The 72,089-nt window shown below is 33.3% G+C and overlaps 5 protein-coding genes across 14 annotated transcripts in view; 3 read left to right on the top strand and 2 right to left on the bottom strand.

The window, feature by feature from the left end:
- LOC140054875 (glutamine amidotransferase-like class 1 domain-containing protein 1) overlaps positions 1–4,419 on the bottom strand; it is a 5,348-nt gene extending 929 nt beyond the window's left edge. Inside the window, exons 1-7 of one of the 3 annotated variants that reach the window (XM_072099975.1) lie at positions 4,336–4,413; positions 3,101–3,177; positions 2,241–2,346; positions 1,841–1,948; positions 1,663–1,775; positions 404–497; positions 152–263 (exon numbers count right to left, since the gene is read on the bottom strand). In XM_072099975.1, the coding sequence (XP_071956076.1) occupies positions 152–263; positions 404–497; positions 1,663–1,775; positions 1,841–1,948; positions 2,241–2,346; positions 3,101–3,177; positions 4,336–4,387 (662 nt within the window). In that variant the 5' untranslated portion in view covers positions 4,388–4,413. Of the gene's footprint in view, positions 1–151; positions 264–403; positions 498–1,662; positions 1,776–1,840; positions 1,949–2,240; positions 2,347–3,100; positions 3,178–4,335 lie in introns of all 3 variants that reach the window. The other 2 variants (XM_072099976.1, XM_072099977.1) reach the window with 2 other exon arrangements.
- A 5,720-nt stretch (positions 4,420–10,139) lies between these two features.
- On the top strand, positions 10,140–18,490 carry LOC140054084 (FAD synthase-like). 2 transcript variants are annotated; one of them, XM_072098924.1, is made up of 12 exons: positions 10,140–10,281; positions 12,002–12,096; positions 12,396–12,519; positions 12,939–13,054; positions 13,252–13,392; positions 13,550–13,701; positions 14,427–14,515; positions 15,348–15,573; positions 15,972–16,073; positions 16,560–16,681; positions 17,033–17,174; positions 17,319–18,490. In XM_072098924.1, exons 1-12 carry the CDS (start codon positions 10,164–10,166, stop codon positions 17,479–17,481), a joined length of 1,590 nt encoding a protein of 529 aa, XP_071955025.1. In that variant the 5' UTR covers positions 10,140–10,163; the 3' UTR covers positions 17,482–18,490. The 2 variants fall into 2 exon arrangements, with proteins under 2 accessions (XP_071955025.1, XP_071955026.1); XM_072098925.1 differs by lacking the exon at positions 10,140–10,281 and adding an exon at positions 11,043–11,334.
- A 9,427-nt stretch (positions 18,491–27,917) lies between these two features.
- On the top strand, positions 27,918–37,602 carry LOC140054272 (uncharacterized). Of its 7 annotated transcripts, none has more exons than XM_072099201.1 (7): positions 27,918–28,059; positions 30,848–30,890; positions 31,071–31,322; positions 31,419–31,552; positions 32,068–32,431; positions 32,550–32,603; positions 35,607–37,601. In XM_072099201.1, the coding sequence occupies exons 2-5, from the start codon at positions 30,882–30,884 to the stop codon at positions 32,153–32,155; spliced, it is 483 nt and encodes a 160-aa protein (XP_071955302.1). In that variant the 5' UTR covers positions 27,918–28,059; positions 30,848–30,881; the 3' UTR covers positions 32,156–32,431; positions 32,550–32,603; positions 35,607–37,601. The 7 variants fall into 7 exon arrangements, with proteins under 7 accessions (XP_071955302.1, XP_071955299.1, XP_071955300.1 ...); XM_072099198.1 differs by having other exon boundaries at positions 35,607–37,597; XM_072099199.1 differs by lacking the exon at positions 27,918–28,059 and having other exon boundaries at positions 30,717–30,890; positions 31,419–31,544; positions 35,607–37,597.
- A 6,795-nt stretch (positions 37,603–44,397) lies between these two features.
- LOC140054447 (uncharacterized) lies at positions 44,398–65,167 on the bottom strand. Its single transcript, XM_072099431.1, has 14 exons — positions 65,024–65,167; positions 62,571–62,727; positions 58,496–62,125; positions 56,785–56,936; positions 54,812–54,983; positions 54,420–54,592; positions 53,618–54,062; positions 51,725–51,833; positions 51,416–51,551; positions 51,109–51,261; positions 50,940–51,019; positions 50,502–50,578; positions 49,731–49,873; positions 44,398–48,550 (listed from the first exon to the last, which is right to left on the bottom strand). The coding sequence occupies exons 2-14, from the start codon at positions 62,677–62,679 to the stop codon at positions 48,056–48,058; spliced, it is 5,874 nt and encodes a 1,957-aa protein (XP_071955532.1). The 5' UTR covers positions 62,680–62,727; positions 65,024–65,167; the 3' UTR covers positions 44,398–48,055.
- A 511-nt stretch (positions 65,168–65,678) lies between these two features.
- LOC140055010 (harmonin-like) lies at positions 65,679–70,453 on the top strand. Its single transcript, XM_072100158.1, has 10 exons — positions 65,679–65,717; positions 66,128–66,195; positions 67,031–67,174; positions 67,567–67,708; positions 67,832–67,940; positions 68,300–68,391; positions 68,701–68,871; positions 69,225–69,341; positions 69,775–69,900; positions 70,226–70,453. Exons 1-10 carry the CDS (start codon positions 65,679–65,681, stop codon positions 70,451–70,453), a joined length of 1,236 nt encoding a protein of 411 aa, XP_071956259.1.
- Positions 70,454–72,089: the final 1,636 nt, after the last annotated feature.

Genomic DNA, 72,089 nt, shown 5'->3' with positions numbered 1-72,089 from the left:
AAATTTAATGGAGTCGTCCGTGACCACATATCTAACTGTGGCTTCTATTTGGTAAAAATCTGTCGTTTAGTTGTGATGTTATCCTGCTAACAGACAAACAAATATCTCTGACAAAAATATAACCACCTAGGTGTAGTTAATAATAATATACCTGGCATTCACTAAGAGGATTAAGTTCTGTACAGCGGTTAAAGTTGAGGCTTCATTTTGTCCAGTTATAAGATGTCGATCAACAACAATATGTACAGAGTTGGGCAACGTAGCTAAAAAAATATAATAACAAGAACCAAACTGTTAAACAGGAGTACCTTATAATGACATAATGCTTTTATTTTGTAAACAACATTTTGTTAAGATTTGAACAAAAACAGTAGTCCAACTGACCGGATGAAACTATACTTACCACTAAACGTAGCATCATTATCTTTTATGAAATCTTCTAAAATTATTGGAATGTCACCAAAGCCAGAAGTCTGGGCAAGTTCATACACAGAGGGCTGAAAACAAATATTGGTTAATAATAAGAAATGGGTTATAGCTGGAATAACAGTATGCAAATTATGAATGTTTGGTTGAATTTTTATTTCTTGGATCAATATCCCAGGCTAAGTGAGAAGATCGACCATTAGAAATGCAGCGATCAGATTTTGGTACAACAATGATTTGTTGCATTCGATTGAGAACTTTCATAAATATTTGTTTTTTGGATTGTGCTCAACTGAAAATCATCCGAATAGAAAACGTTAAAGCTCAGGTAGAGGCATGAATTTTAAATATAATATCTGGTTAATTATACATAAATCAAATATTTGTAACAGAAATCAAGACGAAAAAACATGAATTTCCCTTAATATAGTCAAATACAAAGTTTGGCAAAATTCTGCCATAAAAACCAGAAAGACTTTTTTTCAGTAGTTAGGTAGTTTAACCTAATGTAATAACATGTCTGGTGACTCCCTAGACAGTGAAAAAAGATGGTGGATATACGGTGGATAATTTTTGCTAAAGCATGAAAATAAAAATCTGAAGTTGAATAAAAATACCAGAAATGTAAAATTCATTACCTATATTTAGTCATCTGATAACATTTTTTACCACACCGTTTATTTTCATAGCTTTTTAAAATGCCTCTCTATTTACAAAATTTGTGTACAAAAGAATAGAGATTTAACTTTGTAATTTGAACTATTCCCTCCACTGATAAAAAAGTGCTTATTTTCAACAAGCTCGTGTAAGACAAATAAAATCCTAAAAATTATGAAACATAGGGGAAACTATACATCGATAATTATTGGAATGTATGATCAATAGAAATTTTATGCCCGCACCTGGCCTTTAAACAGCGCAAGCTTTTCGTTGGAAACAATCTCAACACTCAAAATACTCTGTTAAATATGAAAAACTACACTAAACGGTAAATTCCCAATCGAATACAACTGTTTACAAAAAGCTGAACATGTAATATAACATTTTAATTGCACCACTGAATAGAACTTTTAACCATGTATTACGATGAATAAATAAAAAATACTGACAATGAAAAAAAAATACTATCACACAAAAGCCATGTGACCCACAATCGTCCAATCAAATGACAGGAATCTATTTAGGTGTTATATAGTATGATGAGAATCCACACCCAACTTGCTCCAATACACTCACCCCTGTCATTGAATAGTTTGAAAAACCCCATTTATGTTGATCTTTGACCGAACACAGGGCACCAACCCCTGATCCAATTGCACATATTGGCTCTAAAAAAAGAGAAAGGAAATCTATACAGTTTTTTTACAAAGGGGTCAAAAATATGATTCTTCTAAAAGACAACGAGGAAACTTACTTTGCTCATGAATAAAATGTTGAATAATATTGGCAAGTTCTGAATTGGAAGACAAGTCATGCAAGGCACCAGGAGAATCAGGAAAAAGTAGAGCTGAATATCGACTAGCTGTAAAAAACAAGTATAAATTCTATTATAATTCTGAGACTTAATATTAGTAAAAAGATAAATATTTTAGCACATATGGCATTTTATATATGTATACTACTTGAGCTTGTTCAGACAAAAATCAAAAAGCTGACTGAACATTTATATACAATCATTCTTTATAGACTTAGTTTTATTTCTTGTTGTTACAGATAAATGTATGGATGAATGAAGAATGAAGACAATAATTATATTTTCACATAATCTGAAATATATCTGATTCTGAAAAAAATGTAAAGTTTAAATACTCTACCTTCAATCGTCTCTAGTCGGACTGGTGTTGCAAATGGTTTTGTGCGGAATTCATTTAACCATTTTCTACTGTTATCATCTTGTTTAACAAAATCAATAGCTTTTGCCTATAAACAAATGAAAATTTGTAATATTTAAACCTACAGCTTTGTACCATTTGAGTTGCAACATTTAACCATTACATATATTTCCATAAAAGTACAATCTATGATACAACAACATATACTTTGTAGGTCTCACTTAAAGATGTATTGTCTCCCTGAAAAACGTTGTTCAATTTTTGTTGTTGAATATGCCATTTTAGTATTACATAAATAGTTAACCAAAAAATTGTAATTTTTTTTCTGTTTTGTGGCGCAAACACCACTTTTATTCACATTCATATTATCTCATGTCATTACATAAAATCATATCATTTAAACAAATTTTTTTAAATTCTAAATGTCGTTACAATTCATTAGTAACATTTTTACATTATTAATTTCCGTATTACAGTACCTCCTTTTTTCATTCTTTTTTCTTATATTTTTCTATACACTTGACAATAACCATCCTTATCATCTATCTAGTTTTAAAATATTTTACATAAAGAATATGTGAGTTTTTCATTTTCATTTGTTTGTTTTCATTTTACAACCTGAATTATACAATGTATTTATATACAATATAAAAAAAACTGTATTTAGCTGAAAAATGTAATTATATTATTTTATTTTACAGAAGTGAATAACTTTATCAAACTGCAAAATGGCCTATTTAAAGTCTGATTTTATTAATCTTTGTTTTTCATGTTTTTGGGGAACAATACATCTTACACACACAACATGAGCGGCACAAAGGTCTCTCTCCCTCTCTTATTACCACTGGTGCCGCTAACTGGACATTGAAGGCCGAGTGTGTTAGTGTAAAGGAATGTATGAAAGACTGAGAAAGAACACCTGTAAAAACAATCAAATATGATTATGATTAATTCATTGAAAAACTTTTCCTCTTTATTTAGTTTATTATTATTGTTATGCGCGATTTGAACGATTTGCGCAATTTGAAATTGCGCAAAAAAAATCCTTGCGCAATTTGAATTGAAACATGTGTTTCAAATTGCGCAAGCAACGTATTAAATTGCGCAAGTAATCTGCAAATTGCGCAAGGTTTTTCGACAGATTGTGAAATCATGCACACCCATATTTTTATAGTAATTTCTAAGAATGATTCAAAATTAAAGATAAATATCGCATTTCCTTATTTTAGTAGTGCAAATATTGTTATAAGTTAGCATACCGTCGAAGAACCGACGAAGGAAAACGAAGCGGTGGTGTTCCACCAGGCGGGCGCGGCGCGGGCGGCCGGCTATACTACTCTAGCCTAGCTAGGGGTCTGGACTACTGATACTGACTAGGTTACATGGCCTAGCTTAAACTAATATTAAAAACTTAATTTTTACATTTATTTTGATTTATTTCAAGTTACAGTGATAATATTATTTAATTGTAATAATAAATGTTATGTATTTATTATACACATGTTATCTTCGCATTTATTATGTTTTATTTTGAGTTATTTAGTTTCCAATAAATTATTATAATACCGATTGTCTGGTAGAATTTTGTTGCGCAATTTGAAAATTTACAGTTCGTTTTCAAATTGCGCAAAGGTGTCATATTGCGCAAGAACTATCTTGCGCAATTTACAAATTGTGCAGCGCAATTTCAAATTGCGCAAATCGTTCAAATCGCGCATAACATTAATATTTATAAATTATTAACAAATAGGCCCTACTAGGCCTATATAAAAAAAAAATAGGTACTATTAATTATTCATAGTACCACTATGTTACTAACTCTGTGCATTAATTAAGGTATTAACATAAACATGAATTTTAGTCTAGGCCTTGTAGGTATTGTTTTTATCAATTTAGTTCAGGAGAATGTGCCCATGTTCACGTGATTGATTCTCGACAAAATTGTGTCGGCCATCGGCCTAGACTAGATTTCATATATTTTAATTTACTACTACGTATATTAAACATATGTATTGCTCCAAATGCAACACATTTGTTAATGACAGTTACGACGTACATGCAGTTGGAAAATACTTACCATCTGAATGTGAACTAACAATAATTAAACAGCTTCCTTTTGAACCAGCCATCGTTAACTTATCTTGCTCCGACTCGACGCGACCCAATTGCATGTTGCTGCAGACTGTCCGCCATGCGGTATGTCTGCTAGAGGGAGTTTGTGTCCGCCAACCGGTACCTTGTGAAATTGCCCGACGATTCCATTTTACAGTGGGCAATTGCTGTAACTAGTACAATAGCCCGGTGATTCCATTTTACAGTGGGTAATTATTGTATCTACAGTGTGGTAGACCGTCAATTACTCGTATTGTTACTGGTATTTGATATACTGTGTGTAGTTTTTCGTTCTTTTTAATTAATAAATGACCTTTTACAATTGTCTATTGTGATTTTTTAAAACATTGACGAATTAGAAAATATTGGCAACAGAGGGCGCTATTTTTACATTTATATCAGAGCCATGAAAGAGTAAGTAATACCGACCAAAGATTTTAAAATCTCTCTAGTAGTGGTACAGTTACACTGTTCTACAATTTTAGTATCCCGTAACAAAGTAAACCCCCTATTGAATTACAGCAATAATACGTTGCATGCTCCTACGAATTTTACGCATGTTTTGGGAGATACAGAATATTTTAGCTTAGTTAAAATTTTAGGTATCCCGACAGTTTTGTCTAAGTAGGCCTACTCATAAACTCATACTCATATATAACTCATTATAAGCCTATGATTATTCATTATTATTATTAAATATTGTTATTATTATTATCTTGCACCCTATAGCGCTCTTCGAATTTTATCTATAATATAATTATAATTATTTGTTTAAATCAACATTTTTTTTAGGCCCATGTGACATTATGTTTAATTGTTTATTATTATGTTTACAAAGGAAAACGGACGTACGCCAATTGAAGAGGCCCAAAAACATTAAAGGCATCACATAGGCCTATACACGTGTATAAAGAAATAATAATTGGGGATACACAGCTATTATACCCATCCGTAACACCAACACCCTTGTAATATAATAATAATTTTTCGGGCTAGAATAGGTGAACCCCATGAAATCAATTGTCGTGTTTTTGCAAATGGATACAAAATCCAATGCTGGGAGTATAAAAATATTGTATCCTTCCAGTATCTATATACACCAAGGGATACAATATATCACGGTCGACTGTATAGAAAAGGTACCCCCGTGACAGATTGAACACCCTATAACAGTTTAATAACTATCTATTTTAGGGGGTGCAATTATTACGGTCGACTTTCTAGAATATTAGGTACCCCCGTGAAAGATTGTACCCCTATAATAATAGTTAATAACTATCTATTATAGGGGGTGCATATTACGGACCGTCTAGAATATAGGTACCCCTGTGACAGATTGCACTCTCTATATTATAACAGTTAATAACTATCTAATATGCAGTTTGTCCACAGTGGAAGTTTTTGACTTATTTAACTAAATAATTTGACTAGGTGTGATCGTGTATTTGAGCTTGGATGGGGAGGGGGTGGGGGAATTCATGTTTGGTCGATAATATGTTGAACGGAGGGGGTAGGAGAGGGTATGTGTGAATGGATATGCCTACACCGTGTGTAACTGTAACAGTGTCCGCCAGAGAGAGCTTTTAAGTGCATCTTTACATTAATTTATATGTACATTTTATATGGATCAATTACAAATTATAATCATCAGATAAGCCGTTGATTTCATCGCCCAAAAAACGTGCCAATATTTGTTATAACGTAAGAGATATCCCAACTATCCACTAAAGAGAGAGTTTATTAATTTACAATATTCTGTCAGCGAAAAAAATATGATATACATTTAATTTTTTTAATGATAGGCCTACTTCCAGACGGTGACAAATTAAGAGTCTTGACTATACATCGTACCGTTTTTTAATGTCCGTTTAAAAATAGCAGAGAAATGTAGTTTGTTTTAATAGACCTGAAGATATAGGCCTAATATGCAGTTTGTCCACCAGAGAGAGTTTTTTGACGGACCTAAGTTCTTTTTTAACTAAATAATTTGTCTGGTTGTGATCGTGTATTTGAGCTTGGATGGGGAGGGGGCGTTAGTTCATGTTTGGTCGATATGTTGAACGGAGGGTGCGGGAGGCGGGGGTATGATGTGAAGGGATAAGCCTACCTACACCGTGTGTAACTGAATTGTCCGCCAGAGAGATTTAAAGGGCATCTTTACATGAATTTGTATTTAGTACATTTATATGGATCAATTACAAATTATAGCAACAGGTACGTTCTATATAAACATCAGATAAGCCGTTGAATTCATTGTTATAACGTAAAAGATAGCCCAACTGTCCACTAGAGAGAGAGTTTATTGAATTACAATATTCTGTCTGTCATCGAAAAATATATGATATACATTTCATTTTTTTAATGTAATATTTCCAGACGGTGACAAATTATGTCTTGACTATACATCGTACCGTTTTTGAATGTCCGTTTAAAAATAGCAGAGAAATGCAGTTTGTTTTAATATAGATAAAGCCTAATATGCAGTTTGTCCACCAGAGGGAGTTTTTGGACCTAAGTTCTTTTTTAACTAAATAATTTGTCTGGGTGTGATCGTGTATTTGAGCAAAGGGGGAGGGAGTTCATGTTTGGTCGATATGTTGATCGGAGGGTGGGGGGGGGGGGGGGTATGGTGTTTAATTACATTAAATGTACTAAATACAAATTTATGTAAAGATGCCCTTAAACCCTCTCTGGCGGACAATTCGGTTACACACGGTGTAGGCCTATCCCTACATAAATTTTATATGAATCAATTAAAAATTATAGCAACAGGTACGTTATATATAAACATCAAATAAGCCGTTGATTTCATCTCCCAAAAACGTGCCAATATTTGGAGTTGGGGGAGGTATAGTGTGAAGGGATAGGCCTACATTTGGCGATATTCTGTCATCGAAAAAAATATGATATACATTTAATTAAAAATGTGATACTTCTAGACTGAGACAAGACTTGACTATACACATACACATCGTACCGTATTTGAATGTCCGTTTAAAAATAGCAGAGAAATGCAGTTTGTTTTAATATAGATATTGGCCTAATATGCAGTTTTTCCACCAGAGGGAGTTTTTGGACCTACGTTCTTTTTAAACTAAATAATTTGTCTGGGTGTGATCGTGTATTTGAGCTTGGATAGGGAGGTGGGTGGGGGGGGGGGGGGGTTCATGTTTGGTCGATATGTTGAACGGAGGGGGTGGGAGGGGGTGTATGGTGTGAAGGGATAGGCCTACACCGTGTGTAACTGAAGTGTCTACCAGAGAGAGTTTAAGGGCATCTTTACATTAATTTGCATTTAGTACATTTATATGGATCAATTACAAATTATAGCAACAGGTACCTTCTATATAAACATCAGATAAGCCGTTGATTTCATCGCCCAAAAACGTTCCAATATTTGTTACAACGGTAAAGATAGCCAAACTGTCCACTAGAGAGAGAGTTTATTGAATTACGATATTCTGTCACCAAAAAAAATTTACATTTAATTTTTTAAATGTGATACTTCCAGACTGAGATAAATTACGAGTCTTGACTATACATCGTACGCTTTTTTAATGTCCGTTTAAAAATAGCAAAGAAATACAGTTTCTTTTAATATAGCTATAGGCCTAATGTGCAGTTTGTCTACCAGAGTGAGTTTTTAGATCTACGTTCTTTTTTAACTAAATAATTTGTCTGGGTGTGATCGTGTATTTGAGCATGGATGGGGAGGGAGAGAGAGTTCATGTTTGGTCAATATGTTGAACGGAGGGGAAGGGGTATGGTGTGAAGGGATAAGCCTACACCTTGTGTAACCGAATTGTCCGCCAGAGAGAGTTTAAGGGCATCTTTACATAAATTTGTATTTAGTACATTATATGAATCAATTACAATATAGCAACAGGTACGTTCTATATAAACATCAGATAAGCCGTTGATGTAATCGCCCAACCGTTTACGTTTATTTATCAATGTTAATTTAACGTTGAAATCCAGTCGATTTTGGTTTAAATGATACGTTTTCAATGTTGAAAAAAGATTGAAAGTAGGTAGTTATAAATTATGCTTTCATGTTTTAACCCTTTTACAGTATTACGTTTCTTTAGCAATCTCATTTCAACGATAATTTAACGTTATAATCGAGCTGGCTTTTGGTTAAAATGGCAACATGATTTGAATAATGTTAACGTTAATTCAACGTTAAAATCCAGTTGGCATTTTTGGTTAAAATGACAACATTTTTTCAACATTGAATAAAGGTTGAAATTACATTGTGTTAACGCCATTATTACGTTTGTTTTTTAATCTTATTTCACCGTTAAGATGTATTGTCCCTTTGACTAATTCAACAAAAAAAAAATATTTTTAAAAATTAATATTTCGAAAAAAAGTTGGTCATTTTGAAGTATCATAATAGTTATTAACTTTCACCAAAAATTAGTCGAAAAACAGTAGACACAAGTATGAATATTTTCATAACCCAATTTATCCATTTATACTAACTTAACCTTATTTTTGCATGCAGATGTCATTTGTCCATTCGTCTACAAGCCTTTCGTTTTACTATTACAAATGTCTTAATTAAATGCACTGTGTTGAAGGGTGCAGCATGTTTGAATTTACAGTTTGTCTGTAATATTTCTGCTACAGTATTCTGTAGTATTGTGAAAGATATGCTATACTTAAATTAGGGTGTATTTAAAACAATAATCATAATGAAGGTTACATTGATTAAACATTAGGCCTAAATTATTACCCGAACCTTACTTTCTTTAAAAAAAATACAAATAATAAGTCAATCTATCAATATTCATGATAGTTAATACGCTTGCTCCTATGGAATTTATAAATTACGGTATATCTCAGGTTTAGGAAGTCTGTTTATGTTTTTACATTGTAATGTTTAATGTCTTTTGGAAACTCAGACCAAAAATCCTTTTTTTTAGATTCCACACATCATTTTTAACAAGGCTTTTTCTTGTCATCTGTTTTATAAAACTGTATGTACTGTGAAACAATAAAAATGATATGAAAAATTAATATGATTTTGAAATTATGAAGAATCAGATATACAGTAATTCGGTAAATAATGGCCAATGTAGTACACATTAGTATAACAATAATAGTATAATAATATGCTGCGCAGGAGGCCCGGCCTAGCTATGCTAGTTAATAATAATAGTATTACAAAACACCTCGGATTATGGTCTATCAAACTGTCATTTGGATATGTCGACGCAACTCTAGGAAAAGTGACGCTTTAGTAACGCAATTTACTTACAGAAACAAAGTACATATAATTTTTCCCTCTAAAAAAATGGTATCGTCAGGAATATGTTCCCCCTGGCAGACATACCGCCTTGCAGACATTACAGAAACAAAGTACAGATATTTTCCCTTTAAAAAAAATGGTATCGTCGAGAATGTGTTCTCCTGGCGGACATACCGCCTGGCAGACATACCGCATGGCAGACAGTCTGCAGCAGGATCTCTATCACGCGACCCGGCACTCAACAAAAACAATGTCTATTTACACGGAATGGTAGACAAACATGAATCTAAAAAAATAACTACATGTTATTCTGTATGTGTTTTTTTTATATGTTTAAATTACGAATAACATATATATTATTCATTCATTAAAATTTGATTAAAATAAAGTAAAATATTGTTGATAGCAATGTTTTAAAATAATTGCTATTTACAGGGTAGTTGGTGAAATATCTTAAATATTGTTGGTAACCGCCCCTTTGCTCACTCAAGCGTTTCAATCTCAGAAAAGGGAAACCACCGAATCTGTTTTGACTACTCATGTTTAGATCCGTAATATTTCGTTTGCGTGTTGTACATCAGCACTTGTCTTTATTGCCAAGATTAAGATTAACTAGAACCATGTCTTCAAGTAACCAGCCTACAGCTGGAATCATAAGTATTGTGCTTTTTATTGCTATACCTATTAAATTCTGTCCTGATTTCCTAGGCCTAGCCAAAACATTCACCGATCCTTAGTTTAGTTCAGCAGCATCTCAGCATCTCTTCTGCATGCATGCAGTGTGTGCGCAACCACCTATAAGCCTAACTAGAAGTGCAACCTAGACGGTGACCTAAATAAAATCCCTTGGACCATTACTCATTTTGAATTTATGATAGGACATGTTTGCCATATGGGTCGCGTCATCACGAAAGGAGCCTTGTGTCGCAAAAGCTATATTGCTATAATTAGCTTTGAAAGTTGGAATAGTCAATTTTGACTGAAAATAATTTTTTTTTTTTTTTACATATTCGACATATTCAACTATTATAGTTTACTTTTCCTTAATTATTAAAACTTAATTTTGTTCCAAAATACATAAATTTTGACGTTTTTATAGACAATGTTGTAAGGTTTTGTGTGGAATTCTGACGATTTCAGTCGTAAACGGCCAAAAATCTACCCTATTTTTCAATCGACCGTTCTCGCCTTTCCAACATTGGAAACCCGTCACAACTGGTATGGTTTTAAAGCTTGAAACGTCATCTTTCAGAATATCATGAATAAACATTTGTATTTGCAATCATAGTCCAATCACAATCACTTTTATAAAGGCTTCGGCCTTAGATACAGCCAAACAAAAGGGACTAATCGCGTCCTCTGATTGGTCAATCACATGTGCGCATGCGTAGACGTATTGTTTACTTCCTTGGTAAGCTGTTCGCACGAGGTTTACAGTGTGCTACATTATTGTCCTACTTTCGTGTTATAATTTACAATCTTTTAATAAACTATACTATAATTCTTTTGCATCATTCGAATTAGTAGTTTGATATAATTAATAGAAATGTCTAATTCTGATAATGAACGATCGGAAAAAGTCATAGCTGACGCTTTAAATGCTGGCCTTCTTGCTAATGCTGACGATGCGGCCCGGCCCCTGTTCAGCGACTAGCTAGGCCTACATACATTCAGGATTTTTTTACTCGGTGAGGGGCTGAAGAAAATGGGGTAAGTGAAGATGAGGATGAGGATACTAAAGACTGGATGGGGATAGACGAAGATTCTGACGGCGAGGATAGTTATTGAAAACGAATAAGAATTTGTATAGGCCTAATCATGATCTAGAGTAGAAGTGAGTTATGTTAACAGATTGTGTGCTCAAAATAATCCATTAATCAACATAATTATGCATTTTTAATTGTTGATTTTATATATGAAGATGATAATAAAATTGAAAGAAATTAAAGTGTAATCTTTATTCGTCTTCATTCTTTAAGTGTGTAAAATTTCATGTAGATCCATTTATAATAACTAATGGTATCCAAGGAGAATGTGTTGTGGATATTGAATAGAACCAATGTAATGGTCCACTGAACTTCAAAGGCTGTTTTCTAATTGTTGATAATCTATTGAATTCGGAAGTGCTTTGTTGAAATCTGGTCATATCTTAATTGTCTTGAAAGAAATATAAAGCAAGTTACATATTTTTGGAAAGCTTAAAGAATGGAGATTAATATTATAATAATAATAAAAAAAATTTAATTTCAACACAAGGCTCCTTTTGTGGTGACACGACCCATATTTTAATAATAGGCAATAAATGAGCCTCTGGTAATATTATCATTATTAAGGTATAACTATGGACATTTCAAGTGTATAATTTTTTATATTTCAGTTATTGGAGATGAGATATTGAAAGGCCATGTTCAGGACACAAATTCACATTTTCTATGTGGTCAACTTTTCCAAATGGGTATAAGAGTTGAAAAGGTAAGTAGCAATTTTCTGAGAAATACATAACCAAAGAATGTTTTAAATGTTTTATTCTGAATAATTATTATTTCAGGGAATAATTTCGCCAATGTAGCATAGCAAAAAGCTATACAAAACAACCTTATTGCTACACATTTCTAAAATTGTGTAGCAAAAGACAATACAAAACTATGTTTCTCGACTAAAAAATCAGTTTGATTAGCAATAATTGCTAAACAAAATTTTTTAATGAAATTTTTCCCTATATTTTACTGTATAGATGTGATATAATTCTTTAAACCTTTTATATATTTCAGATAGCAGTAATTGGAGATGATTTGGAGAAAGTTTCAAGTGAAATTGCAAATTTTTCATCCAAGTATACACATGTTGTGACGTCTGGTGGGATTGGACCAACGCATGATGACATCACTTACAAAGGTAGATAATCAGGGTTAAGAATTTGTGTCAGTGTGCGTATTGGAGTCCGCTGCCAGTGAAGCCACAAGAAATAAAGTGGTGCAAAAATAAAAGTGAACAATCTCTGTTCAAGTCACTGGGTCGTCACAGGCCTCTCAGAAGAAGTGGTTAGGTTTAAACCTTACCAACCGTACTGGCTGCTACGGCCCTAGATGTATCTTGTCAAATTGTTAATTATTTTTCCATTGTCATCTGGAGATGAGGATTTATTATTTTCACAGATTTTTTAATGGAGGAGCACTAAACATAGTATTATTAATAATCAAAAATTAGATTCAAAAAGTAATTTTCATTTTAGTTGTCAAAAGAGGGAGCCCTAGTGTTCCTCTCTTTATCCGCCGCAATTTTACCACATACTAAGTCTTTAGTTGTATTTCTAGGTGTTGCTTTGGCATTTAAGGAAGAACTTGCGCTGAATGATGAGTTAGTGACCCTGTGTAAACGATTTTTCGGAGCAGAACACAGCTTGCAGTCCCCACAGATGAAGATGGCATTTGTAAGGATTTATTTATAAAACAGATTTCCTTACAGCAAGTAATGCATTGTGTTCTTGTTGTATTGTATAGTGCTTACTCTTAGTTATTATTCCTTTTTACGTTTCTTATTCCTTTACAAGTGCTCACCCAAATATGCTTTCATTATTTTTGTGATATTGCGCCGAATTGCCACTCTGACTAGTATATTCTTTCCTAGATTCCAGAGTCAGCCAAATTGCATTATGGGTTTGATCCGGAATCCGGTGAAAAGAATATGTATCCGGTGATAACAGTACGGAATGTCGTAGTCTTCCCAGGAATTCCAAAGTTATTGCAGAAAGACTTTAATCTCCTCAGGGTAAAAGCAATGTTCTTCTTATTATTATTATTTATTAGCTAATTGGCTAATCCAATTGCTTTTATATCATATTTATATAATTTTGAATAGTGTAAATTTTAGGTGTATTATTTGATAATTTTTCAACTTAGAGCATTATTAATTTTTTTGTTGGTAGAAAACTTTGTTCCGAGAATCGAACATCACCTTCCATTATCGTGAAATCTTTCTTGCGTGTGATGAAATAAGTGTAGCTGAAATATTAAATGAGTTTAACAGTAAATACAAGGATTGTATACAACTAGGTTGTTATCCAGATCTACTGAACAGGTTTGTATAAATCTTAATACCTTGTGTGTATGATATTTAGCTGACCTTAGCCTTTGCTGAGGTCACCTTCTGAAACAAGCATTCCAGCTTAAAGGGTTATTCCTTGCTATGTCATATTTTGGGTTTTTTTTTGTGGTTTTGAGATTTTTTTTAAAATTCATCTGGTGTTTATTTTTATTTTTTAAACCAGAAACAACAGCAGAAACAAATCCGCCACTTACAGCTTAGTTTAACAAGCTGTTGTTTATATTTTGTGTACATAGCAATAAATAATACAAACACCACAAAAAGATGTTAAATGTTTTAACATTATTAATGCATTATTCTGGTCCTCAAGCTTAACTGAAAACTGAGGAAATTCGGATTAGGTCCTCTAAGGACCGACGGCAGCCAGCAGTGCAGTGCCTACCAGATCAGCACACTGAAAGACGATCCCCTACTCTTTTTCGAATAATGTACCAATGGCTCTACATCTCATCCGAAGGATGAGGTAATGAGATTAAGCATATTGCCTAAGGATGCAATTAGTATTGTACAGAACCCATGCCTATCACATGCTAGTTAGATAGTATCATTACACCATCACTCTCTGGTGTATATACAGCACCCGCCACTATTTCTAGACAGTCGGGCCTAACATTTCAACGCAGTATGGCCGAATGTAATTTTTCTCCATCGTTTAAGCAACATCTTATAAATTTGATTTAAACATTTATTTGTTCTAGCTATTATAAAGTTAAAATCAGCTTAGAGTGCCAAGATGGAGCCAAGTTAGCAGAGGCTCACAAGGAACTTCTGTCAATGTTACCTTCAGGTAAAACCTTTAGAATAGACTAAAATGCCTATTAAGGAAACCCCTTTTAAGTTCTACCGTAACAAGGGCATCTTCGGAACAAAGTTACCTTAATGATGCCCCCTGAATAGGATGGGCTTTAGCGTTCAAAAATAAGTTGTCCCTAGTTCATTTCATGAGAAAGTGTCAGAATGGAAGAGTTCTATATTGCGAGGAGTTCTACTGTATAGTAAAAACCAGGTTATTACACATCTACCTTCTTTATTTAAAAAAACATGAAGATGAATAAAAGGACATTTTGCAGTTAATAACTTTCGTAAAAAAAAATGTTTCACTTTAAAAAGAATAAATTCAACCAAAAACTGTTTGAATTTGACTATATTTTGCAATAAATTACAGTTTTTTCAAAGTAAAATTTTTTATTTCAATTAAAAAAAAAAATTGGAACAATATATCTTTTGTTTGTCTCCTGAATGTGTAGATTTTTACCTCTAACCTTAATTGAAATTAAGGGCACCATTCATTCATTCAATTCAATCTTTTATTTCGGAATCTCTGGTCCATAGAAAGTAAAAATTACATATAAATGAAATAAAATAAACAAGACTAATTACTACTACTCATCTCAGGATGGCATTCCACCTGGAGAGCACCTTCGACTTAACTAAGACATTGTTTATAATCGTTGAGACTAAAACATTTTCGCTTGCATTTAGTCTACCCATCAGGCCATATATTGATTTTCTAAACAATTCATAAAAAGAAGGAATTCTACATTCCGTAAACATAAAGCTGGCACTGTAATGTTCCATATTTTACAACTCTAAAAATAACAACCATTTTCTTTTTTTAGAGAAGGTGGTAGAATATGAGAAAGATCCTGTTAAAAATGCATCATCCAAAGTTTACAACCTTTTACAGTCAACGACACAGCCTGAGCTAATCACGCCACTTAGCAAAGCAGTAAAGACTTTAGAAGAGGCTCTAGATAAATACAAACTCGATGAAATCTGTGTAGGCTTCAATGGAGGAAAGGACTGTACCATTCTTGTTCACTTATTTTTCGCTGTGGTCCAAAAGTAAGTGGCCGTGATAAGATTAAATTCATGTTTATGAATAATATTAACTGTTTATTATGGTTTCAGCATCTACAGTAGATTCCAAGTATTGAGTGCCTATGGTGTCCCACCGTCCCTAAATTTTTAAAAATGGTACCTTTTCAGAGGTAATGTAATACACTTTAAAAAAAAATCTGGATTTTCCTCCACTAAGGTTAATTAATGAAAAAAATCTGTCCTTAATGTTACTTTTACCATAAAGCAAAAATAGTTATTGATCATATTGTATCAGTCTTTAAAAACAAAATTTATTTTAAAAGTTGATTGTTCAGCAAAATTCAGGCTACAATATGCATATTTAATTGGCGCAATAAAAATGATTATAAATATATATTATATTCAATCTTCCTTTACTATAGGAAGTATGGTGATAATATACCAGGGAATTTGCAGGCTTTGTATATAGAAGGTAAACCAACATTCAAACAACAAGAGATGTTTATCACAGAAACATTTTCAAGGTGGGGAATGTTATTTTTTTAAACAAAAATGTTTACACCATCCAGCATGACTTTATAAATACAGAATGTGAAACCCATGCTTTATAAACCAAGTCTTATGAGGCTTATGCTCTGTCTACATCATCAAACTTTGTGACAACAAAATGTGATGTGCCCATATATGGACATGATGATGTCATATCACTACCATATTTAAACATTATCACTAGCATAATTGGGCACATCACACTTTTTTTGTCAAACTAGTTTGATAGTGGAGACTGTATTTGTAATTCTGGAGTATAACGTGATTAGAACCAAGAACTCTGGCATTGCTAGGCAAGCACCGAACCACAGTGCCACTATTTTGTTATTATTCTATTAAATTATTTTTATGAAATATTTTTGTCAATACTATTTTTCATTTTTCATAAAACTAGGCACTGCTTCAGCTTCAATTATTTTAGTACAAAAATATAATAAAGTTTTGTTTTTTTAACTATTTAGATATAATTTAAAACCTGTTATAATTCATGGGAGGATCAAGGATGGCTTAAAAGAAATGCAGATCAGTCATCCGCATGTAAAGGCAGTCATTATGGGTACAAGGAGGTCCGATCCATTTTCAGGTACGAGGTTTACCCCCCTAAGAAATAATAAAGCATGCCTTTCCTAGACAGTATACCAGGAATCGATAATAAGTTACAGATCGATAGGGTAAAGTGCATTTTAGTAAAGAAGAATCCATGTAGTACATTGAGACCAATCCACCACATTTGTCAATCAAATTTTATTCCATAAAATAAAAAAATTAAAGCTATTAAACTGTACAAAAGCTATAAAATACTAATTCAAAATAAGCAAAGCTTTTAAACTATATATTCCTGGTTCTACCAAACTGTTGACACAATTATCATTGGATAAAGTAAATAAGACATTTGATTTGATTTTAAACAACATTTTATTTTTATTCATAACAGAACACCTTGAAGCATTTTGTATGACAGATCCTGATTGGCCACCTTTCATGCGCGTCAACCCAATTCTTGAATGGACGTACCAAGAGGTCTGGGCCTTGCTTCGAGCGTTACAAGTGCCTTACTGTTTGCTGTATGACCAAGGGTATTTAATTATTTAAAATATATTTTTAATTAATTTTAAATATTATTATATTACAATATTTTATCTAAAAACTTTCTTCTCACAAATGAAAACATGCTTGCAACTAAAATTTGAAAGCTCAAAAATGCATTTTATTTTTTGTAGGTATACATCATTGGGTAGCCGAACTAACACAGCTCCAAATCCAGCACTGCGATTTGTTGACAAGTATGGTAATGCGCGATATAAACCAGCCTATCAGTTGACAGATGGGACGCGAGAACGTACTGGAAGAACCAAAAGTATATCGGAGATAGTAGAAAAATGACTTGCCAGGAAAAAAAAAACAAGTATAATGGAATCAATTATTTACATAAAAGTGAACATTTAAAATGAATTTAGTATTAATGTTTTTTATAGACATCAAAAATATTAATCTATAGAATTAATTTTAGGTTTTTAGAACTTTATGCAATAGTGGACCATTGTGCATTGTGTTATAAAAATAATCAATCAAAAAATCAATCAAAGTCTGGTATTCAAGTGATGCATTTTCACTTAAAGATGTATTGCCTTTGAAAAAATAATTCTTAAAACATTTTTTGTTGAATATGCCATTTTATTGTCACTTAAAGCCCCATTCCCTACGTTTTTTAGATCTAATTTAAGATCACAAACTATATTGAATGTAAAAATAATACTATATGGTCCTATTGCGATAACTTTTTCGTCTTTAAACAGTTAAAAATGTGAAAAATAAATCGATTCTAATAATTATAGCGGCCCGCTATAAATCCCAAAACCGCGCGGATTGATATTTTTGTTTTTCATCTGTAATTCGCCCACTTTTCGATCGATCGTGAAGCCAAAACAAATGGAAGACTCCTAACTTTGCAGCGAAAATACCGGGTTTTCCCCAATTTGTATCAACGGAGTCTGGCAAAAATAGAAAGACAATTAATGCAGCAACTATACAACGTTAGGCTAGGTATATAGCTCGCGTACGATGTTCGTACGTTACCGATGTTTACCAGCTAGGCCTACAAAACTAAGCCTAGCTAGGCTAGGCCTAAGACCGTCCACGAGAGGTCGATCGCCGCGAGCTACTTTACTTAGATAGTGCATTGTTTCTCACTTTTTATCATAATTTACCATAAAACGTACATTTAAGACAAGGAATGACATGGTTTAATGTTTTTAAAGTGATATAGGATGTATTATTTTCCAAAAAACGTCCAAAATTGCAGGGAAGGGGTCTTTAATAGTTATCCACTTTGACCAAAAATTGGATCGAAAACAAAATTATTTACCTGAAAAAACTGTTATACATTACACGGACCAGGCTACTTTAGCGTTACGTTTGGCATCCACTGAATCAGTGGATGACCTATCCCCTCAACATGTCAATTGTGGTATAAGTTGACAGGAATAATACTCTGTGGTGTAATAAAAATGCCAGCGTGTTTATTTAAGACTGCAAGTGTTAAGAATAACTTGCTGTCCATTTTCAACTTCCTCTTACCAATGACCAATAGCAAACAGGCACTGCTTGTCAATCAGGTCCTCACTGACTGGGTATTAACCAATCAATGTACTATTAGATAGGTCACTGATTTTATAAAATAGTTTGCGGGAAATTTGATTTCTGACCTTGTACAGGAATAAATACTTTAGTGGTTGTTTATAATAATAATCTAAATATTTCTCAATGCTGCTTTATGCAAAGCAATTTAACTAGAACTACAGACACATTAAATAAATACTTTTAAACATGAACAATAGTTTTGTTAGGGAATTGGGATGGCCATGTGATATTCAATTTATTAAATTTAATGGGAAAGCATATATCTTTCACATTTTTGGGAACAAAATGGATTGATAGTCAATCATGAGTACTTCCGAACAGTGCTAATGTATCACGAAAGCATATTAGTGTTTCATGTTTTATTCCCCTGTTGTTGGGTGGTGGACATCTTGTAGACAATGTACAGCAGCAACAAACATACATAATTGATACAAATAAACACAATTTAAATTTGATAACTCTACGCGATTTTATACGAGATAAATGCGTAGACTCGGTCATCAATGACCGTCTACTTGATAATATAAACGACGAGCCCGTGAAAGAAAATGTAGCCTACAACAGAACTATTAGAAAGAATTAATCGCAAAAGGGTTAGGCCTAAGCCAGATATACCACGGAGTTCAAATATCCCCCGCCATTCCTCTTGATGGATTGAGGCGGCAGGCATCAAAGCGATTTTAAAATTGAATGGAAGCGCATCGAAAATAAATAAAAGATCTTTCTCGGAAGATTCATTGTGGAGGAAAATCTGACTTGCTGCATGCGTTTGCATGGTAGGTAGAAATCAACGTGCCGATAAAAATAAAATAATTAACAAATTCTTATCAGATAGATCTACGTAAACGTGTGAAGTAGGACTAAAGAGGTCTTATTTACAGTATATCAGTAGGCCTAATATATATTCGTATAAAATATCCTAATTTCCACAACTCAGGATTATGTCCATAATGATATCAATAATAAGAATCTGTTATAGGCCTATGCGTAATTTTTTTAAATTAAGCCACTAATTTTTCATTATCATACATTAAATTCAATTATACCATACACAATTCAGTGATTATTTTACAATTATTTTCTCATTTTCCCAATTGTCTTTTCTCTTACAGGTAATAACGTGGTACGTGCTTCATGATTGATGGTAAAATTAATTTATACCTGTAACAATAGATTATGGCAAACGGTGGCAGGGTACAAAATCGATGGCAGCTGGGTACAAAAACAGTAGCAGGGTACAAAAACAGTAGCAGGGTACAACAACAGTAGCAAGGTACAAAAACAGTAGCAGGGTACAAAAACAGTGGCAGGGTACAAAAAAGGTGACAGGGTACAAAATAGATGGCAGCTGGGTACAAAAACAGTAACAGGGTACAAAAACAGTGGCAGCGTACAAAAACGGTGGCAGGGTACAAAAACGATGGCAGATGGGTACAAAAACAGTGGCAGGGTACAAAAATAGTGGAAGGGTACAAAAACGGTGGCAGGGTACAAAAACGATGGCAGCTGGGTACAAAAAAAGTGGCAGGGTACAACATCGATGGCAGGGTACAAAAACGGTGGCAGGGTACAAAATCGGTGGCAGGGTACAAAAACGGTGGCAGGGTACAAAAACGATGGCAGAGTACAAAAACGATGGCAGCTGGGTACAAAAACAGTGGCAGGGTACAAAAACGGTGGCAGGGTACAAAAACGGTGGCAGTGTACAAAAACAGCGTCACTAATTTTATACAATAGTTCGCGGGAAATCTGATTGCTGACCTTATACAGGAATAAATACTTAGTGGTTGTGATATTCCATTAAATTAAATAAATGTATATTTTTCACAAAATGACTTAAAATATCTTTGTATGTCAGGCAGTGTTTAAAAGGCTGGAAGGCCCTGGTAGAAGGGTACAAACAGTGGCAGGGTACAAAAACGATGGCAGCTGGGTACAAAAAAAGTGGCAGGGTACAACATTGATGGCAGTTGGGTACAAAAAATGAGCAGGGTACAAAAACAGTGGAGGGTACAAAAACGGTGGCAGGGTATAAAAACGATAGCAGCTCGGTACAAAAACAGTGGCAGGGTACAAAAACGGTGGCAGGATACAAAAACGGTGGCAGGGTACAAAAACGGTGGCAGGGTACAAAAACGGTGGCAGGGTACAAAAACGATGGCAGGGTACAAAAACGATGGCAGCTGGGTACAAAAACAGTCGCAGGGTACATAAACAGTGGCAGGGTACAAAAACGGTGGCAGGGTACAAAAAAGTGGCAGGGTACAAAAACGGTGGCAGTACAAAATCGATGGCAGCTGGGTACAAAAACGGTGGCAGGGTACAAAAACGATGGCAGATGGGTACAAAAACAGTGGCAAGGTACAAAAATAGTGGCAGGGTACAAAAACGGTGACATGGTACAAAAACGGTATCAGGGTACAAAAACAGAGACAGGGTATGACAAGCAGTGGTCTATGGTACAAAAACTTGTGTTGTATACAAAGTGTCTGGGAAAAAAGACGATGACAGTGGTACAAAAACGGTGGCAGGGATACAAAAACGGTGGCAGGATAAAAAAACGGTGGGAGGGTACAAAAACAGTCGCAGGGTACAAAAACGGTGGCAGGGTATAAAAACAGTGGCAGGGTACAAAAACAGTGGCAGGGTACAAACACGATGGCAGCTGGGTACAAAAACTGGGGCATGGTACAAAAACAGTAGCAGGGTACAAAAACGGTGGCAGGGTACAAAAACAGTAGCAGGGAACAAAAACGGTGTCAGGGTACAAAACAATGATCTAGGATACAAAAACTTGTGTTGTATACAAAGTTTCTGTGAAAAAATAAGATTGCAGGGATACAAAAACGGTGGCAGGGATACAAAACAGTGGCAGGGTACACAAAATTGTGTTGTACTAAAACAGTGGCAGGGTAAAAAACATACACACTTATTTGTAGCATTTTACGAAAAAAAGTATCAGAGTATTCATCAACAGAGCTAAACAAATGAAGGAAAGGGTCAGAACATGTGACTCTGGCAGATAACAGATAACATTACTTTTCAAGAGTGATAAGAAAAAAGGAAACATATTATATTCAATTTGTTAACCTAAATATATCTTTCATTTTTAATTTAAGATAATTATTTACATGATGATAAAACTTTTGAATGTGTATTAATTTAAATTGGTTATCATCACTTGGCGTTTATTTTTGTTTATATGTTTATTTTAGGGTTCTTTCATAGGTCAATCATTTTTTTCCATTAAAACTTAAAAATTGGCTATTTGTAGTTTATTGTATTAATCTTTATGGTTTATTTTACATCATTTATATCTCAATGTATATTGCATTATTGTTCTTATCTTTGATTAAATATTAATATTATGTACTGTAGTAGGCCTATACACATTTTAAAAAATGCTCAACAAAGTCTCAAACCACATAAAATCTAAAAGTTGAAACTGAATATTTAATGGCCCATGAGAATTCTAGGTAGCCTGCGCAAAGGTCATCGAGGCCAAACTTAAGAGAATGACTCAAGCTCTTCCATGCGAATCATCTCAGGTTAGACCAACCTCCAGTGGGCAGGACTTGTAGTTAGAACTTGTGGCTCAAATGACACTCCAGGGCAATAAAATCACAATAACTTACAAAGCACTGACAGTAATTGCTTGTCAAAACCAAATTGCCTAACCGTAACGCTAACGTAGCCTGGTCCGCGTAATGAACAGGAATAACAGTCAAATTAGCTGCCAGCCAATGGGTTTTTGGTTGAATTTAACCATTTATTTTTTCAGTTTATAAGTGAAAGCATTATTTTTTCCATTTCTTTTTCTACGGAAGTGATTTCTTTATTAAAACTATACAATAACCTCTTCAAAGTCTGATTTAATTAATCTTAATATTTCATGTTTTTGGGGGACAATTATAACTTTAGCTGATGGAGACTAATAAATTGAAATGGAAAAATACCCGATTCTAATAATATTTATATTATATAACATATATATTAATAAATGATTCATGAACATAATTCTAATAGGGTAATAATATACAGTATTATACAGTACTTCTGGTGCCTAATACATCCATTTAAAATTATTTTATTTTTTAACATACATTCTAATAAAAATAATTACTTCGTGAAAGTCTTTCTTCTTTTACTGTACAGTATTAGTACTGCTGCTTTAAGATTGTCAATAAACTTTTAAGTACTGTACAGTATATAGCAATACTTTCACAGAAAACATCAACAAGCCAATAAAGTGATTAAAATAAATACAAGCACAGGAGATACGAAGGTATTGGTTTCCCAGTGAGTCACTGGTACTGGTGGTACAAGGAGGGCCACGTGAAGGCCACCTTTATCCTCCTCTTTGTAAACCATTCGGGCAAAACCGAAATTCTCTGAGCAAAACCCTATGAACTCAAAACGAAATATACAGTACTAGTACTCTCTTCGCTCGCGCACCCTCTAGCTCTAGTGGGTGTACCCGAATGGTTCTTGAAAACATGACCAACGCCTATGGAAATTGAAGCCCGGGTGACACCAATGCATATGCATAATATACGGCTAATTATTATATTCGGTCTTCCGCCGAATGAGTGTGTCAGATTTGAACCTGTACTGAAAATAAGTTTGGTAAGATGCGAAATGTATACCGATTATGTCCCCTGTCAGCTCCATGCTGTCAGTAGTGATGTATGGACTTGACAGCAATCGGTGGTTATAGGAACGTAAAGGGGAAAAGTTACTCAAATAGATTTAACTATTTGTAGACAAAATGTACATTAATTCTCCTGTAATGATGTAAAAACTTTACAACAATTGGTATTACACAACAATTGGTTCATAAGAACGTAAGCTGCAAATAATATAATTGTAAAGAACAGTATACGTATAATATACATATTATTATTATATATTATCTGAACTTTACACACTGAAACAGTCTAACGTGACCGTACCAAGAGACCAAATAGTTTATCAAAGTGGGTGACAGTGAGTGGTGCTTCACAATATATCATGACAACAGCATCTTGTTAATTTTGAAACAAAATGATCAAATAACAACTTCCGTAGCCTACTTATATATCGTATCGGTCGTAGTATAATTATAAATAGAGCAAGCAACAGAAATAATCGATAATATAAACAGTAAAGGTGTTTCTCTGGTAGGCCTACCTGAATCGCACCTAAATTCAGATAGCATAAATAATTAGCTCAATTAACCTCCTGTAGTAACATTGAATCGCTCCTGAATTTGATAAAATGATTAATAAATAGCATAAATAATTAGGTCAATTACTAAAACAAATTGTATTTTACGTACGTAGGCCTTTGAATATCTAAAACATATAAATTGTAGTTCACGATTCAGTTAAATCACTAATATCACATTGTAGTTCACGTAAAAGTAAAGGTTTTCAATAATAGTTAAATTACTAAAACAAATTGTAGTTCACGTAAAGTAAATGCCTTTTAGTTGAATATCTAAAACAAATTAATTGCAAGTAGTTCACGATCAGTTGAACCACTAAAAATATATTTGTATTTAATATTGAACTATTGAATGTCGCCACCAACGGCCATTTTGCAGGAAGTGACGGGGATCCGGAAGCCAGTTGAACAACAGACTCGCCTCGAGCTATATTTCCTATACCATCCTGGCTAGTTGAGAATTCTCAACTATTTTATGTTTTTTTCTACCTTTCTGGAAAATGATATAATCCAAATTGTATTAATACTACCAGTAATAAATATTTAGAAACACTTGCATACCTTCACTAATTTTAGTTGTTTGTAGTTTAAGACAATCTTAGTGATATTTAAATGAAAGCAATACGATAAAAACTATTGTGTCTGTATTTTACAAGACTATGACTTCCGTATAACGTGCATTGTGGGTACTTCAATTTTTATAGAAAAGCTAGGGAATCCTAATTTAGTAGGCAGCATATGGGGGCGGGGCAACCAAACTTGCTTATCAAATCAAAGCACAGTAAAGCAAAGGATAAAATTAATGTACGATCCCGTTTAAAACTGTTCTCAACTATAGTCATTTTGGTATACTTGAGCACAGTGATAAAGAATAGGATAAACTTAAAAATATACAACAAAAAACATTAATGTACGATCCAGTTTAACACTGTTCTCAACTATAGTCATTTTGGTATACTTGAGCACAGTGATAAAGAATAGGATAAACTTAAAAATATACAACAAAAAACATTAATGTACGATCCAGTTTAACACTGTTCTCAACTATAGTCATTTTGGTATACTTGAGAACAGTGATAAAGAATAGGATAAACTTAACATTATACAACAAATAACATTAATGTATGATCCCGTTTAACACTGTTCTCAACTATAGTCATTTTGGTATACTTGAGCACAGTGATAAAGAATAGGATAAACTTAACAATATACAACAAATAACATTAATGTACGATGTAGTTTAACACTGTTCTCAACTATAGTCATTTTGGTATACTTGAGCACAGTGATAAAGAATAGGATAAACTTAACAATATACAACATATAACATTAATGTACGATCCCGTTTAACACTGTTCTCAGCTATAGTCATTTTGGTATACTTGAGCACAGTGATAAAGAATAGGATAAACTTAATAATATACAACAAATAGCATTAATGTACGATCCAGTTTAACACTGTTCTCAACTATAGTCATTTTGGTATACTTGAGCACAGTGATAAAGAATAGGATAAACTTAATAATATACAACAAATAACATTAATGTACGATCCAGTTTAACACTGTTTCAACTATAGTCATTTTGGTATATTTGAGCACAGTGATAAAGAATAAGATAAACTTCGAATAAACAGCAAATAACATTAATGTAAGATGCCGTTTAATACTGTTTTAAACTATAGTCATTTGAGTATAATTAATCACAGATAAAGAATAAGATCAACTTTAATACTATTTATTAAATTAAAAAATTAAAAAACTAATTCTATATTAACACATATTATTTACATTACTTTCACTGCTGATTTCTAGTATAAACAGGCCATAGGCCTATACATGGCTGCAGTCGCGTGCTCAAATTTGAGTTGGTGTTTACCGACCGACCGATCGACATAGTGAGCTGTAGACTCGCGTTTGCACGCTACTAAAAAGTTCACAAAAACCGTAGGACGGGCACAGGGAAGTTTGTTCGAAACTCCAACCCCTCCCCTGGCTATGCGTTTAGATTTTTCATGCCTCCTTTACAAACCAAGATTATTAGAATACTATTAGGAGGATCAAACACAATTCTTGTTGCCAGATTTCATTGACATTACAGGTATGAAGTCTATCAATATACAGTACCGCTTAATACAATACTTGTTGAGGCCATATCCATCTATACATTTTAGTGTTATTCCACTTTAAAAAAGTCGATTTATATCAATACTCATCAACATACGATATAACGATAGAATTTATTGCAACTTGTCCATGTCGTATTCATCTACAAATAAAGTGTCTATTACCGTACTTTTAAAAATCTATTTATATCAATACCTATCAACGTATGTACGTGTGCATTCATCTATAAATATTAGTGTTATTTCACATTTAAAAGTCGATTTATCAATATACTCATCAATAAATGTACTTGTCCACGTCATATTCATTTACAAATCAGTGTTATTTCACTTTTCGAAGTCAATTATATCAATATAGGCCTACTCATCAACATAATGTACGTGCAATTCACGTCATATTCATATATGATCAATAGTGTACAACTAATAGTGTTATTTCACTTTTAAAAGTCGATTTATATCAATATACTCATCAATAAATGTACTTGTCCACGTCATATTCATCTACAATCAATAGTGTTATTTCACTTTTAAAAGTCGATTTATATCAATATACTCATCAACATTATGTACAGTACGTGTCCACGTCATATTCATCTACAAATATTAGTGTTATTTCACTTTTAAAAGTCGATTTATATCAATATACTCATCAATAAATGTACGTGTCCACGTCATATTCATCTACAAATATTAGTGTTATTTCACTTTTAAAAGTCGATTTATATCAATATACTCATCAACATATGTAAATCGTGTCCAAGTCATATTCATCTACAAATATTAGTGTTATTTCACTTTTCAAAGTCGATTTATATAAATATACTACTCATCAACATTATGTACGTGCAATTCACGTCATATTTATCTACAATCATTTGTGTTAATTCCACTTATAAAAGTCAATTTATATCAATTACTTATGAACATATGTACGTGTCCGCGTCATTCATCTACAAATATTATAGTGTTATTATGTTTTTCATATTATCACTGTGCTCAGTATACCAAAATGACTATAGTTGAGAACAGTGTTAAACGGGATCGTACATTAATGTTTTTTGTTGTATATTGTTAAGTTTATCCTATTCTTTATAACTGTTCTCAAGTATACCAAAATGACTATAGTTGAGAACATTGTTAAACTGGATCGTACATTAATGTTTTTTGTTGTATATTGTTAAGTTTATCCTATTCTATCACTGTGCTCAAGTATACCAAAATGACTATAGTTGAGAACAGTGTTAAACGGGATCGTACATTGTTGTTGTATATTGTTAAGTTTATCCTATTCTTTATCACTGTGCTCAAGTATACCAAAATGACTATAGTTGAGAACAGTGTTAAACGGGATCGTACATTAATGTTATTTGTTGTATATTGTTAAGTTTATCCTATTCTTTATCAATGTGCTCAAGTATACCAAAATGACTTTATTTGAGAACAGTGTTAAACTACATCGTACATTAATGTTATTTGTTGTATATTGTTAAGTGTATTCTTTATTCTTATTAATTGTACTAAATTATTAAAAGAAACAGTAGTAAGCATAACATTTCCCCACTCCTACATTAGCATGGTAGGACATTGTAATGGTCGCAGGTGGCTCAACTTTATTACTGCAATGGGATGGACATGGTCCTACTACCACCTCCATCCAATAGGATTCCAGTAAATTTCCTTTACTACCAATCATAATTCAGTAATTAAATGACCCCTTAAGTTAACAAGGAAATCAGCCTATCCCATTATACCGGTAGGCTTCGTCGTTACAGGCGTACTGCGGTAATAGTTGAGAATTCTCAACTAGCCAATTTGGTATATTTTATATACCTGCGCGAGTGTGTGAAAATAACCCTGTGATATCCACAAGTTTCGATAGGTATTACGCTGAAGTTTGTCGTTGTAAAAGACAAAAATGGAACAATAGCGTAGTACTGAAAACTAATGTTATCAAATCTACGTTTCGCGGTACATCTAAGATAGATAAGGTAGGTATCCAAGGCGGAGATTTATACCGACATTTTTCTATTTTGCTCGCCTAGGCCTAAGGCCTATGTCAGAATTAACCATAATTTATATATAGAAACTTTACAGGTTTAGTTAGGTACATATTTTACACAGATAGATTGTCACTTTACACACCGGTATGTTAATTTTTTTTTGCATACACCTTTACCCTTTTTTGGACTAACCACCATCTTTAACTGTATACTAAAACCTACTTTGAATCCAAATTAATTTTCACACTACAAAACTGAAACCGTAATGTACTAGCCTAGGCCTATAGTTACATACATACATGGCATACAAATGAAATAAAAACTGACCTACTGTAGGCCAATATTAAAAGATTAATTTTTACCCCAGAACAATTTTTATCCATTCATTGCAAAAGCATTAAACCAAACTTAACTACATAGGCCTCGATTAATTTTTACCTCACCTAATTTATAATAAAATACAAACTAACTAACTACGTACAACTTACCGTTGCGTAGAATATAAAAATAAACTTACCATTGCAAGCATATATAATAAAGACTTGCCTATGAACAATAAATATTTGGCCAAACAACTTACCTTTACGATTACATACACAATATAGGCCTATTTCCATTCGTACATTTTGTTTGGAGAAAAAGAAAACATTAGATTATATCATGGAGGACCTCCATGATTATATTATATTAAAGAATATTACATTAGAAAGCGAAAACAAATTATATAAACAATGAAATTATTGAAAAGAGGAACAAAAGAATTTATATTTTTTAATGCATTTTGGTTGAAAAACATATTGAAAAGAAAAAAAATTATATGAAAAATGATATATTCCAATATAAGTGAAAAGGAAAAAAGTCAAAGTTTGAAAAAAGAAACAAATTAGACAATATATGAAAGTACATATATAAATTAATTATGATATTTTAAAATTATCGAAAGAGAGTCACATAAAAACAATGCATTCCAGTAGGTAGGCCTATACATTGGGGAAACTGGACGCGACCTTCAAACCAGGCTCAAAGAACATCAAGGCCATGCCAGAAGGTAGGCCTATACATTGGGGAAACTGGACGTGACCTTCAAACCAGGCTCAAAGAACATCAAGGCCATGCCAGAAGAGGAGAGCAAGACAAATCATCAATAGTTATGCATTCTCACCAACAACAACACCGAGTTAATTAGAAAGATGCTGAACTAATTGCCACCGTTCATTTTTGGCATTCCAAACGAACCATGGAAGCTATTGAAATCTACAAACACAACACGGTCATCAAGATATTGGATTTGTTATCAGTGACATTTGGCTATCTTTATTCTGGTGCTGTATTTTTTTAAAATGATGTATTTGTATGTGTTCTGTGCTATTTCAAAATGTATTTTATGTATGAACCAAATAAATTCAATCAATCAACAAGAATCTTCATCGACAGTAAACCATGCTATAGTTTCTGGCCAGTTTACATTACACAACCCTGTCTGGGCACATGGTCTATGTTTTGGCCAGTCTACACCCAACTTTGAGACAATGCTATTGTTTTTAGCTTGTCTCACCTTGCTTTTCACACCTATCAGAAACAATGCTCTTCTATAGCCAAAATTCACCCCTGCCACTGTGTGAACTTGCCATTGTTTCTGGCTTTCACACCAGTCCCACCCTTTTCCACTTATATTCCAAGTTTCCTGGACTTTCTGCATTTGCACTCCTGAGGACGATCAAAGCATATTGATCGAAACGTCGAGAAACTCAACAGTTCTTTTCAAAACTAATATACGTGGTGTACCGCAAACTTTATATCAACATTTGATTTCGCCATGCAAACCTTCAACAGTACGTATTTGTTACTTATGTAATTGAGTTCCTATAATTATAATTACAACAGCAAGACAAACGGTAGGTACGTGTCATACTATTCTAACTACACATACATTTAAATGTTCTTTAATACTACACAACATGCATAACTATAAGTAGTACTGAAGGGGTCTTGTCTGGTCGTGATGATAACATTTGGGTAGTATAAGACAATAGAGTATATAATTTCACTAGAATTGTTATATATATCACTAGATTTGTTATATATTTGTTAATATACATATAATATATAGTTATGGTGTTTTTGCTTGATCTATGCCGACATAACTTAAGTTTATTATTAAGATTTTAAATTAATGGTTAAATTATAAGTATATGTAAAATTAAGTAATAAAGATTGTATTATTATTTTTTACCGACATGTACTTAACCATCTTCCGGAAATGTTAACAATCGGAATCATTGAATGGTGACGCCATGATGTTAGTTTCACTATTTTTTATTTCATGATTTTTTTTCCAATGTTTTCATTTAAATTGGTTACGTTTATAAAAAGAATTCTAAATAATACATAAAGGGGGTAAAGAGGGACGCTACTGACATATCATGCATAAATTAATTTAGTGTGTGTGAATATATAGGTGGTAAATTTATAGTGAACTCATCAGTATCAGCGCTCTAAACTCACTTCTACAATCTTGATTAAGAGAATTTAGTACAGTTTTCATCATGAACTTCTACAAACCAACAGTCGATTACACCGATTCTAAAATAGCTGATAAGGCTAAGGCTACTTACTATGCAGCGAGTTATGAGGTCTAACAAGAGACAGTAGAGTAGAAGATAAACCAAATACTAGCGCTTCTTTATATTATTACAATAACTGATGACCTAAATTATTTTTCGAACGTTATTAGGGATTAAGACTAAATTTATATATTATTATTTTTTTTTTTCAGCGTTGATGTATGGAAGAGCTGATTGACGATCAGAATGATTTATGTAAGTTACTATATCTTAAACCAAATTTAATTTTACAATGATAAAATCACTTCTACAATCTTGATTACGATAATAAATTTATGTAACTAAAATAGTTAATTACTGTATCTTAAAGCAAAGTTATTTTTAAAATGATGATAACTAGACCTATATAAAAAGTTTAAACACTTTGTGTTACAGTACGACATTTTGAATATGAGTAATAACGAAGGGAAAGAAACACTTCAATTAGAGAACAACATGGCTGTTCAAGAAATTTGTCGTATTGCAAAAAACAAAATAGGAGAGTTAGAGGAAGAAGAAAATGATAGAACCAAACAGCAACCAGGAGTCAAAAGAATTTACGAAGATATCATTGACGATGTAGAAACCGAAGAAGATATGATTGAATTTAATTATGAACAAGGAGCAGGAAAATACCGTAAAGTAATGGTAAGTTCTTTTGTAAACATATTTTTAAATAATATAAAAGTATAATTATGTAAGATATATTGTTCTTAGTCTGTCTGGTTTTTTTTTATATTTTAGCACGGTAAAAATTTCAGACGAGGAGAGAAAAGATATTACGGAAATGATGACGAAGACGATAACAATTTGAATGAATTTGACGAGGAATTAGTGCAACATGGAGCTGGAAATTTTTGTAAAGAAATGGTAGGCTTGTACGTTTTTTTCTTCTTTACTTATAGATCAATAGAGAGCATGTTATTCTAGTCAGTCGTGATTATAACAATGGTTAACAATGGGGGTAGTATAATACAATAGAGTATATCATTTCACTAGAATTGTTATATAGATTTGTTATATATTAATATACATTATAATATAAAATTATTAAATAATAAATAAAAAATATTTGGTGATGATTTAGTCGTTTGTGATGAGAACAAATGGTTTACAATGGTTGAAGTCAATAGGTGTTATGTTTCGAATATAATAATACAATGGTTAACATTGGATAAGGAAGTAAAAGATTGTTGTAAGATTTGAATTAGTCATGTACTTGGCGGTATTTTTAAAAAGGGGTAGGCCTACAATAAAAGATGCACATGGTTTAATTAAAACAACGTAACAACATAACTTATTTGATCCGGATATTATAACAATGACTAAAACAAAAAGATAAGAATTAATGAAGTTAAATAATAAGTATGTCTTGATTGAACTATACCAACAGGTACTTAACCATCTCCAGGCGGTCTAGCCCGGTGAGGGTGCTCGAGGAAGTGACGTCAATAACGGGTATTTTTCTCCGGATATTATAACAATGACAAATACAAAAAGATAAAAATGAATGAAGTGAAATAGGACGCTTCTGATGTCATGCATAAATTATTATTATTATTTGAAATTCTATGTCAGTGTTATCAATTACATCGAAGTCACTCAAACTCTAGTACTAGTTCCAAATTATTACCGTTACACGAGGTTAAAAGATGAATTCTAAAGTGCATACTGGTAATGAACAAGAATTTGAAAACAGCAGTCTTAGCGGTAACGAGGAATTTTTGTTAGAAATTCTTGATGACAACGATGAAATGGTAAGTTGAATCAATTTGTACAAGAAAAAAAAAGAAATTTACGTATATTATTTTCCAAATGTTATTAAGATTTAATTTGTTCTGTCTGTTACATGGGGTCTTGTTATTTAATTTTCAGATTCGATGTATAGAAGAGTTAATTGATGATCAGAACGAATTATGTAATGAAATGGTAAGTTAATATTTCTATAAATTTGTTTTTAAAATGGTAATAATATATGATATTTAGTCTAATATAAACATGTTGTATTACAGTACGGTATTTTGATTGAAAGTAGTAATAACGAAAGGGAAGAAACACTTCAATTAGAGAATGACATGGCAGTTGCAGAAATTTGCCACATTGCAAGAAACAAAAGAGGTAATTTAGACGAAGAAGAAAATGATTTATGAGTATGATTGCACTTCGACCAATGTTCCGACAGGAAATACAACAATGACAATTGGCTGAAACAAATTTAGTAAATGCCGAATGTAATGGGGATATGACGTGTTTACTGGCGATTCAACCCCCACATCCAATGAACGTTGATTTAAATAATGTATCTAATATGTATACTGAAGAGAATAATTTCTGAAGAGGAGAGGATTGTATACGGTGACACGTCATCGGTAGGTGACTACCACCTATTTCTAGCAAGAATAGCCGATGTAGAAGATGAGGTAGAAGATGAGGTGTTTATGGAAGAGTACCTGAACCCTGTGATGGAGGCGGAAATTAAGAAAGAAACTACCGAACTTGAGTACAAAGAAATAATGAGAACAATTGAGAAGGTTTTCATAGAAGAATTTATATTCATTCTGAATGACATGGTTGAACGTTATAACTTTCACGGCTCAAGATATGAGCAAATCCTAACATTTTTTCGACCAATTCTGGCATTGAAACTTGTGGACATTAGCGCTACCCATTTTGAATGGGCGCTTAACTACTTTCATTTACGTTGTATCAATGTTGATGCGTTTGATAAAGCCATAAAGTTGATTACAAATGATTCAGAACTGTTTAATAAGATTCTTAACCAAATGTAATTTGTACAAATTTAAATATTATCGTAACACTTTTAATTAATGTTATATATTTTTATAATTCTTATTTCTTTTCGGTAAATTTATTATTATTATTATTATGGTTGTTAAATATATTGAAATAGAATGTGTGTTAAAAATAAAGGTTGTATTTTTTTTTTTTTTAAAGCAACAACGAAAATGAAATTTGATCTTTGCGTGTTATTTAAGTATTTGATTTATTTTGTTAAGTTTTCATTTGGGTGAATGAGGGTAATGAGTATGGATGAGTACTTTTTTTTTATCAATCAATCAAAGTAACATTTATTTCTCTTGTCTTTCATAGAAAATAAAAATTAACAGTAAAAAATTATTAAAATAAGAGGGGCAACATTCCTAAAAAGCAAAGCTTGTATAAGGCAGCCCATAGAAAATGAAAAAAAAAACAGGACAACACGGGAACCGGAAACAGGACAAAAACAGTAATGAAGACTTTTAGATTCAGGGTACCGAAAAGACTAAATATCAAAACTACAATGAGTGAAAGGATAATTAAACATAACTAGATAAGAGGTGCCGTTTCAATTTAAAAGAAAAACTCTTCTTAGACAAAGCACTTTTTATATTAACTGGTACGTTATCCCAAAGTTTAGGACCAGTGAACTTAATGCTATGTTTAAAAGAAGTAGTTTAAAAAAAAGGAATACGTATTTGATTTGCGCTCCGAGTACTGTGGTTATGAAAATTAAGATTGAAACTAAATAAATCATCAAAGTGTGATGGCAGGATCGAGTTTAGCCATGAATAGAGGAAAACACTTTGTTGAAGATGGTTAATATCCTGAATTTTAAGAAGACCAAATGAAGAAAATAAAGGATTGGAATGGGATAAAGGAGGAGCATTTGCTATGTATCTTACGGTTTTCTTTTGGATCAATAACAGTTTGTTAAAGTAGGACGGGTATGTATTACTTAAGAAAAGTATATTACGATCCTAAGTATCCTGATAGTTTTGGTGGTGTGGACCGACTTTATCAAAATGTAAAAGACGATTTAAATATTACCAAGAGACAAGTTCAAGACTGACTGAGCAAGCAAGATACATATACATTACACAAATCCAACAAAATAACCCGTAAACCAAAATCTCGCTTTTAATATTTATTTTATATTATAAATTTGTAAAAGTAGTTACCCTATTTTAATTCATGGTAAATTTATTTTTTCAATTAATTTAATTTGTTTTCTTTTCCGTTGAATTTTTAATATTATTGTGTTTGTAAAGTGTATTGCAATAGATTTGTTTAATGAAATAAATGAAATATGTTTTGACTTAATTTATGTTAGTGTAAATTTGTAAAACTAGTTTCCCTATTTTTGTTCATGGTAAACGCGTTATTGTATTTCTAAATTTATTCTTTGAAGATTACGTCAATGACGTATTTAATATCTGCACCGAAAATCTAGGGATGGTGGAGACAACTCTACCATTCAAAAACAACATTTTTGATGTATCGTTTTTTTCAAGCGGTATTGTCATGAACGTATTGAAAAGAAAATTTCAATTACTGTTGTATTGTATTTAGTTTTACCCGTTCATGTTGGCATGATCAATATTTGCTCAAACTCCATTTTATCGTTATGTTTGTAGTATTTTAGAGATTCCCGATCATCGTAATAATGATATTAGTCTAGGACCTGGGTCAGATTTGTATGCATTTAATTTAGGAGAGAATATCTCAACTGTCAATTCGGTTACGAATTCTAGTTATATCATTATTATTATTATATTATTATTATTATTATTGTATTATTATTATCTTTTATGTTAACCATTGTATTATTATATTCGAAACATAACACCTATTGACTTCAACCATTGTAAACCATTTGTTCTCATCACAAACGACTAAATCATCACCAAATATTTTTTATTTATTATTTAATAATTTTATATTATAATGTATATTAATATATAACAAATCTATATAACAATTCTAGTGAAATGATATACTCTATTGTATTATACTACCCTCATTGTTAACCATTGTTATAATCACGACTGACTAGACTAACATGCTCTCTACTTAGATCTTTATTTTTGTTTCAATGCTAAAATATAATATAAATGGAGTAAATTGTTATTATTTTTTTTTCTTGTATTTTAGCCTGGTCGTGATAAGAAACCTCGCATTGAGTCAGAGAATTCGGAGGAAGAGGATGAACGTAACATACATGATGATGTTGAAGATCTATGTAGTATAAGGAGACTTAGAGATAAGTTCAACAAACGTTTTAATTTATTTTCAAGTGATCATTTAGTTACTTTAAAGGGGTTAGAACGGTTTCGTTTTATTGATATTTTACCATTATTTATTAGAATTTTTCAACAAGTACTAAATAAGTTATGCCAAAATGTTGAGCCGCACGATAGAGTTCGAATAGTAATTATAGCAAACGATTTCCTAACCTTTTTTATTAAGAGAACATCTAACGCCAGAAAATTTATTTTAGGCGAGATTACTAAAGTCCTTCAATCGCATATGGATTTATTAGTGGGGGATGGTTTAACCTTTAACATTCAACGCATAGCCATGCCGTTTGAAGGCGGTAGTACATTTTAAAACAAAAAGGTATTGATAAAACCAAAAAAGGTGCGTAATGTTTAATTAGAATTCGAAATGAAAACGACGAACAAATTTGCTGCGTGAGAGCTAATGTCACAGGTGTTTCAAGGTTGGTGGTAGATAAAAATTTAAAAAAAATAATAATAATAGAAAGCGTTAATATTAGACGGGGTTTTAATTTTTAAAAATAAGCGGCTGAAAGTCTTTTATCGAGGGATGGGGTAGATAAGGGTCCTTGTGGGATAACCCAGCTTAAGCGTTTTCAGGAAACGTTATCAAATTATCAAATTATCGTTATCAAATTATCGTTATCTCCATGAATAATTTACATTCGATTATATTCAGTGGCAAACATAGAGAAAACAAATATATTTGTATCACCAAGATAACCACTATGACTTAATAACTAAACTAACTGCATTTTTTTAAGTAAGATACTTTTGCAACTTGTGTTTCAAAGGTTATAACAACAAATTTAATTACAAATGCAAATTCACTTGTGAGCTATGTCGCTCCCGTGATTGCACTCCTCTATTAGAATCAGTAACTATCATTTCATGTAATGAATGTAATTGTTCTTTTAAGAATCAAAAATGTTTTAACAAATCAAATCTTCAACAAATGGTACGGTTTGTGATATCAAAAAATATGTAAGGAGTGCAATCGTTTCATTACGAATGATCATAAATGCAATTAATATACGTGTAAAGTATGTAATCTAAAAGTCCAATCAGGTCATCTTTGCTACATGAAAAAAGTATTTGATAAGAAAACTAACAAAATTAACGAGTAACGTTACTCAATGATGCTGTCGATAAAGACGGGGTTGATCCATTTTCAAACGGGCTTATTAAAATAGCATCAGCATGTAGTTACGTTTTTGCCCGAAATTGTTTAAAACCTGAGACAATAGCCATATTCCCTCCATCAAATTTTGAAACTATTGATAACCATTCTTTTATGAGTATGGAATGGTTATCCTACGAATCTAAACGTAGAGGAATCAATAAAATTGACTGGTCTTCTTTTGATCCTAATATTATATTTTGAATTGATGGGGTGTATGTTTCACGGTCAGATACCAAAAATCCTTTTACCGGAGTTGCTATGGCTGACTCGTATCTGACAACATTTAAAAAAATCAGAATTTCTGAAACAAAATTTTCCCCAATTCGAATATGTTGAAATATGGGAGCATGAGTGGAAGGATTGCAGCCTTTACCACGGCTACAGCTAGCTAATTAGTTTATTCTTTTGTTTTTTATTATATATATATATATATTTTTTAACATTTAAATTATAAAATTTTTGTAAATTTTATGTAATCGGTTTATGTAATAACTTTTTTAATTATTTATTTTATATTAAATTTGTACAATAATAATAATAATGTAAATAAATAATAATTTCTTTGATTAATTTACTGTAGCCTACATAATGTAAAATAATTACACATTAGTGTTAATATGAATAAAGAATTTAGAGTTACGTTTTAAAGTTAAAACATTGATTGATTTTATTGTTTTTAATTCGTGTTTACCGACCAACCGACCGACCGACCAACCTTTCAACAAGACGGAATTGACCAAATTTAAGATGACGATGACAGTGTTCCGTCAAACTATTCTTCTGAAAGATTTACTAAGATATTTACCATCGAACTGTAACAGAGAAAGAGATTCATGGTAGGACCATCAATGGCCATGTTTTAGTAGAATGGGATATTGTGTACTGTAGATTTTCCTGTTTCTAAGTACATAGCGCCAGCAGTTAATGGGTCTCATCAGGCAATCTATTGGTCTCTTCGACATCTTCATCTGTGATGACATGCTTTTTAATGTTCTTTTTTTTGCGGAAGGTTTTGTAATGTTCTTTCCATAATTCTTCGTGTTAATCTCCACGCCGTTCGGACCAAACAACACTTCAAAGTTCTTGTTCGTAAGTTTGATCGTTATATGTTGGGTTAAAATACATTTTTCTTTTCTGTAAAAAGCACATTTATTAATATTAATTCCTTTTTATTAAGATGGTATTTGCAAGACATTAGATTTTGTATTGTCTACAAAAAAAGGAGAAATAAATGAGTTTAGTTTTACGAAACGGTGTTCAAAAACAGAAAAATAAATTTATTTCATTTTAAATTCGTAGAGTTGAACTTCAACTTGTATTGTATTGTCTAAAAATATAAATAAATGTATTTTTATAAATGATAATAGTCAGTACTTTTCTTATATTAGTAAACTGCAAAGAGTCTCAAAAGGTCAGGATTAATTTTTAAAATGATTCTATCAAATATTATAGCAGATTACCGATTAGATTGGATAAATATCAAAAGTAGAGTCACATGAACCATGTTTGTAACATCTTCAATAATACATACGAAGTATCGAAAATGTAACACACATTCTAAGAGAACGCAAAGGAGTACATGTTGATATTAAAAAAGCTTGACAGGAATAGGCCTACTAATCATCCTTTATTTCAAATTAAAAAAAAAGAATGTAACAAGCATCTCAAGTCACATCTAAAGGGCATACAATTCAGATAAAATTACAGGTTAAAGACAACAAACCTCGTCAGACAACAGATGGACAGTTCAATGAACTCAAAGAAGAGGCACACATGGAAAGATGGAAAGAGAAAGTATATCCTGAATAAGAGCTGTGTACCAGAGAGAACCGGATCGGTTCGGTTCAGCATTGGGAAGTAGGCTGATGGCTGAAATAACGAATGAATACATTAGAAGTAAAGATAATGTTGTACCGGTTGAACATATTGTATAGACAAGCAATTGTCGTCCATATAAATTACCTATTTATTTTTCCAAAATGTAATTTTTTTTGACGGCGACACAGTTTAAATAAATATTGTTGTTATTGTTATTGTAGTGTTCACCAAAATTATTTAAACTTAATGTCTAAAAGTACATTAACCTACTGAAGTTCGCATACCTAAATTAGAAGGGATTCTTGTGATACTAATTAATAATGTATGACAATATTTGAACAACTAGGTTTTTTTTTATTATTTTGAAAAGTAGACATGAACTATATTCGCCAAGCGGCTTACGATTGTTGAGTGCTTCGCCAAGCGGCTTACGATTGTTGAGTGCTTCGCCAAGCGGCTTACGATTGTTGAGTGCTTCGCCAAGCGGCTTACGATTGTTGAGTGCTTCGCCAAGCGGCTTACGATTGTTGAGTGCTTCGCCAAGCGGCTTACGATTGTTGAGTGCTTCGCCAAGCGGCTTACGATTGTTGAGTGCTTCGCCAAGCGGCTTACGATTGTTGAGTGCTTCGCCAAGCGGCTTACGATTGTTGAGTGCTTCGCCAAGCGGCTTACGATTGTTGAGTGCTTCGCCAAGCGGCTTACGATTGTTGAGTGCTTCGCCAAGCGGCTTACGATTGTTGAGTGCTTCGCCAAGCGGCTTACGATTGTTGAGTGCTTCGCCAAGCGGCTTACGATTGTTGAGTGCTTCGCCAAGCGGCTTACGATTGTTGAGTGCTTCGCCAAGCGGCTTACGATTGTTGAGTGCTTCGCCAAGCGGCTTACGATTGTTGAGTGCTTCGCCAAGCGGCTTACGATTGTTGAGTGCTTCGCCAAGCGGCTTACGATTGTTGAGTGCTTCGCCAAGCGGCTTACGATTGTTGAGTGCTTCGCCAAGCGGCTTACGATTGTTGAGTGCTTCGCCAAGCGGCTTACGATTGTTGAGTGCTTCGCCAAGCGGCTTACGATTGTTGAGTGCTTCGCCAAGCGGCTTACGATTGTTGAGTGCTTCGCCAAGCGGCTTACGATTGTTGAGTGCTTCGCCAAGCGGCTTACGATTGTTGAGTGCTTCGCCAAGCGGCTTACGATTGTTGAGTGCTTCGCCAAGCGGCTTACGATTGTTGAGTGCTTCGCCAAGCGGCTTACGATTGTTGAGTGCTTCGCCAAGCGGCTTACGATTGTTGAGTGCTTCGCCAAGCGGCTTACGATTGTTGAGTGCTTCGCCAAGCGGCTTACGATTGTTGAGTGCTTCGCCAAGCGGCTTACGATTGTTGAGTGCTTCGCCAAGCGGCTTACGATTGTTGAGTGCTTCGCCAAGCGGCTTACGATTGTTGAGTGCTTCGCCAAGCGGCTTACGATTGTTGAGTGCTTCGCCAAGCGGCTTACGATTGTTGAGTGCTTCGCCAAGCGGCTTACGATTGTTGAGTGCTTCGCCAAGCGGCTTACGATTGTTGAGTGCTTCGCCAAGCGGCTTACGATTGTTGAGTGCTTCGCCAAGCGGCTTACGATTGTTGAGTGCTTCGCCAAGCGGCTTACGATTGTTGAGTGCTTCGCCAAGCGGCTTACGATTGTTGAGTGCTTCGCCAAGCGGCTTACGATTGTTGAGTGCTTCGCCAAGCGGCTTACGATTGTTGAGTGCTTCGCCAAGCGGCTTACGATTGTTGAGTGCTTCGCCAAGCGGCTTACGATTGTTGAGTGCTTCGCCAAGCGGCTTACGATTGTTGAGTGCTTCGCCAAAACGGATCGTTACGCGTTTACGAAACGAATCGGGCGTTCTCAAACACAACCGTGTTTTGGATTTCAATCGAGTATTCCACACGATTTATTTATTTTTATTTTTCCGTTTATTTCCATTAGATTACTAAGTATTCTATAACCAGGAAGACACGTGTGTTGGAGAGGCTCGCCAAACGGATCACCAAAATAACCCACAATTTAACAACCACACGAGTACAGTACAATATTTATACTCTTCCAAACATTATTATCTATTATATTTAATATTTTGCCAATCCCAAAAATTAAGCAATACATTTAGTTATATATAATACTTTTGTTTTCATAAAAGACATTTAAAGATATGTCTATGCCTCTAGATCTGATATTTACAGTAGGCCTATATTACAGCATTACAATGCAAAACTTGCCACATTCGATGCTATATGTAAAATATGGGCTACGTGAATGAGATTAAGTTACACGTTAAACAAGAAGAATTTATTTTGAAAACTAAAGGGGAGCATCATACTTACTTAAACAAATGGAGTCCTTTCTTGGAAAAACATGAACTTATTGACTGGTAACTTTGCATTAAAAAAAAATAGACTTAGTACTGTTTTTTATAATATGTTTTTTAATCCTGAATTATTTATACACTTTTATGATCTGTTTATTTAGTAAGTTATAACTATTTATTTGAATAAGAAAGTTTTATGTTTAATTAAATTATTTAGCTGAAATATGTTATAAAAGAAAAAATTGACAACAAATTATTTATAGACTTTGTTTTTAAGAAAAAAGAAAAAGTAGATTTATATTTATTACATCATGAAATTATTTATAGTTTGTTCTTAAGAGAAATGTATATTATATATTATTATTATTTAAAAAGTGTTATTATTTATATTGTGTATTACTATTAATAAGAAAGTGTTATTATTTTAAGCTATTTTTTAAATTCAAATATGAAAGTGTTCAATAAAAAAAAAAAAAAAAAAAAAAAAAAAAATATGGGTTACTTATGTGAGTACCTATAACAGTAAGACAAACGGCACGTGTCACGCTACACCTACACATGTATCCAAATGTTCTGCAATAATGCACAACATGCATAAACCTGTATCAGAATAACTTTAAAATAGTGTAGTCTTGTCTGTTCCAAATTGGAGAAGAAAATAATGTAGCGTAGAGAAAAGGAAACGTAGAAAATAAAGAACATCTTCGGTTGTCAGAGATCGAGGTGTTATTTTTTTGCAATAACTCTTTAGTCGCGTAGTTCACTATGTTGGTCGGTCTGTCTGTCGGTCCGGTATCACTATGCGTTTTGGCACGCGACTTATGGCTGTTAGCCTTGTTTTAAATGCGTTTTATACATGCTTTTTCGAGCTTTCCTATATTAATTTAAATTCTTATTATTTATATTGTAAATATTGTATGTCCAAAAACTTTAAAATTATGAAATTTTTTTTCATATTTTTCTTTTCAGTTTTTGGACATGATTTTATTTAGAGAAAAGCTACTTTTTTTTAATCATTAATCGTTTTCCTAAATACCATGATTGAAAAATGGAAAATGTTTCGACGAACTGTTGAGTACGATGAAAACGTCGGCCTAGAGCAAATGATAAAAATGTCTAAAAAGTGGAGTAAAGAACTCGTAGATTTCCAAAATGGAATAAAAAAAGACTATTGTGCAAAGAAAATTCTCGCTGAGTTGATCGAAGGATGAAAAATGTAAAATCGAAGAAAAATCTTTGTGAGTTGATCGAAGGATGAAAAAGTAAAATCCAAGAAAATTCTTGCCAAGTTGATCGAAGGATGAAAAATATAAAATCGAAGAAAATTCTTGGTAAGTTGATCAAAGGATGAAAAATGCACACCAAAAATGTGTGTTCTTCTCTGCAGCAATAAAACCGAAGAAAAAGAAAACGGTTCCGACATTCTTTTTCTTGTCTGTTACTTTGTTTTGAACCAAAACAGTGGTTTGTATTGATGTATAATACAAACAATTGTTTTGCTTCGGTAGTGTTAGTTCTTACTATGTTTGATGAACTGATGCTCCAAAGCTGCGATGATATCATATAACAATCCAAGAAATATAAATCCAAGAGAGAAATATTAATCCAGAAAGAATTATAATATCCTAGGAAGTCTTGAATATATTATCCAGAAAGGCTTGTGGAAACAACGAAGCGTAGACTTCAGTGGTGCAATTGTAGCAGTAGTAGTAGGCCATATGCAAGGCATTTTTAAATCTTTAGTGATTCATCCACGACTAGTCCGATTAGGCCTAAAGAACAGGTGAATGATTTCCCTTGTAAATTACTATTTTAATTTCTTCCAAAGACCTATAAAATAAAAGTTAATCGTTAAAAAAAAGTTATCGTTAGAAAATACGTCACTAATAGCTGGTTCACAAAGTCACAACCATTAAACAATTATTTCTGGTGGGTAAATTTACTATATAGGCATGTAGGCTACTCGTTTACCTTTTTGATAAAACCAACCAGGCTCTACCGGGCATAACTTAGTGCGATACCGTAATTCCAAGCAATAAACTAAAATACGCTCGTTTAGTATTATATGTATCTAGAATTGTAATGTATTCAAAGAAGAAAATCCACGAGAACAGGCTTGATTAAAAGGTATGACTAATTATTCAAAAGAGTAAGTACCTGTCGGCAATGCAACAACATGATGACCATCTTTGCAATTACAAATTAGAACCGTTGCTCTGGTTTATTCGGCTTATTCTATCCTAAGTATAACGTAACATACTAAATGCAATATAATGTTCTCAACTTACCCAATACTACATACACTACTGGCATTGGTAAATGGTAAAATAGCGAGTAAACAAACTATCCGCCCTACTACTACCTTGAAAGCCGAATACTGTCTTCCGTCTCTAACCGTCTTTTTCTTGCATTTTTTTGAAATATTTTGCATTTTACGTTACGTAACAATGCACCAATAAAAATCTGTGTTGGTGATCCTACGTCATATAACAATTCATGAATAGACCAACACGCACCAATAGAAGTCAGTTTTGGTGATTTTACTTTAAAAATGGTAGAGGCCGTGCACCAGCTGAAGAAGTCTGGATCTTCGGGCTGGTGGATACAACCACAACATCAGCAAAAGGACATTATGGAAATTGTACCCGACACTTCTACCAACCATTGAGGCAAAGACTCGACCTGGAACCATAATTCATTCAATGCCATACCTGTTACAATCACTGTACCAATAGAAATCACTGTACCAATAGAAATATAATCACTGTACCAATAGAAATCACTGTACCAATAGAAATCACTGTACCAATAGAAATCACTGTACCAATAGAAAACACTGTACCAATATAAATCACTGTACCAATAGAAATGACTGTACCTATAGAAATCACTGTACCAATAGAAATCACTGTACCAATAAGAAATCACTGTACCAATAGAAATCACTGTACCAATAGAAATCACTGTACCAATAGAAATCACTGTTATGCATTTTACGTTTTGTAACAATGTACTAGTAAACATCACTATTGGCGAATCTTACGTAACAATGCTCCAATAGATATCATTGTTATTCATGAAATCTTGAAGTTAGTTTGCTACCTACTGTATATATTTGGACCGATTTGTATGCGAGTTGCCGAACCTCTGTACGGACAATCTGAGGTGTGTTACGTCATGTATTTAGAATAGTCAATATACATTACACGTGAGAACAAAAAAAAATGAAACAAAAACAAATCGAAAGTCGTTCAAGCAATAATATGTCGTATTATTTTTGCTTATTTGTTTTGATTTTGAATTTGAATCAGTACGTAGGGTCTATACATGAGATAAGACAGAAAAAGAAAACAAAACACAACAAAGTACAACATGCTTTAAATACATTAAGGACTTCAATTAAGAACACTGGTAGGTCTATTTTACACTGGTGTCGCAACACAATGTGTGAATGAATTTTCTTGAATAATTTGAGCAGAGTTGTAACAATAAAGCCCCTATTCAGGGGACATTTCCCATGATATGAACTAGAAAATAAATATAAACACACAGCCAACACCTATTCAGGGGACACTTTCCCATGATATGAACTAGAAAATAAATATAAACACACAGCCAACACCTATTCAGGGAACACTTTTCCATGATATGAACTAGAAAATAAATATAAACACACAGCCAACACCTATTCAGAGGACACTTTCCCATGATATAAACTAGAAAATAAATCTAAACACACAGCCAACACCTATTCAGGGGACACTTTCCCATGATATGAACTAGAAAATAAATCTAAACACACAGCCAACACCTATTCAGGGGACACTTTCCCATGATATGAACTAGAAAATAAATATAAACACACAGCCAACACCTATTCAGGGGACACTTTCCCATGATATTAACTAGAAAATAAATATAAACACACAGCCAACACCTATTCAGGGGACACTTTCCCATGATATGAACTAGAAAATAAATATAAACACACAGCCAACACCTATTCAGGGGACACTTTACCATGATATTAGCTAGAAAATAAATATAAACACACAGCCAACACCTATTCAGGGGACACTTTCCCATGATATGAACTAGAAAATAAATATAAACACACAGCCAACACCTATTCAGGGGACACTTTCCCATGATATGAACTAGAAAATAAATCTAAACACACAGCCAACACCTATTCAGGGGACACTTTACCATGATATTAGCTAGAAAATAAATATAAACACACAGCCAACACCTATTCAGGGGACATCAAGATTCTTATTATTATTATTATTATGACACGTTTTTGGGTCTCATTAGTGTAGTTGTAATTGCATATAAAACATTAGCGAAACCATTAAACAGTAAAGACAAGTACATTTCTATTGCAAAAAGTCTTTCTTTATTTCTTCACATAATTCATACATATACACTCAAATAGCCTACATTAAAATAAATGAAACTTAAAGCAATACCTAATGTAAGTTGACAGTACACTCTGCTTACGAAAAAAGTGTAATGGTGGGGAAACTGGAAAGTGATAAACATGAACTGGAAAGTGATACACATGAACTGGAAAGTGATAAACATGACCTGGAAAGTGATAAACATGTAATACACATATAAGAACATCTTCAGATTCGAGGTGGTGTATTATGTTTTGGTCTTTTAAACAAATAGATTGGAAGCAGTAAAGTACTAACAAGGCAAGATAGTTTTACACTGGTCAGGATATGATTATATAATCTTAAAGATGTATTTTCCCCAAAAAACACGAAAAAGAAAGATTAATAAAAAAAGCCATTTCGCAGTTTTAATAAAGTTAATAATGTCCGTAGAAAAAAAGACACACTAAACGGTTAAATTCAACAAAAAACCCCATTGACTTCCACTTTGACTTTTTTGCATCATTGATACTGATTACTCCGTATCCAGTACAACTTCTCTTTGGGACACCCCTATTCAGGAGACATCCATGTGAAACAGATAAGGAAAAATATATGTTTTTAACACTACAGCCAACTCCTATTTAGGGGACAAACCTATTAAGGGGACACCCATGTGAAACGAACAAGGAGAAATATATGTTTTTAACACTACAGCCAACTCCTATTTAGGGGACAACCCTATTAAGGGACATTTTACCGTGAAAAGAACTAGGGAAAACATATTTTTTAACGCTCTGCCAATTTCTATTCAGGGACAATCTATAAGGAGACACTTTTTGGGCCTTGAAGGTGTCCCCTTAACAGAGGTTCCACTGTGGCTCATATTACAATATTTCATATTCTTATCATCATTTCATGCATTGTCATACAATGTCTATTCCAATTTCTATTTGAAAGACACCAAGTATGCTTATCATGTAGTTCGCTTTAGTTATGAACAAGAATGATTGTTTTGTCCCCTCCCCTCCTTTTTATTTCATGGCTCTGAAATAATTAGCCAAATTAAATTACATTAAACTGAATAAATAACATATTTTAATTATTTCATTCAATTTGTAAACTCTCTAATATAATTCCAGTTTAAGAATATAATCTATAAAATATACACCAATATACATATTTTCTAAAATTCAAGTTTTGTTAATCTATTTTATCATTTTCAAAATACATTCAATATCAAGTATATTGTGAATACTGGCAACACTGCACACACTTAATAAATACTATATACATATTCTCTAATGTACAAATACCTATGTAGTTTTATTATTAAATACTTTACAGTTTTTTCAAGGTGGGTAAACATTGGAAATATATATTAAAATATTTACTCCTATTATATATACTTTACATCTAAAAATACTAAATACTTTTGGTTTAAAAAGGAAGATTGTAGTATTGCCATTTATACTTGAAAAGTTAAAATCTATTTTTCCAAATAAAATTGGTAAAAATATTAAATAAAATATTATCTGCTTTTTAACAAATCGACGTGGTGCAAAATATTCAAAATACAAAATTAAATCAACATTAAAAAACAAATACAAACATATAAATTAATAGGAAAGGTATAAAGTGCAACAAAATTAATCAACATAAAAAAATAGCACCACACAAATAGTTAAATCCTAAACATATTAGAAGCAATAATCACAAGCAATGGGTGATTGCATACAGTATACTGTATCAAGAAAGTATAATGGGAGGGGGAAACAAACCCTCAATTGTGGAAAAAAAATACAATGCAAAAGATATCAGCACTTATTGTATAATGTTAAGGCCCTTCAAAAATCAATATTATTTATTTAGTGAGAATACACAATTGTATATATCAGGGAATAATTTCGCCAGTGTAGCATAGCAAAAAGCTATACAAAACAACCTTTTTGCTACACATTTGTACAATTGTGTAGCAAAAAATCAGGGAGTTGTGCAAAAAATACAATACAAAACTATGTTTCTCGAATCAAAAATCAGTTTGATTGGCAATATTGCTAAACAGAATTTCGAAATGAAATTTTTCCCTGTATATACGCAGATATTACTTAATATATTCTATATTTGAATTATATTACTGCATAATGTTGATATAAAGTATATAGATCGAAACGTCGAGAAATCCAACAGTTCTTTTCAGAACTATGTGGTGTACCACATGGTATATCAACATTTGATTTCGCCATGCAAACCTTCAAACAATATATTACTGTATAAATTATCTTATTTATTTAGAAACAATTATACTTAATTAATTTATTTATAATATATTTTTATAGGGGAAAGGAGTGTGGAAGATTTGGAAGAAGTTTCATTTATAAATTAAAAGCACCAATTATTTCTATCTAAATATATTTTAAAAAGTTCTGATAGTTTAAAACTGGAAGAAATTACAAGATATTAAATATATTTAATTACTATATTAATAATACTTATTGTTCTTACTTTATTGGTCCAAATGGTTACCTTTTACCGTTTACCTTACCGTTTTTCAGAAAACCAGATACTTTAGAAATTAATGATTTTATACCTTTCACTATATTTAAAATCTAAAGCATATCTTCTTCCTCATATGTGTGAGGGCGCAGTTTAGCGAGTCGTTCCAGCTCTTCTTTGATGACTTTCATCAGTGGTTGTGGCGTATCTGCTCCTTTGATTATTGCGGTAACGTTCAACTCATCAAAACTGTCATCTACTGGTTTACCGATTCGTTTTTCTTTTTCCAGAGAGGCCAGCATGTCTATTGCAGGCCGTTTCTCTTTAGTTGGCAAACCATATGCCGCTGAACCTTGGAGTGACACTGGCCTATATTCTAGTCTGTCTCTGTATGGCCTAGGATTGTATGACTGTTGAAACGAAGTCTCTGCCTCGTCGTATGTCGGTGACTTCGTCTTTTTAAACTGTTTTAATGGAACCGGCGGTCCATTTCTTGTTGTGAGTTCAGATTCTGGGAGCATTGAAAGTTGTGGTAGCGTCAGTAGAGCGCCTGTTGGAGATCTGATTGTTACGGGAGGGGAGGGGTCCAGCCCTCCTGGTATGGTTGCCTACAGAAATAAGAAGAAAGTTATAAACGTAAAGTATCAAAAAATCTGTTCAAATATTTGTCAGGACCAGAGCCATAAAGCTTCTAATAGTTACCATGGGTTAGTATTCTTTTGTTTTTAAGGTTGGTTACTATTACTGTAGGGATTTATTAGTGGAGTTACTACAGTTTTATAAAGCCTAATCTAGCACATGAAAAGGCATAAGTCTAATTTGTACTACTATTCATGTACATTCTATGCCATGTAGATACTTGCTTCATGATTCATGATACTACTGTATTATAAGTCTTTTCGTTTATGGGTCTTGCGTGACAAGAAATTTTCTTCTTGCAAGATCCTCTATTAATGGTATTGTTGTATTGTTTCATTATTATATATATATATATACCAGGCAGAATAACAACTCCCTGCTATGACGTTATCCAAATTCCTTCAATTGCACTGATGAAGGGCTAGCTCTGCTAACTTTTCTGGCTGTTTACTTTATCGTTTTGATTTAGCTTTTCGCTTTTTATTTTTGTATCTCCATTGAGATCCAGCCACTGATACCCACAGCATTGTCATTTTTTTCAGTAATTTGCCTTTGGATTTATATATATATATATATATAGAATTAATGTTCTTTGCCTCTTGTGTTTATATATATAAAAGTATCTCTTCGGAGATCCCGCCTCGTGAATAAAAATACTGAAAGATGAGGGCGTATCAATATGATCTCTGTTGCGCGTGCGTACAACTGAGGACTAGTGCTGTTCCGCCGTACCACGCCGAGAATGTTAAAGAGTCGTTATCCAATCGAGTTCGAACAATACCATGAAAGCCCCAGTGGTCTAATGGTTAGGACATCTGCATATCAAGCAGGCGGTCCGAGTTCGAGTCTCGGTTGGGGCGACTTTTTCTCATTCTCACAGATTTCCTCATCTTTATCGTTTCAAATTAATTAATTAAATTTCAGTATATCACCGGGCGGTTTAGAATTAATGTTCTTTACCTCTTGTGTTTATATATATATATATATAGATTATATATACCATTTTTTTTATTGTATTGTTTATTGATAGAAATTAATAAATGTTGAATTATTATTATTAAATTACACACATGCAGGGCACATGCAGAGATCAATGGTTACATAATGGAGATTAACAATTAAAAAAAGAAGCAAATGAACTGTACTAACAGGTTCCATAGTAGGTGTGAGTCGTGACACTTCATCCTCTGCATCATAGATACTCCAAACCAGACCACCAGTGTCATCACCTAGCTTTGTTATGGGCACTATCACAACCTTCCCTGGATCTGTCTTAGTTTGTGTGAATTCATCTAACGAAAATGATAAAATAAATTGAGTATAAATTTATTAAAAGGTTAACTTTCCAGTCGTTGTTTTTGAGGTTGTAGTAAATTGGAGAGTGGAGTTGTAGCTTGGTGGTTAACCTGATTGCCTTCCAATTCCAATGTCCCATGTTCAATCCTGACCTAGTGCCAGGGTTGTAACTCGCGACTCTTTGAAATCCACTCCCTAAGCCTAAAATGAGACTTAGTTTATAAGCATGATAAATTATAAAATAGTTTACCCATCCTGTATTGGCGAGTTACAAGCTGTTGGATGTGTATGAATCACAAGACCGATAAAGGATAATTGTATTTAATTACTGTGGAGTAGCTTTGTGTCAGGGAGTTTTGTAATTGGTAAATGTTTGCCCTACAACTTACAGAGTAGGGCAAAAATCTGACCAATTAAGACCAATATAGCTACTAAAATATAATCATTCAAAAATGCTTATAAAATGACATCGAACTTAATTTTTTTTTTTTATTGTCGGGATAAGTTCAATATTATTGTTATTCATTTATATGAATTCACCTTTTTGATTTGATTTATCAAAGAAAATTAACTAAAAAGTAGCTGTTTTGGAATTTGGAATCTCTAAAGAAACTTGAAGCCTACCTTTTGGCGGAAACCCAACAGGAGCACTTTTTTGATGTTTTACAAATGGGTGGCGACTTTTAAACACTGAATCATCCCTGAAATTTATAATAATCATAAGAAATCATAATCATCAGAAGTCATAATCATAAGAAGTTCTAATCATAAGAAGTTCTAATCATAAGAAATCATAATCATAAGAAATCATAATCATAAGAAATCATTAATCATAAGAAATCATAATCATAAGAAATCATAATCTTTACATAATGCTTTCTTCATAGAAAATAAATTTAATTTTTCATTTACACAGGCTGGCTTGCCTGTTACAAGTGGTACCTGTATTCAACCGATTAGAGTCTAGGATTAAGTCATCTATATGCAATTCCAACTCATTCACCACCGGCTTGACAGTCAAATAGTCACCAAAGATACTAAATTTAATATTGCATAACTTACGTTTCACTTCCAGTGTACGTTTCATGTGTCTCAGTTGATGACAATCGTTGGCGTCTTCGTTCTCTTGATTTTGAAGGTTTCTGATTATTTTGTAAAAAAAAAAATTAGTTAGAAATAAAATAGTCATATAAAAATGTTAAAGAAGTTTGGCAAAATTCTTCAATAGTACCTTAAGGTCTTTCATGCTTGAATGATGAGCAGTAGACTGTAGAGGGCGTACTGCATTCCTTCCAGCCGGTGGAAGGTTTACTAGAGAAAAGGCTTCATCTAGAAGTGCGTGCATACGCTTCCTGGTCTGGCCGAGTGATTGCGTGTTTTCATTCTAAATAAACAAAAAAAAATGATCTAGGTTTTTAGTAAAATGAACAATAGTATTAAAAGTCTAGACAGATTTCTTAAGCCTAGCTTTCGGAGATCAATGCTGGTGTAACAAAATGGAAGAATTTATTCATTTGAAGCCAAAAAGTAAATACTACCTCTGACGCTAGTGGCCTAGCATAATGTACATCTGGTAGCGAGTTGTAAATTCCATCTTCTTCAATTTCAGTTTCATCAATTGATGATGATGCATGAGACGATTTCTGTTTTTTCTTTTTGTCTTTAATTTTTTTCCTTAAAGTATAGAAAGAAAAAATATCTTAATTCGTTGTGTCAAGTTCTGTCAGGTGAGATGCTTCAGACTTTGTTGTGGTCGGACTAGAGAGAGGGCGGGCTAAATGACTGAAAGGTGGTTTGACGTGGAGGAGCACTTAGTCCTATGTTCAAACTGTTATTATATTACTTACTTTCGCTTATGAGGTGCCACAAATGTAGTTAAAGCCTGTGTTTTAACAACTTCTGGTTCTAGGATAGCACTTATCTCAGCCTGTGCTTGTCTCCATTCAGCCTCTCCATCTAAAGTAAACATAATGTTTTCAGAATTAATTATTACACATTCACGACCCAGCAAAGAGTCCCTGGAATTGGAAAATTTGGCCAACCAAAGCCTTGTTCGCACTGGACTTGAAAAATGGTAAATTTCATATGGTAACTTTACCTAATGCCATCGGAAAATTTGACGATTGTTCGCACTTTTTAGGTTATATGCATGCATTCATGCATATAACCTCTTGATTCTGTCAGAATCTTTATTTATTTCTTTATTTATTTATTTATTCTTTCCTTAGCACTATTTGTCCATCAATTATCTTGATATCAGTTTCATCTAACTAAGTCAATTTTTCAGAGTATATTCCTTATGGCCAGGAATCGATGTGGTTATGTTTTCACGATGCGCAATCAAAAATTACGCCGTCTACGCGCGATTTAACGAAATCACGTTTGTAATCATATCTTCACAAGCATGAATCACAATTAAACAAAATTTGGTACTCATAAATTTCAGGTCATATTTCATCATATGGCAATACAATTACGTGCGTAGCGCATATAACGCATGCGTACGCGCGCTTAAAATGTTCAAAATTGTCAGAATTTATTTTCTATGAAATTAGAGTACGTTTCAGGCAATTTTAAGCGTTTAAAAAATTGCCATGAGTGCGCAGATTATTGCACTGTTTTTGTCCGATTACTGTTGTATAACCTTTCTTTAATAATATCATCATATTTTATTCACTTTTCAACGCCAAACAGCGTTATACGAGCACGTCAAAAGTGACAGGCTACGCACGTGTAAGTTAACAAAATGGTGAAAATATGCTAAATTTTAAAATTAATATATATCGTTAGAATGCTCGGGAACACCTATTTTTTATTTAATTTTCTTGAAGTGTATGTATCATATGTATGATTTATTATGAAATTAGAAGAACAAAAGTTGATTAAGTCATCATTAATGGCATATTAAATTTAACAAAATTAATTTCGACAATCAAACAAATTATAACATTTTCTTAGGCCAAAATAACAAACTTAACATTAACTTTCTTCCTTAAGAAGTTCATATATTAAAGTTAAAAGTATATAGTTTGACAGTGCATCATTTTTTTAAATTTTTAAAGATGTCATCATAGTAAAACATTATAATTCATTGCGGTATGTAATAATCTATCTGCACCAAAGTGGTTACTGCATAGTAAATACACGGAGGAATATTTCCATAACTTTTAGTCAGTTGTGTATGGCTCGGTGGTCTTTGCTAGTGTCTATAGCAGTCAAGTACCGAGTTCGAGTCTCACCTTGGGAAACCAAACGAAATAAGATTTTTTTTATTATCCGTATTGGTTGTTCAATTATATTTCTTAGTGTATAGATTATACACATGATTTATAATGAAATCTAAATAAAAACACAAATGTGGTTTATGACATTATATACGCAGAAAGATCTTTGATCGGATTATGATACCGGCTATTGTATTTGCGTTAGCAAGATCCTGTCATATATTATAAATAACTAATGATTCTGAGAAAATCAATCAATCAATATATCTTAAATCAATCAATTATCTTTATTTAAATCAATGCATATAACCTATAATTCGTCATAGTGATGAATTAAATCTAGTTTACATTTCGTTTTAACAAAATTTGACCATGATGTTATAAATTATGAAGGTCATGTGATAACCCAAGTAATGTACGGATTACAATTTTTAATAGCCAACGTGGTTAGTTTTAACGGATTCTAAATAAACTTTGACCTTATGAATTTGTTAAAAGTTACCTAAAAACACTTACTTTTCTGCTTCTTTGCTTCTTCAATTGTTCTTTGCGACTTCTTTGGTTTGCTTTGCATTTGATGTTCCGACACGTGCGAAAACATCGCTCTCTTTGGATCTTTCATTTGTTCATTCTTGCTCAATTTTGGATGTAGCTGTACCTGAGAGGAGACGGAAGAACTCATTCTCAGTTCCTCTTCGGTCGAAGACACCAAACTATCCAACTCTGAAACGACATCATCCTGTCGAGAGATTATTGTCGTTGCTCGCGGTAGCATCCTCGGTGGGACTGTAAGGTGTCTCTTGTTTTCTTTGACACGACCACTATCATCTTCATCTGTGTGGTAGTCTGAGGTTTTTACCGATTTGTCGTCCTCCAAGACGTGACTATGTGAATTATCAAGACCTGTTGGCGGCATTGCTCCCTGTCTTCTCTTGCTCGCAGCATACGAATGATATGGATACTAAAAAATAAAAAACAATGTTTTATATTTCATTTTTCATCAACAAATATACAGAAATTACATTAAATTTTAGCGAGTGAGTGGCAGAGTGGTTAAGACAGTTGAATCGTAATTATGTAGCCATAACATCGGCAAGGGTTCAAGGCTCACTTGCCGATTTTGCATTTTTTTAAATCTCACTAAAGTTCCACCCTTCCTCAGAATAAAAGATAGTACAGGATAGTACATGTTGAAATTATCAGCCATCTTAAAGGCCCCACCCCCAAACTCGAAAAAATGCCAGCCCAACTGATTCATCCAACTCATACACGAAACAGCATGACACAATTATAATAATCAGAAATACAGTCAAAGTACCTTTTGCTTGAACTGTAGAAATTTCAGTGTCTCTGGGTCAAAGTTTCCATCCCGAGGTCTAGGCCTACAACACCAGCAAAAGCAACAACATACCAGGAATATGAACGCTAGAACACCACATATAACAGCTACAATCCATATAATACTCCTATTGCTGGAAGACTCATCATACACTAAAACAAAAAAAACATGTGAGAAATTCTTTAAAACTGTCGATTTAATCAATTTTAATTGCAATTTCTAGTAATTGTTATAAATGTAGTCAAACAGTAGCTTGGTAATTGAAAAGTGTCTGATGAATCCAAGGGTCCTGGTTCAAATCTTTGCTACAGGTAGGGTTATTTTTCGAAGTTTTGAAAGGTTTTCTTGAGTAAACGTTTGTTATATCTTACCAACCACATGTGTTTCGACGGGGTAACCAAGGGTGATTGATAGCGCTTCACTGGATAGGAACTGCATGGTGGCAGCAGACTGTGACGCTGGAATGCGTTCACCTCCTTCTACGATGTAATACACAACGGATAATAACTCAGGATTAGCATCATCCCTACTGATATCAATTTGCTGAAAAATAAATGAATTAACATTTTGAAAAGACTAGAAATTACACCTTCTTTGGGAAGCACTATTGAGGAGAAAATTTCCTCTGAAATGAACAAGAGGGAAATCCTGTATGCCATTCCCTGTTCAGAAAACACCCTATGAAGGGGACACTCGGTTGGGTCTTGAAGATAAGAGTTTCTGTAAATCGAATTTAAAGATACTGTATATTGTCCACATGAAACAATTTTTTTTCATATTTTTGAATTGAATAAGCTATTTTGATGTTCCATAAAAGTTATTCACTTTTACCAAAAATTGGATTGAAAAAAAATTATGTACCTGAAGAAACTGTAATTTAAAGTAAATAATAATCAAATTGACTGCCAGCCGATATGGGTTTTGTTGAATTTAACTCGTTTTTTTTTTTCTGCGGAAGTGATTAACTTTAATAAAACTACAAAATGGCCTATTCAAAATATGATTTTATTATTCTGCATTTTTATGATTACTTCCTCTTCAATAATAAATTAAGAACAAAACATTTTCATATTAGACAAATATTAATTTTTATATAGTTTTCTTTTAGGGGAAAAAACTTCTGAGCAGAATCTTAAATGTTCAGTTTAAAAGAAAATAAATATTTGATAGTCTATTCTCGTATTGAATAAGCAGCAGCTCTCAGGAATTGTTAGTTATTAACTTAATATTCCTATCATGAAATATTCAACACGCATGATAGAATGCATAGAATATGATAAATAATTGCAATTTGATACAAAGAGAGAAATTCTTCCCAGCAATAATGAAGAAATATAACTGAATTTGAAACAGTAAAGGATAGGAAAGTAAATTCTGAAATCATTTAACAAAACAGGGAAAGAACATTTACAAAGAAGCAATCAAGTTATCTCACTAATTAATTTGTTTTAACAAGTATTTCAAAATTATCAATGTAATTTAATCCGCCTGATGGAATGCAGAGAATTTAAATTAGATGACTCAATTATGTCAAGCAATAACAATATGTCAAATGTTTATTTATGCTCATTCCTTTGGTGCCGCTTATGTAAAAATCAATAAACGTCACCTGTCATTTATGGATATGATATTGATTTAGCATATTATCACACAAGTCTCAGATATTATACTAGTTCGGTTTCGGCGAAGGAATTCACACAAATTGTAAAAATCTAAACGTATGGAAAGGTTGAAACAAAAATGAATTTGTTTGATTAATTTCCTACTAAAGTCATACTTGCAACCTTTAGATTTTGAATCAGGTCATAAATGTTAACCTATTTGGGAATCATTATCAAAATGATCAAGGGCTTTAGGAGTCCAGAAACAATCTATTTGCTTTATCCAAAAACATTTCTAGAAATGTTACAATCCTATGGTGGTCTGGTTAAGCTATTTCAGCTTTAATCAAGGAATTATTTAAATCTCTGTCTACACTATCAAACTTTATGTGACAAAAATGTGCCCATATACTGTTGGACATGATGATGTAATATCACTACCATATTTGTGTATATCACTACCATATTTGGGCACATTTTTTTGTCAAACTAGTTTGAAAGTGTAGACAGAGCTTTAGCCTTCAACTTTGTTAATCTAGATGTTTTCCTAATTGTTAATTGGACAGTATAGTGATAATTATTTTGATCATTATTTTTGTAAATAGGCCGACTTCTCTTGTATGGCCTCTTAGAAGAACACATATTGTTTGTGAATGAGCTTTTGCTACAAAATTAAGATTTTATGATTAAAAACGAGATTGGTACATTGCTTCTGAAAAAACAAATTCAAATATAGTAAAAACCTGTGTAGTGACGTCTTCAACTGTAACTGCTCTGCGTCTCCGTGATCCTAATTCTTCGCTTCGAGCCTGAATATATGCTGAGGCAAGTCTGCGCTCAATCTCCGATATAAAGTCCAGTGATTTTATGTCAACAGAAACTGGGACTTCAAATTCTATCCAAAACAATAAAACAGGATTTTACATTAATTAATGTATATAATTATTATATTTATATTATTATATTATGTATATATACTGTATGTGACCGATTGGGGCCTGGATGCGATTTTTTTTTCGTACATAAGTTGGGGACTTTTTATGTGAAAAAAAGCCAAAATACTTTCTAAATATATAACAAAATCCTACACTCAATAATCTCTCTCTTTCACACTATTAAAGTAAATAAGTTGCTCATGGGAATCGAACCCCATACATCAACATGCTACTGTAAGTCCATAGTCTAATTTATTCGGCTAAACATTTGCATTAGCGAATTGTATTCATGTCAATTCTTACGTCACACCTTATGGATGACTAATGAATTTTGTGGTGTTTCATTTAGGGGTTCCCCAACTTATGTACGAAAAGAAATATCATATCCTGGATACACAATATTGGTGGAATTACACTCGGATTGAATTAACTATGTATTCATCAAAATCTTTTCTCTCCCAATTTATCTTAAATTGAGTAATAAGGTATGTTTGAGCATTGGAGCATACTCAGTCATATGCCGTAGTACTTTAATAGTACACAGTACTATGGAGCCTATAACATTGTACTACAACCGGTAATTAAAAGTAAAATCAAATTTTACAATATTTAAGAAATAGTAGGACTTTATTGTATCAAATAACGCTATACAAAGTGAATTAATGCTAGGGGCAGTTGGTACCATAAACGAGATATTATGATGTCTAATGGAGACATTGTAATGCTATGCTTTGAGTTATTGTATGCAACATTTAAACATCAAGTTACTTTAACAAGAAAACTAATTATCAAACATTTCAACCAAGTGTAAATGGACAAGGAGGAATCCATTTATTACTTATGATAAATAGTAAAGTAAAAGTATCAATAGCAAGTATAAATAGACAGAATAAAACCATTTTCGGAATGTTCAGGAATACTAATGTTTGTTGTTTGACTACATTTCCACAAGTAGAACATACACAGCAATAACTCACACTACTTAAGTAGGATTCGGCTATTAAGGACGAAAAACACTTTTAGGCTGTTGACCTAAAGCAACTAGAAATGCAAGCTGAGAGTCTGTATGGAAACAGATACATAAACCGTAATGTGAAACTTGAGTTCAGCAAGGAACGCAGAGCTTTTAAATTTCAAACGAGTTGAGTAATTTATCACAATGTCGTTAGACATGGCAAGCCATTAAGTCTTGAAAAAACATAATTTAAGAAAACATATCTGTATGAAATGTATATATATTTTCTTTTAGTTCTTAGTTCATAAAGTTAATATATTACTAGACACTAATTTTTAAAACATTAATATAACAATATTGATAATATTACTACTTTAGATAACATGAATTTGGAGAAAAATTGAAAAAAAATGACTCCATGTTGTTAATGCGTTAAAATCTAAAGTAACAGTACATTATATACATACATCTGATGTGCTTGCTATTGCTTTGTATTGTTTTTACAAGATAAACTGAAAACCAAAATCAAGGTATCATCATGAATATATTGAAAAAGGTACATACCAAGTTGAAGCCATGCTGGTTTAGTACCAAAGGATGTGTCCAATGTGACATAGCTCTTCTTTGTTGTACCAACTGGTGTCACTAGTGATCTGCTACTTGTAGGAGCTGAGCTGGATGAACTTGGAAATACTACAGAAGATGAACTGGATGACTGCTCTGGTAATCTTGATGAAGATGGTGAGGCAGACAGTAGAAACGTTGTCAGCATATTTGGAGTTGCTGAACTACTTGGCAACTCCACAGAACCCATTAATGAAGATGAATCAGAAAATAAAAATGTAGCATCTAATCCAGAGGTGCTGGACATGACATCAATGTCTGTAATTACTAATAGAGTAGATATTACCGATGTCTCTAATGTTTCTGACGAGAAGATGGCACCTGTTGGGTTAGAAGTAGTGAATGATACAGTCTCTATAATGAGCTCCGATTCTAGTAATGACATATCAGAGGATTTGGTTAAAGAATTTGAAGCTCCAGGAGGTGATGGTGTAATTACTTCAGAAAAATCAGAGATTGAGAAAGTTGATGGTTCCAAGGTCATCAATTCTTTGACAGTTGAAGTCATGGAAGATTGATCGGATGATGGCACCTTCATTTCAGATGTAAAAGCAGAATATTCTGATGATTTCATAACTGTTGATGGATAAATAGTTGTACACACTATGAATGTCTCCTCCAGATATTTAGATAGTTCAGATGTAGTGGGTTCCACAAGAAAGACTTCACTTACAGAAAAACTTTCAATAATTGGTGTTGATAGTAAAGGATCACTGAAGCCAATTTGTGTAGCCGTAGCATTGACATTGTTTGAGCTTAAACTTTCTGAAAGACTGCTACTAAATATTATTGGTGGTGTCTCAGAAACTGTTGACAGTAAAAGAAGTTCACTGAAGCCAATTTGAGTAGCCGTAACATTGACATTGTTTGAGCCTAAACTTTCTGAAAGACTGCTACTAAATATTACTGGTGTCTCAGAGAATGTTGATAGTAATGGTAGATTGCTGAAGTCAATTTGAGTAGCTGTAGCTTTAACATCATTAGTGCTTGACCTTTCTGAAACAATGCTACTAAATATTATTGGTGGTGTCTCAGAGATTGTTGGTAGCAATGTTGAGCTGGAAAACTCAGAAAATGTTGGTGATAACATAACACTGTCAGTTAAAAGAAAGGTGTTATCACTTTGTGGTGGTGTACTAGATAATGTTTGTAGCATTGTTATGTCTGAAAGGGTTATTAGACTGGTGGCATAAATAGTACTTATGAAGGTGCTGATGTCAAGTGCATTGCTGAAATTGCTTTCTGTTGTCTGTAACAAAGCACCAGACAATGATGGAGAGAATGACTGAGTGGTAAGGTTTATTGATGGGCTGGTATAGATGCCGCTAAGCATGTCTGAACGTTCTAAAAGACTGCTAAAATCCAACACTAATGATGGAGTCTCAGAGGAACTTGGTAACAGGGTTCCAGTGAAACTTGACAAATACATTGTTTCAGTGAAAGTTCCAGAAGATGTAGCATAAATAATGTCTAGTATCTCACGAAGACTACTATCCACTATTGATGGTTCTGCAAACAATGTTGGTTGTAAGGTTGTGGTTACAATCAGTTCCATATCAGTTGCTGTAGGATTATCAAGAGATGTTTCAATATTAGAAAACATAAAAGACTCTGTAACACCAGATGTTAATATACTACTTTGCAGATCTAATGAAGTTAATGGCTCCAATTTACTTGACATCAAAAGAGATTGTTCAGTTTCAATCTGAGAAGACTGATCGACAAGAGCTGCTCGCTTTTCTACATGATGAACACCCAAGGTATTGATATCAACTTCTGCACTAGACACCATATGCATGTCTTCTGCCTCAAGTCCAGAAGAATATTCTAATGTAATAGTACTGTAAACCAAACTCTCTTCAAATAATGTAGATACAAAGGTAGTCTGGTAACTTTCCTGTGTATCACTTCTTGTCAAGTACTTTGTGTCAGAAGAGTGGTCTGTAATTGATTTCCAAATCATGTAAGGAGTAGTTTCCATATTCTCTTGCAAGACTGATGAAACTTCCAAATGAGATGGTTTTAAGCTGTCTTCCATTGTTGGCCAGTTATTGTATTGTGTGGAATTTATATCTGTGGAGTACCAGTAGCGACTCTGTGTAGAACTCTCTTCTGATAATGTAATATCTGGTGTGTTTAAAGTACCGCCAAACTGAAATGTTGCCATTGAACTTGGCAATGTCACTATTGTGGTGAAACAAATTATGATGGGTTCCACAGAAGGAACTTCAGTTGAATCGAATAAAGTTGTTACTTGTATTAAAGAATGCTCTTCAGAATATTGGCCAATATCCATTGATGTCAATGATGGTGTTTGGAATTGTGATGGTGAAGATTGAGTCGCTGAAACTCTACTTCCATCAAAACTGTAACTTTCGTACACTGAAATGAAAGATGGTGTCTGTGATTCTGATGAAAAAGCTGATTGTCCTAACATGGTATCCCAGAATGTTTCAGAAGACAGTAACATATTTGATTCTTCTAAAACTGTTGTTCCAGACAAGGTGACTGGACTTGGGACAATGCTCATGGCTTCCTTAGAAGAATAGTCTACTGGTGTGATAGAGGAACCTGCCAAATAGGTGACTGATGATGAAAGTGGTTGTGTTTGAAGCAGAGATGTTACATCATCAAGGTCTTTTGATATCACAATGTCAGAGTTTTCCATATCCACATAGGATGACACTGTCTGCACAATTGTACTGAATAACATACCTTCTGTGGTCATTCCACTTCTTGTTGAAGGTTGTCTTATGTCACCAATTGATAGTAAATCTTCAAAGCTACTTACAAATTCTACATAACTTGATTCCAAGATGCTATAAGTACTCTTATACTCTGATACATAATTGTCAGTTCTACCAATTTCAGATGACATCATTTCAGATGAAATCATTTCAGATAGTTGGAATGGCAATAATGATGACGGTTGCATAAACTCCAGGACACTTTGTGACATACTGATTGTAGAAAATTGACTATCAAAACCAGCTGAAGTCAAAATATCAACATCAATATTGTCAGAAGTTGAAATAAAATCTTTTAAAAGGGTCTTAGAAACATCTGAAGCCATCCTTATGGATTCTGATGTTAGCAATGTCAGCTCTTCACTGTCTGTCTTGATATGACTGAGTGATTGATCATTAAAAGCAAACAAAGAAGTTGACTGAAAAGCTGTGCTTTCTATAGGTAATCCATTATAAGATGTCAACAGGTCATCAGTTGTTAGCAGTAGACTACCAACTAATGTGGATGTCAGTACTACAAGTAGGTCTTCCTCTTGTGACATAATCTCACTTGGTGTGATCATTGGCATAGTTTTCTCCGTTCCATCTTCTCTACTACTACTCATGATCTGCAACATCACATCATCCTCACCTGATGTCAGGGTGGTCACCACTGATGACAGAGCAGGAGTAGCAGTGGGAACATCATCATTTGTAAGTCTACTGGTGAATGGTGCCGATTGTGTTGGGAGGTTGTTGGTATCAGAAGATTGCAACACCGTTTGCAGTTGGTCTATCCTGCTTGTGACAGATGGAGAGGGCTCCAGAGGTATAGTGGCAGCTTCTAAAAAATGAAGAAAACAGTGAACTTTTAAAGGGTGATATTATTACAGTTAGATTACATTAATTAAGTAGAACCTCTATTAAGGAAACACCTTTGGAACCCAAGGTTAATATATTGCCCCCTTATTTGTTTCATTAGAAAGTGTCCTCTTATCCCTTGAAAAGGGGTGTGTACCCTGAATAAGGGTGTCCTCTGAATTGGGGTGTACCTTATCTAGGGGTGTCCCATGAATCGGGAGTCTCTATGAATGTGTCCTAAAGTACGGATTTCACTGTTGCTACTAGCTAGCTAATTATTGACATGACAGTTTGATATCAAAGGGCCTTCGTAGATCATTTTGCATGAAAATTAATTCAAACATGGGAGAAGATCATTGGGCAATTTGACATGAGTGGGCCTACTTCTGGATCAAATGGGAAATACTATTTTTTTCATTAAACCAAACCTGTCTTTGTTGCTGCAATCAATGATACACTGATCAGGAATATGGAACATCTTGCAAAAGGTCCATATATGTTCTTTTTTGTCACAATCTCCAACAGCTGTGTCTCCATTGTCCCCTGCTGGGTCTATTTATATGTTTCTTCTATCATGCTGATATCCTATTGATTAAGAACAATGTGAAACCATATATTTATTTGACATGCATCCAAGAAACTCTAAAATGACCGATGATCATTGGAAAAAAATTAATTAATGATGAAGTGCAAAAAAGCGTCCCACATAGAGATTGAACATGGAATTTTCTTACTTTAAGCAGACATCTCCTATTGCCATTGGAAAAGCACTAGATATCTAAATTATACGCACATGCAACAGAGATCAAATTAATACAGTATGTCCTCATCTATTATAAACTGTATTGATTATTATGTAATGCGACCTACATTTTATAAGGTCATAATGAAATAAGAAACACGGTGAGAATGAACTAGAAATACTGATTGAGAATAATGTATACAGATTAGAAATTAAAGCGTAAAGCTCTGTCTACACTATCAAATTAGTTTGACAAAAAGATGTGATGTGCTCATATATGGACATGATGATGTCATATAACTACCATATTTGGGCACATCACTACCATATTTGGGCACACTTTTTTTGTAATAACTAGTTTGCTAGTGTAGACAGGGCTTTAAAAACGAATAAATATTATTAGCAACCACTACATTATTACTGTAGTGTATTCAAGAATACAATACGCTACAGTAAGTGCAATCTGAAATTATCTTTAAAAAAAAGATGTAATGTAATAATAATATGAAATGTGTGGAAAACAAAATTTGAGGAGAATTAGGAAGCCCGGCTGCATAAATGTGACCAACTTATGTACGACTATACTCAAATGAGGTTCTGCAGTGCACAGTATAGGAAGATGATGTCGAATCATATAATATTTTTAGTACCATCCATTACATAACACAGTCAATATGAATAACATACAAATATCATGTTGCCGATAACAAAGGATGATGAAGAAGTAAATATTTTGTTAGTGTACTGTATTTGTATGATTATTATTGTGATTTGGAAAATACAATTTCTTATTCTAAGCTATAAATTGCTGCCATGGAATTGTTACTGTAAATATAAAACAAGATGCAAAACCAGAATATTATTGTTCTCTTGGTGTATTGATTTTTATAACACAATCAATAAAAGAATAATAAAATAGTAGAATTTGTTCATTGCATTGCATGAAAGTGTCAATGCCATGTACATAGCTGCAGTTGCGTGCGCAAAGTTGAGTTAGTGTTTACCGACCGACATAGTGAGCTGTAGAGTCGTTTTTGCACGCGACTAAATATTTCGTGGAGAAGAAATTGGTGTTTAGACTTCCATCACAGTTGCGACTTTACAGATGGAAGGACGCATCCGACCTTCCGCACACCTCCATCCCCTATACCGTATTTATTCAATGAATAAACACCTCCCTCGAAAAGAACATAATTTAGAATAAACACCCCGCCACATGCATCTACTGTACACACAATAGTGTATTATTCATACACATTTTTATTTGTAGTAGAATTCATTGACTTCCATGATCTACAATTGACCAAGCATTTTTATAAAATTTTTACTGTATTTTATCACTGCTTATATAATGATTAAACTTGACGGAAGAGACATGGGGTATAGGCATGGTCAATCATGTGTGTATTATTTTCCATTAGCAATAGCATGGTTGAAAATTGTAAACTCTTCAGTATGGCATTGACAAGCACTGAATCAGGACTTAACACTGGCAATTAAATAATAATACTGTAGTTTTAAATGTTTAAATTGTGTTCAATAATGTAATTAATATTTTTGTTTTATTAATTTTTTTTTTATTTAACATAAACTGACAGGAACACAATTTATTAATAATAAATTAACACAAAAATATTAAATATTAATACGCTATATATAGAACTTCTAAAGATCAATACATTACTTCAAATATATCTAATATCATATTCATGTTATTCTGATTTATTTCGGATATTGTGCAATATAATCAAGAACAATTTTATATGAAATAATAAATTATGAAAAAAGATTGACATTTATTACAGAAAGAAATAAATATAGGCCTAGGCCTATACCTGTATAAACCTAGCTATAAACGGACCAATTCTACCAACTATATTAATATTATCAATATAGAACTATTGACCTAGAGATGGATAGACAACAATACACAGGCACAGAGAAGGAGGATGACTCGGCCACGATTCTGTTATGGCCTTCCACAACCAACCAACTAGTACAGTAGGCTAAACTACTGTACACGGTAGTTTAGCTACAACTTACAAGGCTGGCTAGGCCTAGTCTAGACGTGACTAGCTAGAGGAGGAGGCCTACAGAAAGGCCTAGCTCAAGGCCTAATTAAGACATTCACGTACATACCTGATCAGTTACGAGCGAAAATCCGTTATTAATAGCACAAATAGATAATATACGAAAAGCATTATCAAAGTCATGGACATGAAGTAAATACAGGTTGACCTTACTACATGTTTTTAGAATTTAAAATCTTCCGTTTACACGTACCGTACGTACCGGCCAAATGTTTGTTTACCGTCGCGTCCGTAGTTTTTATCTCCAAAATCTCTCATTCTGTATGTCGCCCTCTATAAAATACATTTTCGATGCGCGTCACGTCAATGAATTACGTACATTATTATTAATTAATCTGGAACATCCTTTTTTAATGTGACATACGATAACTTGTCATTTTTATTAACCTGTATTTTTTGAATGCAATATGTACATTATAAGACACATTATACAATGCTATAAATAACCATAATCCAGCCACATTGTTGACAACACAATTAACTGTCTAAAGTCCAATAAATATGTTAATCCAAACGCTTAAAAACATACACTATTGTACTTTAACCAGGCAGGTAAAGCATAGAGATCTCTATAGGTAAACAAAGTGTTTATCTGCCTGGTTAAAGTACACATGACTAAACAGACTAATATAATACCACTAACCCGGCCGTGTAGATAGATCAGTAATTCGAGCAAATTTACACACAAAAATAACAGCATTAAAATGGATAGAAAATCGGCCATGAAAGATTTTCAAATGGCTGTAAGTACCGTATTTTAGTTTTTTACAATTCTAGGGCCCAGAGATTATTTAGTTTTAAATAATATGATAGAGATTAAACAGAAATCGTCTAAGACATGGACTCAATATCTACTACTAGTAAAGTGAACAGTGAGCCCTACCAAATGTATCTTATAATTTCAATTCATCAATGGCATATAGATGCATTATTAACTCCATGTTCTCTCATTTATATATACATGTTAGCACCCTCACTATTGTAAAGGGTGCCTGTTTCTTGTAAAATAAAATATTAGCATAGGACTACTTGGAAAGGACCTTTCGACAAGCTATGGTGGCACAATTTAAAACATAGCCTGAATTGTTGACATTTTGTTAAAGTAGACCTAGCGTAATGAAATAAAAACTAACTCAACCAACGTATACCGTAGGTACAAATGCTGGTCGGTGAGGGTGAAGATAAGGATAAATTGTACCAGACAATGCGAGACTATCATAGGTAAGCCTATTATGATATAGATATTACTTGACCGCATTATACATTAAAGATGTATTGTACTCCAAAACATGAAAAATGAAGATTTAGAATAAAAGACTTTGAATAGGCCATTTCACAGTTTTAGTAAAGTTAATCACTCCCGTAGAAAAAAAAAAGTTCATTTATAAAAAGACAGAATAAACGGTTAATTTTAACCGATTTGTTGCTTTAAATTACAGTTTTCAGGTAAATAATTCGTTTTTGATGTAATTTTTTGTCAAAGTAAATAGCTATTATGTGAGCAGCATAGCATATTCAACAAAAACATTTATTGGTTAAGGGGGACAATCTATATTTAAGGTTATTTTCCACTAGGCAAGAAGTATACCGGCCGGGTGATCGTGCGAATCAAAAAATACCTGCGCTGATTGGCTGCGCACTTGTTAGTCACAAAAATAGATGGAAACATGAACACATGCGTAATAGCCAACACACATAGCAAATACAATTTGTCTGTGGAAATAAGGCTTTAATGGTCTTTCATTTCTGTTCCGGCACGGTTCTTGTTCGGCGTCGGCAAATGGAACGTCAATGTTTCGTTTTCACTGGGCTATGTGCATATCGATTGACGTATAGCCGCGTAGAGAGGGTCGACCGGAACCGTGCTGGAACAGGTGTGAAAAATCCTTTAACCTAGGGTTAAGCCCTTCCAAATATTTCCAATATAATAATTATATTATACTTTTTTATGCTACCTTCAATGAGTAGGCTTATATACAATATATCAACAACTACATAATTGACCACACTAAATCTAAATTCCGTTTGAGTACGTTTGGTTTTCATTTATTTACAGTAATAAAAAATTGAAAGAGTTAATAACGAAGCTGAAAGAAGTGTTATGTACCCCAAAACGGCTGGCTGTATTTACTGCAATTAGACCTTTTATACCAGCCGCTCATCAGAAACAGTATGACGTGCTCTGTCCTTCACAAATAAGGTAACTTAACCCCCTAACCTCATCAGTCATCATCACTTTCCTATCTAATTTCTATCTAAACTTGCTACTAAACAAAACCATATTGCATTAATCAAGAAAATCTAAAAACATGATGCTGAGATCAAAGAGTTCATCTGTGGCTGCGATACGATCAGTTCCACGTCCCCTAAACTTTTTGAGTGATTTTCGATTGGTTTGGTTAAGAGACACCGCAGAGAATATGTACATAGTACAGTGCTTTTAGTATTTGTCGGAGCCAGACATAAGATCAAAGGACTGTTACGAGTTCCTGTCTGGAAAAAGCGCGTCAACATGTTTTTAGATTGTCTTGTGCATCTTTTTGAATAAAATAATTTGAACATGTTAAATTATTATAATACTGTTGTATGAAGCAAGGAGATCCGATCAGTCAAACTGGTTGGAAAGGATGGCGAATCCTTGGGATTTCATATTCGAGGAGGAGCTGAATTTGGAGTGGGAATTTACATTTCAGAGGTGCTACCAAAATCACAGGCCGACAGAAAAGGTCTCAGGGTACGTATGTAGTGTAGGCCTACATTTATATTAGTGCATTCTATAAATGATCATACATTGCAACCTACTTTCTCTGAAGCCCTATTTCTAACAGCCAACTATTACTGTGTTTTGATTCGCTAGGCTGGTGATGAAGTACTGCGAGTAAACGGCTTCAAATTAAGTCAGGCTACACACAGTGAAGTAGTAGCATTGATGAAAATGCGAAGGAACATCGTTATTAAAGTTCGCTGTAAGTTACATACTGTTTACATGGATGAACACACAAGTGTGATAAGAATACATTGAGAATGTTTGAATCAAAAAAAAAGAAACCAAATTTGTGTGACGATATAGAGGGCGCTGTATACATTCTTTAAAAAACGGCGCTATGAAAACCTATATTTGATATCAAAGAAAAAAAATTAGATGAATATTAGGTTTTTTTTTGTTTTTTTTTGTGAGATTATTGGTCTGCCTGTCCCTAAAAAACATAACCGAAGTAGTCTAATTTAAATAGACAATTTAAAACTATAAGATTATTTTAATGGAGACAAAAGATTGGTCAGCGGTTTTGTAAATGTAATGTTTTCTAATCGTTTTCTAATATAGATGTAGGAATGACGCCAATTAAGAAAGGAGCGACTGATCCAATCACGTGGAAGTTTTTAACTGACGTAGGCTTCGCAGCTACTTCATTTTTGGTACGTATAAGCACTCTATTATGTTTGTCTTACGTCCAATGTTATGTTGTATGATTAGCTTCTGGAAATTGGATCTAACCACTGGATTTATTTTACTTTAAAATGAGTGCTTCTAAATACAAAGAAACTAAATTAATTCGTAGGCATAATTTCCTGACAACACATCTTGGCATAACGTGCACTGGTCACCAGTACCCGCAAAAAATATTTCTACGTATTTACGTCACTTGATGCATTACGTCATTTAATTAATTAATCATGCAGAAAAGAGAGTAACTCGCGCCATCACAATAACGTATTCTTTTGCAGGATGACGTGATAGATTCATTTGAAACTGTAGAAGAAAATTCGGACAAGAGGACAGTTAATATTGATCTGTCAAACGGCGAACGTCTTGGATGTGGCGTTATCAGTATAGATATGGGGATTTACGTACAGCGGGTTTCCGCCGACTCTCCGGCAGATAAAGCTGGTATTAAGGTGAATGATGATCACTGCCCAAAAAGCGGCAATGAAATAGGCCTACAAGAATTCATACAAGTGTTATAGATTTATGTTAAGGCAAATAATTATGGAAATATAATGACGTGTTTCCATATACCGATATATGAAGTATATATATAAGAAAGAAACACACACAAACATACCACACCATTCTAGTTAAGGTAAACATATTAGTATCACAAAACGTAAAAATAAACAGTCAGAGAGAAATGGCAAGTTATTCTTTCGCTGTGTAAGAGAGTAATGTACTTGGGAAGGTAGTTATTAAACAACATAGGAATGATATGCATAATACCCAAGACAATTTTCGCTTGATATTTGTTTTAAAGCCTGGTGATCAGATATTAGAGGCTAATGGTGTAAATATGAGGAACGTTTCACACGATGAGGCTATTAAAGCCATTAAGTCTAACACCTCTCTCCAGATGGTAGTTCTCCCAAAAGTGGTGAGTTGTGTTTACTTCTTTATTATTTAATCATCATTAATAGATATATTCTCATAGTTTTTACCAATGTATAGCACGTTACACGCGTGTAACATCTGTTCTAGGCACGAGTAAAAGCTAATACAGTATTATTTGTACTGTATCATCTGGTGTAATTGTAAATTTCAAACTCGAATTTCACTCGGACGGCACATTTCCTTAATGTTTCATAAAGAACATTTTGTTGAATATTTTTCATTATCGTAGCTAATGACGTGTGTAACATTCGTGCGCGATGCACGGTTACAATCTAATAATATATGTACTGTATAATGGTAACTAATTTGAAATTTCAGTACTCGAATTTCACTCGAAAATATACGGTATTTTGCATGCTGTAGATTTGGTAATGGTATATTTTTCATTAACATTTTTATTTTTGCATATGTTATAGCCAACGACGACTGAGATAACTAGAACACAAGTGGAAGTTCCTAAACAAGAGAAAAAATCTGTTGTTACTCCACAAAAACCTACGGACGTACCCAAAGACTGGTGGAAAACCACTCCTGAACAATTGGTAATATATTAATCCTTATACGTTATCTATTCTAAGCACAGATAAGCAGTTATTTCCCGGGTAAGTTAGTTTCAAAGTAATCGCTAATCTGGTGGTACGAACCGACTTACGCGGGTAATAACCGTAAAACGGTGTCTACTACAGTGCGATTGTCATAATTATTATAAACATAATCATTTAAATGGTTTTATGTTCACAATTATCGCTACTTTGGTGGTAGGAGACAACTTGACTGGCTAAATAACTAACCTTAACACAGGCTATGGTATGTAAAAACGGTGTAGATTGTCATATAGGTAAACAGATTCCTTGAAATTGTTTTCAGTTTACTGATCGTCAGATAGACGGCCGAGAACTGCGGAAAGTTGAACTAAAATGCAAGCAACTAGATTTTGAAATTGAAGGTGGTATCAGCTCTCCACTCTCGGGGGCAATAAAGGTATCGGACGTACAGCCAGGCGGGGAAGCTGAAAAATCAGGTAGGTTGGTTCATAAACGCAAGACAACAAATTTGACCAATCGTGAGCGAGATTATTTGACCTGCAGCTTGTGACTGGTCAATTCGCTTGCGCTGCGGTTACGTCCTTACGTTGCCTCTCTAGTGAGAAACAAGTTTTATCGTTGTTCGACAACATAACTGTGATTAATTAACTTTTTAACTAATATATTATCAATTCCACTTTTAAAATAACACAACAAATTACATGTTTTTGTTCATTTAGGGAATGTTAAAGTAGGGGATCAGATAATGTTCGTAGATGGAAAATCTTTTATAGACATTTCGTTAAAAGAGGCCGAGACTTACTTTGAAGATCAAGTAAAGAAGGTAAGCGTGAACAGACATTACATTATACCGTTCCGCTATCGCACCAGAGCGTCTGCTTCACCGCGCGGCGAGCTGTGACACGTTTGGAATATTATTGTAAGCATAAACAATATTCCAAATACACTTATAATTTTTACGATAATAATACGATTATAATAACATCATAAAACAATAATGTTCTAATGTTCATTTTTTTCTGCAGAGTGGAATGATACGCATGATCGTGGCAGTTTCGCACATCAGGAATTTTGACGACAGCGTGTAAGTACTGTTTTCTATACTTTCTTAAGAATCAAAAGTATTTTTTCATTAAAATGTAGAATTAGATTTCTAGTAGATAGAAGATCTCTATTTTAACTGTCTGTTTAACTGTCCTAAACAATGAAAAGAGTTCATAATTTCATTCTGTTATTAATTTGTTAATAATAGAAAATGCCAAATCAAAACTTACAAATTAAAGAGAAATAAAAACAATTAATGTTTTCGTCCCTTAACTTTCTTTTCTTCTCTTACAGCACGTTCTTCTAACTAAAATCCTGGTTAGCAGACTTTCTTTTGCACATTTCTACTAAATAGAATAGAATCTGCAGTGTTTAAAACTAAACTTATTAAATGGATCAATAACAATCGAACGAACAAATCGCCATGCGAGTAAATCGAGGAAAATCACCACAGAACTTATTATTACAACGACGTAGTGTAGGCCTAGTTAATATTTGATTTCATGCAAATATGTAAAACATTTCATACTTAGTCTAGTAAATCTGTTTTCTTCCATCTATCACAGTTCAACGTTTAGTTGTGATATAATTTCTGGTATAATTCTATCATATGAACAGATTGAATGCATCGTCTATTCCTTGCCACAACCAGTTTGGAATCGACTGATGACGTGATTTTGTGAATATCTCATGATTATTAATGAGCTTCCCTAAGCTGCTAAAAACGGACATTGCATGAATTTACCCTAAAATGTATATGAAATTTCATTTTTTTTATTTCTCGTTATTACTTTTTCATTCTGACATGTCTACATTGTTATATTTTTAATGTAGTAAATAAACAATATTTAAAAGCAATTTTAAACCCAGAATCCCCTTTAAATTTGACATACAATCTAAAGCTACTAATTCACTGTTTTATATTTGTGCATGCCTGATTATGTAGTATATGTGGGTAAATGAATCATTCACTTTTATCCATATTGAATATTTATTATACTGTAAAAACAATTACATAATTCCATTGCATCTCATTTCACTACCAGTAAAATACCGCAAGGTCGCGCCCGCTCGTCCGACGTGTTTTACCGCCGCGGACTATCGTCTGATCACCAACTAGAGGTACTAAAATTCACCAAAAG

Source organism: Antedon mediterranea, chromosome 7, assembly GCF_964355755.1.
Source record: "Antedon mediterranea chromosome 7, ecAntMedi1.1, whole genome shotgun sequence".
Classification (NCBI taxonomy): Eukaryota; Metazoa; Echinodermata; class Crinoidea; order Comatulida; family Antedonidae; genus Antedon; species Antedon mediterranea.
The sequence above is the reverse complement of the archived record's forward strand: the minus strand, read 5'-3'. Positions and strand labels throughout refer to the sequence as shown.

Coding starts and splice junctions, on each gene's coding strand:
- LOC140054447 (XM_072099431.1), bottom strand. CDS start 62,679: ATGGAGACACAGCTGTTGGAGATTGTGACAAAAAAGAACATATATGGA. Junction 54,593..54,811: donor CGTCGAAACACATGTGGTTG/GTAAGATATAAC, acceptor TTTTTGTTTTAG/TGTATGATGAGTCTTCCAGC. Junction 51,552..51,724: donor GTGGCACCTCATAAGCGAAA/GTAAGTAATATA, acceptor CTATACTTTAAG/GAAAAAAATTAAAGACAAAA.
- LOC140054272 (XM_072099198.1), top strand. CDS start 32,327: ATGAATTCTAAAGTGCATACTGGTAATGAACAAGAATTTGAAAACAGC. Junction 32,432..32,549: donor TTGATGACAACGATGAAATG/GTAAGTTGAATC, acceptor TTTAATTTTCAG/ATTCGATGTATAGAAGAGTT. Junction 32,604..35,606: donor ACGAATTATGTAATGAAATG/GTAAGTTAATAT, acceptor CTTGTATTTTAG/CCTGGTCGTGATAAGAAACC.
- LOC140055010 (XM_072100158.1), top strand. CDS start 65,679: ATGGATAGAAAATCGGCCATGAAAGATTTTCAAATGGCT. Junction 68,872..69,224: donor CAGATAAAGCTGGTATTAAG/GTGAATGATGAT, acceptor TTTGTTTTAAAG/CCTGGTGATCAGATATTAGA. Junction 69,901..70,225: donor AAACCACTCCTGAACAATTG/GTAATATATTAA, acceptor AATTGTTTTCAG/TTTACTGATCGTCAGATAGA.
- LOC140054084 (XM_072098924.1), top strand. CDS start 10,164: ATGTTTAGATCCGTAATATTTCGTTTGCGTGTTGTACATCAGCACTTG. Junction 14,516..15,347: donor TCTGTCAATGTTACCTTCAG/GTAAAACCTTTA, acceptor TTCTTTTTTTAG/AGAAGGTGGTAGAATATGAG. Junction 17,175..17,318: donor TGTTTGCTGTATGACCAAGG/GTATTTAATTAT, acceptor TATTTTTTGTAG/GTATACATCATTGGGTAGCC.